Genomic DNA, 72,089 nt, shown 5'->3' with positions numbered 1-72,089 from the left:
TAGCATCTTCCTCCACCTCCTCTGCTGACCTCATCTCTTGGCTGACTGTGGGTTGACAGTAAGTGGGATCTCCAACCTCATCATCATCACCCTGTGCGTTATCACACCCGTCGTCCTCAGAGCCAACCTGTTCCTGCCCTGACAAAAAACTAAAGTTGTCGCTCAAATCAGGTATTTGAGTCTCATCATCGTCTTCCTCATTGTCTCCACCAACAGGAGCTACAGTTTGGGAATGAGGGTCTACATTATGGTCAGAACCTTCTGCGTCTGGTCCTGGATCCGACTCATAAAGATTCTGGGCATCAGTGCAGATCATTTCCTCGTCTGGATTCACAGAAGCGCTGGAGTCGACCTCTGATTCCCAGGCTATAGTATGAGTAAACAGCTCTGCAGACTCAACCATCTGTTCTACCTCATACTCAGATGGGCAGCTGGAGATTTGGGAGCTGTGAGGAAGCAAGTGTGATTGGGGTGACACATTTGAGGACTGGAGTATTTGTGATGTTGAAGTTGATGTGGAGGAGAGCCCATTTAAAGGAGCACTTGATATCCGTTGAAGCACCTGCTGTTTTTGTGCCTCATCTGGAATTTGTAGCGATTGGCGTGGCCGTAAGAAAGGAATCTTATCACATTGTCCGCTAAAAGAAGTAGACATTTTAGTTTGGCTGGAAGATGGTCTTTCTTCTGCAGATGTTACTGTTGCTTTAACACCTACCCCACGGACACAACTTTTTTCCCCTTCCCAACATGCCTATTCCCCTTTCCACCAGCAGCAGGCCTTTTTCCACTCATTTTGGTGGTTAGCTAATTCACATCTCTGGAGTTGTTTGCACAAAAAAAGCAATGGATGGGAACCGAGCAGAGCTGAGTGGCCAAACTGTGGTATTAGGCCAAAACTATTGGCTGGGTTAGATGCAGAAAAAAATTATATTCGATTTGCAACCTGATGGAGGTCAGTATAGATGGACTAATAGAACAAGTCCCACACACAGCTAGAAGCCCAAATATTTTTTCAGAGGTAGATGCAGAAAAAAAATATATTCAGTTTGCAACCTGATGGAGGTCAGTATAGATGGACTAATAGAGAAAGTCCCACACACTGCTAGAAGGCCAAATATTTTTTCAGAGCTAGATGCAGACAAAAAATTATTTTGAATTTGCAACCTGATGGAGGTCAGTATAGGTGGACTAATAGAACAAGTCCCACACACTGCTAGAAGGCCAAATATTTTTTCAGAGCTAGATGCAGAAAAAAATTATATTCAGTTTGCAACCTGATGGAGGTCAGTATAGATGGACTAATAGAACAAGTCCCACACACAGCTAGAAGCCCAAATATTTTTTCAGAGGTAGATGCAGAAAAAAATTATATTCAGTTTGCAACCTGATAGAGGTCTGTATAGATGGATTAATAGAACAAGTCCCACACACAGCTAGAAGCCCAATATTTTTTCAGAGGTAGATGCAGAAAAAAAATTATTTTTAATTTGCAACCTGATGGAGGTCAGTATAGATGGACTAATAGAGAAAGTCCCACACACTGCTAGAAGGCCAAATATTTTTTCAGAGCTAGATGCAGAAAAAAATTATATTCAGTTTGCAACCTGATGGAGGTCAGTATAGATGGACTAATAGAACAAGTCCCACACACAGCTAGAAGCCCAAATATTTTTTCAGAGGTAGATGCAGATAAAAATTATTTTTAATTTGCAACCTGATGGAGGTCAGTATAGATGGACTAATAGAGAAAGTCCCACACACTGCTAGAAGGCCAAATATGTTTTCAGATCTAGATGCAGATAAAAATTATTTTTAATTTGCAACCTGATAGAGGTCAGTATAGATGGACTAATAGAGAAAGTCACACACACTGCTAGAAGGCCAACTATTTTTTCAGAGCTAGATGCAGAAAAAAATTATATTCAGTTTGCAACCTGATGGAGGTCTGTATAGATGGATTAATAGAACAAGTCCCACACAAAGCTTGAAGCCCAATATTTTTTCAGAGGTAGATGCAGAAAAAAAATATATTCAGTTTGCAACCTGATGGAGGTCTGTATAGATGGATTAATAGAACAAGTCCCACACACAGCTAGAAGCCCAATATTTTTTCAGAGGTAAATGCAGAAAAAAAATATATTCAGTTTGCAACCTGATGGAGGTCAGTATAGATGGACTAATAGAGAAAGTCCCACACACTGCTATAAGGCCAAATATTTTTTCAGAGGTAGATGCAGTTAAAAATTATTTTTAATTTGCAACCTGATGGAGGTCAGTATAGATGGAATAATAGAGAAAGTCCCTCACACTGCTAGAAGGCTAAATATTTTTTCATATCTAGATGCAGATAAAAATTATTTTTAATTTGCAACCTGATGGAGGTCAGTATAGATGGACTAATAGAGAAAGTCCCACACACTGCTAGAAGGCCAAATATTTTTTCAGAGCTAGATGCAGAAAAAAATTATATTCAGTTTGCAACCTGATGGAGCTCAGTATAGATGGACTAATAGAACAAGTCCCACACACTGCTAGAAGCCCAAATATTTTTTCAGAGCTAGATGCAGAAAAAAATTATATTCAATTTGCAACCTGATGGAGGTCAGTATAGATGGACTAATAGAATGATGCTACGCCAAAGGATTTTACTTCACTAGGTGCAGTAAAAAAATTGGTATTCTATACACAGGTGGTATATCTTGCAACACAGATAGGCTACTCCACTGACTAACACACTCTGCAATAGGCCAAAAAGGATTAGCTTTGCTAGATTCAGCCAAATGCTGTGAAAAAAACTTGCACAGCACTGGCACAGACCTGCCTGTCAAAGACTTATAGGAATTGATGTAACCTAGTCCTGAAAAGGACTGCAATTACAATTAGTCTTTACTCCCACAATCTATCTATTTAAGAGCACAGACCTGCCTGATAAAAGTCGTAGGCATTGCTGTAACCTAGTCCTTAAAAGGACTGCAATCACAACTATTCCCTACTCCCAAGCTATCTGTAGATTTGTGCGAAAATTGGCTTGAAATTAACAAGGTATAGCGCACACAGCAACAGCGGTGCCGTCTAACACGCAGCTGCAGCAGTGAGAAAATGGTGGTGACGGGGAAAATGGCTTGGTCTTATAGGGCAAGGACATGTGACCTAAACTGCCAATGACACATGCCCTTGCTTGTGTGAAAAACAGCAGTTCACTCCGTGTGTGCGCTGCTGATAGGCTGACAGACTGCACCTCCCCACTGCAAATGCGGGAAAGAGAAAACAAAGTGGAGATCTTCATTATTCCTGCAGAGATCCATCCCCTGCCCCTCCCCCCACCCCGCTGTACACTCAAACTGCGTAATAACATTAATTTTCATCATTACTGAGAAAAAATCCAGTTATGATTTTGATGCACGAACAGTTATCGAACATAACCTCGAACAGCCGAATTTTTCTCAAATCGTTCGTGTTCGCCGAACGGCTCGAACACCGCCCAAAACAGCTCGAATTTGAGATTGGCGAACAGTTCGAGTAGAACAACGCTCATCTCTAGTGTCTACCCCTAATTTGATGTGTTTTGAAGCTTTTGGGCCCATTTGAAGGTGTTGTATATGCACTGTGGAATTAATGGCGGTATATGAGTAAAATAGATAAAAAAAAATAAAAAAAATATTCTGTGAGTCGTTTCACTCGTTTTTCAGACCAGCCCGTGCATTAGCAGAACAGAGTACAAGTCTGACACGTACTAAATGACAGGGGAAGTATCTCAAGCTCAATATCAATGCCATCAGGTGGGGTTTGCACCCTTTTGAAGTTTGATCTAGAAAAATGGAAGAGTGGCCTGTATTTGCCTGTCATGCCTCGTAGGTTTTGTCATGCATGGCAGCCACCGTTCCCTCAGAACTTGTCTTCAGCGCTGCTGGTGGTTTCCTGATGGATAAGCGCATCTGGCTGAGCCCTGAAAGTGTAGACCGCCTAACTATCATCAAGATGAACAAGTCATGGATCTCCAATGACTTTTTCACCCCAGTCGCAGACTGTGCAGACTAGGCAATGGTGTAGTTTGTAGTGTGCTGCATTGATCTTGCATTATTTCCGTCTGTAACACCTTTGTCGTGGCTTTTGTGCCTGCTGTTTATTTACACCATGGGGGAAATTCTGTCATGCTGTCTCTGTATACTGGAGGTAGGGGGCCTAAGCTGACCCTAAGTTGGGGCCCTGACTAGTCCCTCAACCTGGAGGTACTGTTAAAGGTACAGAGGTCCAGGCTGCCAGCGTAACCCCTACCTCCTGAGGATCCCTGCACCTAAGTAATCTAGTCCTGAGAAGGACCCCGATCACAACAAAAGGGGACAAGTAATAATATGCCCACACACAGTACTTAGACGAACGAGACAGTACAAGGGAAAAACCAAAACCACCTTGCATACAACAACTACACAACTACAACAGAGGGAACACCAACGGGAAAGGAGATAAATGATAAAGCGAGGAAGGGAAAAAACACTCCAAATACACTTATCTCAGAAACTCCAAACACCACGATCCGCTCTGTTAGTCTGAATGAAATGCTTTCACCGACACTTCCCAAACAGACCAGCAGGCATTTGAAGGAGTCTCACTACAGCAGTATTGATTGCAGCTGGGCGAGGCTGGACCTCGTCTAGCACAGAGAGAGAGAGAATTAACTCCCTCACTGCCGAAAAACACAAAGCACCAACAAGTCATCTGCGAGAAGTCAGGCTGTGTACTCGTGACGATCTTCGTGGCGACACACCCGTGACAGTACCCCCCCTTCTACGAGGGGCCTCCGGACCCTCAGGGCCAGGTTTATCCAGGTGAGTCGTGTGGAAGGCCCGAACTAATCGGTCTGCGTTAATATCCGACGCAGGAACCCACATCCTCTCCTCAGGACCATACCCTTTCCAATGAACCAGGTACTGAAGGGACCGGCGATTAAAGCGTGAATCGATGACCCTCGATACCTGGAACTCCAAGTTACCATTGACCTCCACTGGAGGGGGAGGTAAAGGTGACGGTACCACCGACGCCACATACCTCTTAAGCAACGATCTGTGAAACACGTTGTGAATTTTTAACGTAGGGGGGAGGTCAAGACGGAATGCCACCGGATTAATAATAGAACTGATTCTGTACGGCCCGATGAACCTGGGACCCAGTTTCCAGGAGGGAACCTTAAGTTTAATATTCCTGGTAGACAACCATACCCGATCGTTCACACTTAGGTCCGGACCAGACACTCTCCTCCTATCAGCCATACGTTTGTATCGGTTCCCCATAGTATTCAGATTCTTCAGCACCCCTCTCCATACTGAAGTGAGTGATGAGGAAAATCGTTCCTCCTCAGGAACCCCCGAAGAGCCCCCCCTACTGAAAGTACAAAACTGGGGGTGAAAACCATATGCCCCAAAAAACGGGGACTTACCAGTGGACTCGCTCCGCCTATTATTAAGAGCAAACTCTGCCAGAGGTAAGAAAGAAGCCCAGTCCTCCTGGTTCTCTGACACAAAACACCGGAGATATGTCTCCAAGCTCTGGTTCATACGTTCCGTCTGACCATTGGTCTGAGGATGAAAAGCCGATGAGAATGACAAATGCATCCCCCGCCGTGCACAAAACGCCTTCCAGAACTTGGACACAAACTGAGACCCCCGATCAGACACCACCTCGGAGGGTACCCCGTGAAGCCTCACAATCTCCCCAATGAACACCTGCGCAAGAGTTTTAGCATTAGGGAGAGCCGGAAGAGCGATAAAATGTGCCATCTTGCTGAACCTGTCCACTACAACGAGTATGACCGTTTTACCCGAAGACGGAGGGAGGTCCGTAATAAAGTCCATAGACAGATGAGTCCAAGGACGCTCCGGGATCTTCAAAGGTAAGAGGGCCCCAGACGGACGGGTATGTGAGGTCTTAGAGCGCGCACAAACCCCACAGGACGCGACAAAAGTTACCACCTCCTTATGTAAGTTAGGCCACCAAAACCGACGCGAGAGGAGATCCACAGTTGCTTTACTCCCCGGGTGTCCTGCAAAAACTGAGTTATGGTGTGCCTTGATCACCTTTTGTCGCAACTGATCTGGAACAAACAGTCTCCCCGGAGGTCCAACAGGGGCGTCCCCCTGAGCCTCCAATACCTCCTCCTCCAGCTCAGAGCATACTGCCGAAACCACCACCCCCTCCTGAAGGATAGGAATCGGGTCGTCCGTATTCCCGGCCCCAGGGAAACTACGAGATAAGGCATCCGCCTTTACATTTTTTGACCCAGGACGATATGTAATGACAAAATTAAACCTGGTAAAAAACAATGACCACCTAGCTTGTCTGGGATTCAGACGTTTCGCGGACTCCAGATATAGCAGGTTCTTGTGATCGGTGATGACGGTGACCGGATGGACTGCCCCCTCCAAAAAATGGCGCCACTCCTCAAAAGCTAACTTAATGGCCAAGAGTTCCCTATTGCCGACATCATAATTCCTCTCAGCGGACGACAATTTTTTAGAGAAAAAGGCGCACGGATGCCACTTACCAGGGGACGAACCCTGTGACAATACTGCTCCCACCCCTACCTCGGAAGCGTCTACCTCTACAATGAATGGCTGTGACGCATCAGGTTGAATGAGTATGGGTGCCGAGGCAAAACATTTTTTCAAGGAGGAGAATGCTTGACAAGCCTTGTCAGACCACCTAGAAAAATCCGTCCCCTTTTTAGTCATGTCTGTGAGAGGCTTAACCATGGACGAGAAATTACGAATGAACTTCCGGTAATAATTAGCAAACCCCAGGAAACGTTGTAGTGCCTTAAGATTCTCTGGCCGATCCCACTCAAGAACTGCCCGCACTTTCCCAGGGTCCATACGAAAACCGGACGCTGAAACCAGGAAGCCTAAAAACTGGAGTTCCTGTACGGCGAACACACACTTTTCCCATTTGGCATACAGTTTATTATCCCGCAAGATCTGTAACACCTGCCTAACGTGCTCCTGATGAGACACCAGATCCGGCGAGTAAATTAAGATATCATCCAGATATATGACAACAAACTGTCCCACCAGGCGGCGAAAAATGTCATTAACAAAGTGTTGGAACACCGCCGGGGCATTAGTCAGACCGAATGGCATGACAAGGTTCTCATAATGCCCCTCCGGAGTGTTAAACGCCGTCTTCCACTCATCCCCCTCCTTCATCCTAATCAGATTGTACGCCCCCCTGAGATCCAACTTAGAGAACCATTTGGCGCCCACGATTTGATTAAAGAAATCGGGAATAAGTGGGAGCGGATACGGATCTCGGACCGTAATCCGATTAAGTTCACGGAAATCCAGGCAAGGGCGTAGGCCTCCATCTTTCTTCTTAACAAAGAAGAACCCCGCAGCCACCGGTGAAGATGAAGGTCTAATATGCCCCTTAGCCAGACTTTCTGAAATATAATCCTTCATGGCCTGCCTCTCAGGACCAGAAAGGTTATACAACCTAGCTTTAGGTAACTTGGCCTCAGGGAGCAGTTTTACAGAACAGTCATACTCGCGATGAGGAGGTAGTTCCTGACACCCTTTCTCCAAGAATACATCCTCAAAGTCCGCCAGAAATGGAGGTAAGACCCAAGGAGTAACCGCACCGATGACCGTGTTCATGTAGTTTTTATTACAGAATTTACTCCATTGGCTTATCTCTCTGGTTTGCCAATTAATAACCGGGTTATGCTTAGCTAACCAAGGAAGGCCCAACACTATAGGAGTGGGAAGACCCTCCAACACGTAGCAAGACAACAGTTCTTTATGTATCGCCCCCACTTGAAGTTTTAAGTCATGCACAGCTTGCAAAAAACTTCCCTGACCGAGAGGCCTGGCATCGATCGAGAATATGGGGATGGGTTTAGCCAACTCACTCAATCGCATACCTTGAACCCGGGCAAACCGAGCATCAACCAGATTAGCCCCGGCCCCACTATCCAGAAGAACAGATATCCTCTCAGTTCTCGTACCCACCACCACCTCCGCCGGTACGAGAAACTGAGACGAACCTAGGGACGAAATACCTACTCCCAGATTGCCGTCCACCACACAACCTGGGATCAACAGTTTTCCGACGACTCTTCACTCTGCAAGGGACGGGATGGACACCCCCCAATAAAATGTCCCTTTCTCCCGCAGAAGAAACACCTTCCTGTCTTATGGCGCACCACCGGTCCCCTCCCCCGAAATGATGTCCCTCCTAATTGCATAGGCTCCTCTGGACTGACCAGGGGAACCACCATATGAGGGGAACTTGTAGGAGGTGGAGTCATCACAGGGGGTAGAGTTATCCCGCACCTCTCCCGAAGCCGTCTGTCAACGCGAATAGCAAGGGCCATAGCGGCTTCCAGTGACGCGGGAGAGTCATACTGTGCCAACACATCCTGTAATTTGTCGGATAAACCATGACAAAACTGGCTCCTAAGAGCCGGGTCATTCCACTGGGTGTCCGTGGCCCACCTACGGAACTCCGAACAGAATTCCTCCGCCGGACGATCTCCCTGCTGGATCCTACGTAACTTAGACTCAGCAAGGTAGATCCGATCTGGGTCATCATATACGAGTCCCAGAGCAGCGAAAAACCTATCCACTGACTGGAGAGCCGGGGAGCCCGGGGGAAGAGAGAATGCCCAAGATTGTGGGTCCCCTTGTAGGAGCGAGATGACAATTCCCACCCTTTGTTCTTCACTCCCCGATGACCGAGGCCGCAGCCGAAAGTACAACTTGCATGCCTCCCGGAAAACAAAAAACTTGTCCCGCCCCCCAGTGAACCTGTCAGGGAGAGCTACTTTAGGTTCTGGTCCGGCTTGCTCCTGAGGATGCAAAACCTTGGACCTAACGTCCGCCAGCTCCATGGACAAACTCTGCAACTGCCGAGCTAGACCGGCTACTGGATCCATGGTAGCTGGAGAAAAACTAAGTGGGTCGGTGAAAATGTCACGCTGTCTCTGTATACTGGAGGTAGGGGGCCTAAGCTGACCCTAAGCTGGGGCTCTGACTAGTCCCTCAACCTGGAGGTACTGTTAAAGGTACAGAGGTCCAGGCCGCCAGCGTAACCCCTACCTCCTGAGGATCCCTGCACCTAAGTAATCTAGTCCTGAGAAGGACCCCGATCACAACAAAAGGGGACAAGTAATAATATGCCCACACACAGTACTTAGACGAACGAGACAGTACAAGGGAAAAACCAAAACCACCTTGCATACAACAACTACACAACTACAACAGAGGGAACACCAACGGGAAAGGAGATAAATGATAAAGCGAGGAAGGGAAAAAACACTCCAAATACACTTATCTCAGAAACTCCAAACACCACGATCCGCTCTGTTAGTCTGAATGAAATGCTTTCACCGACACTTCCCAAACAGACCAGCAGGCATTTGAAGGAGTCTCACTACAGCAGTATTGATTGCAGCTGGGCGAGGCTGGACCTCGTCTAGCACAGAGAGAGAGAGAATTAACTCCCTCACTGCCGAAAAACACAAAGCACCAACAAGTCAGCTGCGAGAAGTCAGGCTGTGTACTCGTGACGATCTTTGTGGCGACACACCCGTGACAAATTCATTCCACTTTGGTTAAGTGTGGCAATAATTTTTTGAAATTTGGAGACTCCAAGTTGGCTCTCCATCTGGTGGGTTGCCTGTAGTGGAAGGGGTGTCAGAGCCCCACTATACTATTTATACTCTGGGGAAATTGATCACATCTTTAAAGCGCTATGGATTAATGGCGTTATATAAGTGAATAAAATCAATAAATAATTTAAAAAAATTTATGCCACTTTAGTAATGTCTGTTCTGAATTTTTGGAAATGTTTGGACTCACAGTTGGGTCTCCTTCATGCGTGTTTTCTGAATTTGGCAAGGCTCTCAGAGCAAACGGTCTACATCTGTCACTCATCTACTTGTTACTGATAAAAGTTGAAGCTAGAAATGTTGTTCCAAGCCTTGTCCCATCCTGACATATTGCATGGTTTCAGGACCACTATTAGTACAAATAATTTAGATTCTGAAATGTGGACTCCTGACTGGAGCACAATATTAGCACAAAATAATTAAAAGCTGAAATGTGGCCTGGTTTCAGGATCACTCTATGAGCACAAATAATTTATATTTTGAAATTTGCACTCCTGGCTGGAGCAGAATATCAGCGCAAAAGAGTTAAAAGCTCAAATGTGGCATAGTTTCTGTATCAATGTAGTAACAGACAAAATTTAGATTATTTTATGTGAACCTCTGGATGGAGCAGAATATCAGTCCAAAAGAATTAAAAGCTCAAATGTGGTATGGTTTATGTAGCACGGTAGTAGCAGCCAAAATTGTGATATTCTATTGTCAATGTCCCTGGATGGAGCAGAATATCAGCACTAAACAATTACAAGCTCAGATGTGGTCTTCCTTATTTAGCACGGTAGTAACAGAAACAATTTAGATTTTGTACTGTAGATACTTGGATAGAGCAGAATCTCAGCCCAAAACAATTACAAGCTCAGATCTGGCATGCTTCATGTAGCATGGTAGTAACAGAAAAAAATAGATTTTTTTTTTACTGTGGAGCCCTTTTTACAGCTGAATCTCAGCACAAAAGAATTACAAGATGAGATGTGGCCTGCTTTATTAATCACAGTAGTAACAGAAAAAAAGTTATAACGTATATACTCGTGTATAAGCCGACCCAAATATAAGCAGAGGCACCTTATTTTATCACAAAAAACTGGGAAAACTTATTGACTCCAGTATAAGCCTAGGGTGAGAAATGCAGCAGCTACTGGTAAATTTCCCCATCCTGGTAAGTATTACCCACTCATCACCAATCCTTGGTATGCATGACCCCATCATCCCCAATCCTGGTATGCACGGCCCCTTCATCCCCAATTCTGGTATGTATGGCTCTCCTCAACCCAATCCTGGTATGGCATGACCTCATCATCCCAATCCTGGTATGCATGGCTCCCCTCATCCCCAATCCTTGTATGCATGGCTGCCCTCATCCCCAATCCTGGTATGCATGGCTTCCCTCATCCCCAATCCTGATATGTATGGCCCCATCATCCTCAATCCTGGAATGCATGGCTACCCTCAACCCAATCCTGGTATGCATGGCTACCCTCAACCCAATCCTGGTATGCATGACCTCATCATCCCCAATCCTGGTATGCATGACGTCATCATCCCCAATCCTGGTATGCATGACCTCATCATCCCCAATCCTGGTATGCATGACCCCCTCATCCCCAATCCTGGTATGCATGGCACCCCTCATCCCCAATCCTGGTATGCATGGCTTCATCATCCCCAATCCTGATATGCATGGCTCCCCTCATCCCCAATCCTGATATGCATAGCCCCCTCATCCCCAATTCTGATATGCATGGCCCCCTCATCCCCAATCCTGGTATTCATGGCCCACTCATCCTCAATCCTGGTATGCATGGCACCCTTCATCCACAATCCTGGATATGGATGGCACCCCTCATCCACAATCCTGTTATGCATGGCACCCCTCATCCCCAATCCTGATATGCATGGCACCCCTCATCCTCAATCCTGATATGCATGGCACCCCTCATCCCCAATCCTGGTATGCATGGCACCCTTCATCCCCAATCCTGGTATGCATGGCACCCTTCATCCCCTATCCTGGTATGCATGGCCCCCTCATCCCCAATCCTGATATGCATGGCCCACTCAGACCCAAACCTGGTATGTAGAGCCTCCCTAGCCTGGTTTTCATGGCCCCTCCATCACTGAACACATTAAAAAATATAAACACTCATACTCACCTTGATCCCCTCTGCTCCAGCACTACTCCTATTCTGCCAGCAGCAGCTTGCCTCCACATCTGATCAGTGCATGACGTCACTGCGCTCTCATATGCCAAGGTGAGCTGTGGGGATATTCACTCCTCTCCACGACTATGTGCGTAGAGAAGAGTGAATATCCCTGTTCATTAATGGAATGCGCACCGATGGGCTTCAGCTGTTTTGTGTGCCCGCTACTAAAGATAATGCATATTCACCCTTCTCCATGTCCATGGGCGTGGAGAAGGGTGAATATGCATTCTCTTTAGTAGCGGGCACAGAGGATCGCTGCTGATGCTGTGCTCATGCTATTAAAGAAATTAATATTCACCCCTCTCACTCCCATGGGCGTGGAGAAGGGTGAATATTAATTTCCCTTTAGCAGCGGGCACAAGTGGCAGCTGCAGCGTGAGCCCCGCTCCTCCACCGTCGCAACACCCCCCTTCTATCCACCACCGGACTATGCATATACTCCAGTATATACCCGAGTATAAGCTGAGGGGGGCCTTTTCAGCATAAAAATTGGGCTGAAAAAGTCGGTATTTTGTACTGTGGAGCTTTGGATTCAGCTGAGTCTCAGAGCAAAAGAATTACAAGCTGAGATGTGGCATGCTTTATGTAGCACGGTAGTAACAGAAAAAATTTGAGTTTCAAAGGTGTACTCCTGCATGAAGCACAATATCAGCACAAAAGAGTTCTATGCTGAAATGTGGCATGGTGTCTCTGTCTGGACCACACTAACAGCAAAAATGATTGATCTGCTCTAAGGTCAATTTCCCAGCCACACAGGATCCTATCTATCTAAACTATTTGACTTACAAGCAACAGTCAAGCTAACTATTTCATTCTCTTAGTATCCAGGAGAAGAAGCAGGAACAGCCTCTCTGTGCTGTTATACTGACAAAAGGGCATTAAAACAACAAGTCTGCTCGTTATATGGAGAGGGACTTGTGACTTCAGCAGTCAATGATACAAGCCCTTGTGTCTGGACGTTGTGGATGGTTCCTGCGCCCTGATTGGCTTGCCAGAATCTCCACACATTAAGTTAAGAAAAAAAAAAAAAAAAGAAGACTAACAGTCCATGGCTACTCTAACCTCTCCCAACCCTGCTCCCCTCAACAAACACATCCCCCCCGCTCATCATACAGCACCTCTATCCTAGCCAAAGTCCTAAAAATACACTAATGGAAGCAAAATCATTTACCGCACTTTGTTCGAATTTTGACAATTTTGAGTACGATCACAAATCCAAATGTGCAGTGTTCGTGCCGAATTTGAAAAAAACAAACGTTTTCCAAATATGTTAGTTCATCTCTAGTCTCCATTTGGTGTTTCCTGTAGTGGAAGGGGAGTCAGTGTCCCATTATACTATTTCTTCTCTGGTGAAATTGATGCCACTTTAGTCGTAGACTGGGCAGACTAGGCAATTGTGCAGTTTTTAGTGTGCTGCATTGATCTCACGTTATTTCAGTCTGTGACTCCTTTGCCATTGCTTCTGTGCTTGCTGTTTATTTATACTCTGGGGAAATACATGCCACTTTAGTTGTGTGTGGCAATAATTTTTTGAAATGTGGAGACTCCAAGTTGGTTCTCCTTCATGTGTGTTGCCTGTAGCAGTAAGGCTCCCAGACCGGCGGGCCTGCACTTACATTCAGTCAACTACCTGTGTTACTATTGTAGGGTTTGGTACTCACTCGGCTGCGGTTGAGGTAGGCACAGAAGCGTTTTCAGGGAAATCCAGGCTGGTTTATTAAATAGCACAAACCATTGAGGAAGCCAATCAAAAACACAAACTTTCCCGGCACAAAGTGTAAACACAAAATAAAATGTCCATACAAGGTTGTTGGTTCACCCGCTAAGGTTACAGTCCAGTCCTTAGGTCCTAACACAGACCAACACTCTGGAGATCCACACATCTCCAGACACAGCCACTGAATGAGACACTCGGTCTCCATTTTATACACACACCCTGGGGTGGGGATATGTGAGCAGCCAATCCCACCTGTCTCTTATGACTGCTCGTAAAACTGACCTTGATACGCCCTATTAACCCTCTCAGCACTATGTGTGCTGCAGCATGCTTTTCCGGTTTTACATCACTGAAGCTACCAACCTCAGAGATGCATATCTCCCCTCAAGGACATGTCCAGCAGCCATCTTACATACCCCCCCTGTCCAAAGCCGAGGGGTTTGGCACCTTCCACTAACATACAGTGGACCCTTCACAATGTGTCAGCATTGCCATATGAATAAAGAGAAAATTTCAGCTCACCCCTAAGATGTAATCCCAGTCTGGCATGGAGCACAGAGTCCTCGCTGCAGCACAGTGCCTGGGTCAATGAGGAAGTGAAGATGGATCCAGCTCAGCACACCGGGCAATTAATCAAAATTCAGCAATCTTTATTGGCAAATCCTTTTAAAAACTTGTAGAAAAGACAAAAAATGAACATTTCAGACGACAAAGCATATATTATGGGGTGGTGTGTATAAAAAATGCCAGACACGTTTCGAGTGAAAAAATCTTGAACACTGGCTAAGCTAGCCAGTGTTCAAGAGTTTTTCACTCGAAACGCATCTTGCATTTTTTATATACACCACCCCATAACATATGCTTTGTATGAAATGTCCATTTTTTGTCTTTTCTACAAGTTTTTAAAAGGATTTGCCAATAAAGATCGTTGAATTTTAATTAATTGCCCGGTGTGTTGAGCTGGATCCGTCGGCATTGCCATGCAGTTTCCCAGGCCTATGCTCTTCCTGGAACCTGAGCTCCTGAAGAGATAGGAACAACCTGGTCACTCGAGCCTTGTTCCCCTTCTTCTCTCTCATCAACCTTAATGGGGCATGATCTGACACCAGCCTGAACTTCCTGCCTAAGAGTTAGTTAGGGTGTGTAGCGCCCACTTGATGGCCAAACATTCCTTCTCCTCTATGGAGTAATTTCTCTCACAAGATGTCAGCTTCCGACTTAAATACATTATAGTGTGCTCTTCGCCATTCATCTCTTGTGAAAGGACAGCACCCAGTCTGACATCTGATGAGTCCGTATGGACCACAAACTCCTTTCAGAAGTCCGGTGCCACCAACACCGGCTGTTTACACAAAGCTTGCTTGAGTTCCTGGAAGGCCAACTCAGTTTCTGGAGTCCAATTAGCCATATCCGATTTTGTCCCCTTAAGGAGGTCTGTCAAAGGGGTCATGACGAAGTTAGGGATGAACCAGCGGTAGCCCATGATGCCCAGGAACGCTCTGAGCAGCTTTTTTGTAAGAGGCTGTGGCCAACCCCGGATCGCGTCAATATTATTTACTTGGGGCTTTATCACACCTCTACCTACGACATAGCTCAAATATCTTGCCTCCTCCATGCCCATGGCACATTTCTTCGGGTTGATGGAAAACCTCACCTTCCGTAGAGCATTGAATATTGTGTGGACTTTACTGAGATGGCTACCCCAATCCTGGCTGTGGATCACGATATCATCCAGGTAGGCTGCTGCATACTTCTTGTGGACCGGTCCATGGCTCTCTGGAAGGTAGCTGGTGCTCCTTGCAACCCAAACGGCATCCTGGTGTATTGGAAACACTCATCTGGCATTGAAAAGGCTGTCTTCTCCTTGGTCTCTTGGGGCATAGGAATCTGCCAATATCCTTTTGTGAGGTCAAGGGTGGTAATGTATCTGGCCGGCCCTAGCCTTTCAATTAGTTGATCTACCTTGGGCATTGGGTACGAATCAAGCTTAGAGACCACATTCAGTTTCCTATAGTCATTGCAGAACTGCCATTCTCCATCTGGTTTCGGCACTAAGACTGGACTACACTGAAGGACTGGACCAAGCACTCTTGGATTCTTCTGTGACCCCCAGATTCATAATGCACTTCACGTCCTTCGAGATTACCTCTCGACAGGCTTCAGGAATCTGATATGGCTTCATATTCACTCTGACCTGAGGCTTCGTAAGCACCTCATGCTCTATGACCTGAGTATAGCCCGGTAGATCCAAGAACAGGTCCCTGTTCCGCTGCAGCAACTCTCGGCATTGTTGCTTCTGGGCACGTGACAGTGACTCTGCCACCTTGACTTCCTCCACATCGGTTTCAGTCTTCGCCACCAAACGCGGAGCTTCCACAGGCTCCCTGTCTTGCCATGGCTTAATGAGGTTGATGTGGTACACCTGGTAGGGCTTCCTTCTTCCTGGTTGATGGACCCTATAGTTGACATTGCCAACCTTTTCAACCAATTCATAGGGGCCCTGCGACTTGGCCAGGAACTTGCTCTTCACCAAAGGTACCAGCACTAGTACCCGATACCCAGGGTTGAAGTGTCTCACCCTCACTGATCTATTGTACACCCTCAACTGTGCCTTTTGTGCTTTGAGGAGGTATTCTTACACAATGGACATCACCTCTGCAATCCTCTCTTGCATCTGGGTCACATGTTCGAATACACTACACTCCTGTAGGTTGTAGACTCCGCCTCCCAGGTCACCTTTGCTACGTCTAGGAGTCCGCGGGGGTGTCGGCAATATAACAGCTCAAATGGGGAGAACCTAGTAGAGGCCTCTGGGACTTCTCTCATGGAGAACAGAAGGTACGGCAGTAGACAGTCCCAGTCTCAGCCGTCTTTCTCTACGACCTTCTTTATCATGGCCTTCAAGGTTTAATTTAACCTCTCCACTAAGCCATCTGTCTGGCGGTGATAGACTGAGGCCCTGAGTTGTGTGATTTGCAGGGTTTTGCACAACTCCCTCATCACTCTAGACATAAATGGGGTCCCTTGGTCCGTTAAGATCTCTTTAGGAAACTCCGTTCTAGAGAAGATATGGACCAACTCCAGGGCTATACATTTGGCCAGAGGAGTTACCTAGTGGGAAGGCCTCCAGATACCGTGTAGCATAGTTCAGTACCACCAAGATATACTGATTTCCTCTGGCGGACTTGACCAGGGGTCCCACTAGATCCATGGCTATGCGATTAAATGCACCTCAATGATTGGCAACAGTACCAAGGGGCTATGGAAGTGGGCTACTGGGGAGGTCAGCTGGCAGGTGAGACATGACCTACAGTCATTGTCATTTACAATTTCTCTGTGACAACCGGGCCAGTAGAACCTCTGGAGGATCCTTTCTTGTTTTTTTTCTACCCCCAGGTGACCTAAGACATGTGCATGGGCCATATGTAACAACCTGCATCTGTACGGCCCTGGCACTAGTAACTGCTCAATTACCTCCCCTCCGAGCTTGGTAACCAGATATATTAACTTCCCATTTACGGCAAAGTACGAATATCGGGTTTCAGCCCCCAGCTCTTGAGCAACACCATTAAGGACAGTGACATTATCAAACGCCACTTTTAGAGTCAAGTGTCTGAGCTGGTCAGTTCCAAAATTTCTCCCGGACACCTCCAGCTCAGGGATGTTGGCCTCTGAAGATGCTGTATCATCCTCATCCCCAACAAGCACACAAAAAGGAAACCGCGGTGGCGGCCTGTGATGAGGTTTCTTCAGGAGCGACCTGGTTGTTGTCTGGACAACCTGGTTTTCTCCCTTTCTCCCACAAATCCCAAAACAAGGCAAAGTCCCACCCTATTATAACAGGGTGCAACAGGTCCTTGACTACGACCACCTCATGGGACTTGGCACCACAGTTTGTGTCTATGACCACTTGGGCCACAGAGTTGTCCTTAGCATCCCCATGGATAAAACGGATGACAAACTTTTTCCCTGGAACCAGCTGATGAGGAACTGTGGCCATTACTAAGGGTTACCAAACTCCCCGAGTCTAACAGAGCAATTACTTGCACTCCATTCACTGTTGCGAGGCATGCCTGCGGTTCCTCGCCTGGTTGAGGAACAGCACTGGAGGCTGGATAAGAAAAGTACGAACAGTGCCATCCTGCGCTGCAGTCCATTGGCTTGTTGGTTATTGGGCAACGGGCGGCTATGTGACCTGGGGTATGACATCTCCAATGTACTACATTTTGGGGTGGGACCTTGGGCAGCAACTCAGATCCCTTCTGGGCTCTAGGACACCCTCCAGATGTGGCTCTACCACTTGAGCTAATCGCCTCTCTTTTAGTTGTCCTTCCCCTTTGGGAACCCCAGTATGGAGACGCTACGTCCCCTGGTTTTCTCAATGAACTCTCTACCGCCTGGTACCTTTCCACCAACCCCACCAGGATTGCACCAATCTCGGGAGGGAGTGTATGAACCTGTCTATGATGACCTTCTCCACCATCTGTGCTGGGGAGGAAGATTCAGATTACAACTAGTGATGAGCAAGCACTAAAATGCTCGGGTACTCATTTCTCTGGATGAGCAAATTGGAATACTCGGGTGCTCGACAAGAGCAACGAGCCCAGTGTAAGTCTATGGGAAACTCGAGCATTTTTCAGGCGGCTCCCCCTGGCAGTCTGCAGAGGGCCTAAAAATTGCCCAAATTGACAGGAACAACGCTAAATGACATAGGCACAGCATGGGCAAGTCCCCTGGAAGCATTTCTGACTCCCAGGTCACTTCTGTCAACAACGTTGTCAGAGTATTACGCCACTTTTATGGACTCACAATAAAACATACAAAAACGAAACCAAAATGGATTTTCCTTGGAAATATGTTAAGGAACATCCTTTCCAGGGTAATGACCTGTATATAAGGCAAAATAATTAAGCAAAAACAAAAATACTTATCCACACCTTGGGCTATGTTCACACGTAGCGTTTTTGATGCGTCTTTGCACTTTTGCATTGCTTTCAACCAAGACAAATGCATTCACTGGGAAATTTCATTTTAACATTTTACAATCTTATCTGGCCACGTGGTGTGTGACACATCATCAGGCACATGGATTCAGTGCTGAAAATACTTGGGAACAGCATGGGGAAGACCACTGGAAGCATCTGACTCCCAGGTCATTGCATAAAAGTGTGCCCATCTTAAGTGATAATTGGCGCATGCAAAGATGCCTCCCACCATGCACCTGTTGTTGCAGACTTGCAACAATCACCGTCCACGTCCTTGTCCCAGTGCAGCGTTCAGTTGTCCCTACCCCATTCCTTGGAATGCAAGTGCAAGTATGCAGCCAGCCACCCACTCACCTCCAGGCTGCAATATTATACTGCCAAATCTTTGACAGCTGCTTGCACTTGAAATGTGGCCTTTTAGGCTCGTGGAGGCAGAAGCTGTCCACAATCTTATTGTGGCAGCGACCGGGTATCCATACTCTGTCCCCAGCAGCCACTATTTCTCCGGGTATAGTCTCCACCTTCCACAAGCACGGGTCCCACAACATTACCCGTGCCCTCCCCAGTGCACTTACTGGAAAGGACCGCCTAACCACAAACATGTGGACAGGTGAATGTGGCCAGGGACGGTACGGAGCCAGTCTACAGCTTTTTTTGCTGATTTGTGTTTCACCACAGCCATATTCTTTAACTCTGTGAAAGGAATGGCATAGAGGGAAACCGTATCTACTCTGGGTGTCATTTCTCCCAGAAAGTCCTCTAATGCAGATTGTTGCAGAAGCAATGACAGCCCGTCCAACATCAACTCGCACTTGTCAGTGGTGCTTTGACACACAAACATCTATCTTTGCTCATTTAATTTCATGACTACAGAGTTGGACAATGGCCTGATCTGCAATGCGGTTTAAGAAATAACATGCATAAGTATGTCCGATCCACATTAAAAAAGCAGCCATAGTGTCCGGGAACCTTCCCCCACACTTTTCTTAGCCAGGGCTGTTCTCGGAAGGGATGGACTGACCCACCAGAAAACCGGAGACTCCTCCAGTGGGCCCAGGCTTTTCCTTCAGGAGAGTTCATAGTGCCAAGGTGACGCCATGATGATGGTAGAGACCACCATCTACTTAGTTTTCTGTTACTTTGAATGCAAGCGCAAGTATGCAGCCAGCCACCCACCCACAGGCCGCAATACTAAACTGCCAGATTTCTGGGCAGCTGCTTGCACTTGAAATGTGGCCTTTTAGGCTCGTGGAGGTGGAAGCTTTTCACAGCCTCATGCCTCATGTCCATACTCTGTCCCCAGCCGTCACTATTTCTCCCAGTGTTGTCTCCGCCTTCTACAAGCGCGGGTCTCTGAACATTACTGCTGGAACTTTTCTGTGGGAATTTGCTTGCCTCCTACCAGCCTGGAATATTTCCAGTAAACTATGGTACAACGCCATTGTATTAGCACAGCCCCAGTACAAGTAGCGAAGCCATCTCCAATTTCCTTCTCAGGAATTTTATTTGGTAAACTGAGTGGCTGCCCAAATACATTAATTTCTCAAAAAGGAGCTGAATATAGAGTGGCAGTAGGTGCAAGCTTCTCCAGCCTGTTAGATATTAGAGGGTGAATGGCAGAGAATTGGATCAGTGGTTAGCACTGAAGCCTTGCAGCGCTGGGATCCTGGGTTCAAATCCCAGCAACGTCTGCAAGGACTTTGAATGTTCTCCCCGTGTTTACGTGTGTTTCCTGCTCAATACAAAAGCAGCCATAGAGTGTCCGGGAACCTTCCCACTCAGCCAGGACTTCTTCTTCTTCTTAGCCAGTACTGCTTCTCGGGCAGGATTGGACGATCCCACCAGAGAATCCTCTGGTGTGCCCTTGCTTCTACCTCAGAAGAGTTAATGATATCGCTAACTTTGCAGCTGCTGTGGGGCTCTTGAGCATGGGAGAAAGGTGAGTCCTCAGAATCAAATCTTCTGGAGGGCAGAATGTTTTTCAATCTTCTCAGTGGGAGTTGTATTTCACCACAGCCATATTCTTTAGCTCGGTGAAAGGACAGGCATAGAGGGAAACCGTATATACTCCAGCTGTCATTTCTCCGTCACCGGGTTCCGCCCAATGTAACACACGACCATGCCTGGCTGTATGTTCAGCGGTGAGAGACACAGATCAGGCTGCTGTGTTACAGCTTTCAACAACTCTGCAGTGCTGGGCGGTTTGTCACCTAAGTATTAACCCCTTTACAACCCAAGGTGCTTTGCATGTTAATGACCAGGCCAATTTTTACAATTCTGACCACTGTCATTTTATGAGGTAATTACTCTGGAATGCTTCAACGGATCCCCCTTATGCTGAGATTATTTTATCATGACATATTGTCCTTCATGAATGTGGTAAAATTTCTTCCATATCACTTGCGTTTATTTGTGAATAAAACAGAAATTTGGCGAAAATTTTGAAAATTTTGCAATTTTCAAAATTTGAATTTTTATGCCCTTAAATAAGAGAGATATGTTACACAAAATAGTTAATAAATAACATTTCCCACATGTCTACTTTGCATCAGCACAATTTTGGAACCAATTTTTTTTTTTATTGGGGAGCTATAAGGGTTAAAAGTTTACCAGGGATTTCTAATTTTTCCCAAAAAATTTACAAAACCATTTTTTTAAGGGACCACATCATATTTAAAGTCACTTTGAGGGGTCTTTATGACAGAAAATGCCCAAAAGTGACACCATTATAAAAACTGCACCCCTCAAGGTGCACAAAACCACATTCAAGAACTTTATTAACCCTTCAGGTGCTTCACAGGAATTTTTGGAATGTGGAAGAAAAAAATTAACATTTAACTTTTTTCACAAAAATGTTACTTTAGACCCAATTTTTTTTATTTTCGCAGGGGTAACAGAAAAAAATGGACCCCAAAATTTGTTGTGCAATTTCTTCTGAGTAAGCACATACCCAATATGTGGGGTAAAACCACTGTTTGGGTGCGCGGCAGGGTTCGGAAGGGAAGGAGCACCATTTGACTTTTTGAATGTAAAATTTGCTTGAATAATTAGCGGATGCCATGTTGCATTCGGGGAGCCCCTGATGTGCCTAAACAGTGGAACCCCCCCCACAAGTGACACCATTTTGGAAACTAGATCCCTCAGGGAACTTATCTAGATGTGTGGTGAGCACATTGAACCCCCAGGTACTTCACAGAAGTTTATAACATTGAGCCGTAAAAATAAAATTTTCACATTTTTCCCACAAAAATGTTTTTCAGCCCCCACTTTTGCATTTTTATAAGGGTAACAGGAGAAATTGCACTATGCAGTTTGTTGTTCAATTTCTCCTGAGTAAGGAGATACCCAACATGTTGGGGAAAACCACTGTTTGGGCGCGCGGCAGGGTTTGGAAAGGAAGCAGTGCCATTTGACTTTTTGAATGTAAAATTTGCTTGAATAATTAGTGGATGTGTCCCTGATGTGCCTAAACAGTGGAAACCCCCCACAAGTGACACCATTTTGGAAACTAGACCCCTCAGGGAACTTATCTAGATGTGTGGTGAGCACCCTGAACCCCCAAGTCCTTTACAGAAGTTTATAACATGGAGCCGTGAAAATAAAAAAAATCAAACTTTTTCCACAACAATGATGTTTTAGCCCCATTTTTTTTATTTTCACAAGGGTAAGAGGAGAAAATGGACCCCAAAAACGTTTGTGAAATTTCTCCTGAGTACGCCAATACCCCATATGTGGGGAAAATACAGTGTTTGGGCGCACGGCAGAGTTCAGAAGGGAAGGAGCACTGTGTGACTTTTTGAACGCAAAATTGGCTGGAATCGAGAGCGGACGCCATGTCACGTCTGAAGAGCACCTGATGTGCCTAAATAGTTGAAACCCCCCAAAAGTGACCCTATTTTGGAAACTACACCCCTCAAGGATTTTATCAAGGGGTATAGTGAACATTTAGAACCGAGAGGTACGACACAGAATTTGATGACATTAGGTCATCATATTGAATAAGTTGTCATTAGTCTTGAGTGCAAGTGCTCGCTACTTGAGTTTGCATCGGTTACTCAAGTATGCACCATGTATGACGGGTGCTCAAGTGAAATGCTCGAGTCCCCGCCCGCATGTTTCACGGTTATTAGACACCCCAAAAAAACATGCGGGGATCGCTCGAGCATGGCAGGCAATCCCCGCGAGGTTTTTTTGGCCGCGAAGCATATGGGGCGGAGACTCGAGCACCCGCGATACTCAATGCATACCCGAGCACCCGATGCAAACTCAAGTAGTGTGCACTTTCGTTCAACACTAGTTGCCATATCGTCTTTTTTTTTTTTTTAATAAAAAAAAAAAACAACCCTAACCCCAACCCTACCCCTACCCTAGCCCAACCCTGACCCCAACGCTAACATTAGCACAACCCTAACCCCAACCCCAGCCCTAGCGTTTATTTTTTACACCATTCCTCTTGCGGTATAAGTGATTAGACGACCTTATTCTTCGGGTCAGTGCGACTACAGAGATACCAGAATCATATCGGGTTTTTATGACTGACAGCTGTCACACACTAAAAGACACATATTTTGTAAAGTCTAGTTTTTGCATCGTTATATTTTGAGAGCTATAATTTTTCCATATTTTGGCTGACAGTCATGTGTCGGCTTGTTTTTTGCGGGACAAGTTGACGTTTTTATTGGTGCCATTTTCAGGCACGTGCCATTTTTTGATCGCTTTCTATTCCAGCTTTTGGGAGGCAGAATAAACAAAAACCAACAATTCAGGAATTGTTTTTCTTTTATTTTTTTATTCTACTCCGCGTGTGGTAAAATTGATAAGGTAGCTTTATTCTTCGGGTCAGTATGTTTACAACGGTACAAAATTTATATCGTTTTCTACGTTTTGGCGCTGTTACACAATAAAAGCCATTTTATAGAAAAAATTATTTTTTTGCATCGCTTTATTCTGAGAGCTATAACTTTTTAATTTTTCTGATGATGGAGCTGTATCGTAGCTTGATTTTTGCGGGACAAGATGACGTTTTCAGCGGTACCATTTTTATTTATATTCGTCTTTTTGATCGCGTGTTATTCCATTTTTTGTTTGGCGGAATGATGATAAAGCATTGTTTTTTGCTTCGTTTTTTATTTTATTTTTTTACCGTGTTCACTGAAGGGGTTAACTAGTGGGACAGTTTTATAGGTCGGGTCGTTATGGACGCAGCGATGCCAAATATGTGTACTTTTATTGTTTTTTTTTGTTGTTTTTTTTCATAATATTTATTGATGGGTACATTATATTTTTATTTTTGGTGGATTATTTTTTTTTAAATGTTTTTATAATTTTTTTTTATATATTTTTTTTACTTTCTGAGAGTTTTTACACTTTTTTACTTTGTCCCACTCTGGGACTTTCACTTTTTTTACTCTGATCGCCTGCATAGCATAGGGATGGAGCACCATCCCTGTGCTATGCAGGCAGTCAGTGCTGCACAGCGAGACGATTGTTTGCTCCTGCACTGCGCATGAGCAAACAATCTTCCTGCTGTCTGGTGACCCGGATATTGTCATGACGACATCGGGTCATCATGGCAACACCCAGGAAGCCGCGGCAGACAGCGCTGGAGGCCGGAAGAGGAGGTGAGTGCTGCGGTCACCTCCCCTTAGCCACTGCAATGCTGCGATCCACTTCGATAGCAGCATTGTGGGGGTTAATGTGCTGGGAGCGGTGCATGACCGCTCCCTGCACATAGTACCGGGTGTCAGCTGTGACAATCAGCTGACACACGGCGGCGATCGCGCCCACACAGCCAGTGTGCGCGCGCGATCTCCATGACGTACTAAAACGGGTCAGGGCCTTAAGTCCCCGGTCTCTGACGCGTATTAATCCATCATGGGTTGTAAAGGGGTTAAGCATGTTATCTTCAGCACAGCCTTTTGCCGCTTGGCCAAGGCAGTGCTGCAGTGCTGTCAGCTTGTGACTGGTCATTTCGGATATGGAGAAGGAGGTGCAGGAGCTGAACAATGTGATTACATTGAGGTTTCATTGGCGATGTTGTTTTTTATGCTAAAGAAAGATCCTATTGTAATTTTTTTTTTATGTTTTTTTCTTATTTAAGACAAATGCATTCACCGGGAAATGTCATTTTAACATTTTACAACCTTATTTGGCAAAAACCTTCATTTTTCAAAGTGACATTAGTCTAGATACAATATTTCTTATATTTTCATGTATGGAGTGCCGAAGTTCTTTTTGCTATTGAGATTACTCTTTTCTTCAGAGCACCCGAATAGACCAGTGAGCGACCCCTCTCTTTTTTCTATTAATCATTTTTGGGATCCCGCTCCTGGAGCATTGCAGCAGGTACGTGTTCACACTATTAGAAGTTTGACAGCCTTTTTTCTGACCATGTGTCCCTCCCATTCAGTCACAGGTGGTTTTAACTAGCTCTACCAGCCCATACATTGTAGGTTAAAAGCCCAAGCAGAGACATATTGTCCATACAGGCTTACAGCCCAAGAGTGGCATATCCAGTGGTAGCGTAGCGTAGTTTCCCATCATATGAAGGTGACCTTGTCGTGGTTGATGGGCACACATAAATTGGCCAAATTATGCGCAAAAAACCTTCATTTTTCAAAGTGACATTATTCTAGATACAATATTTCTTATATTTTCATGTATGGAGTGCCGAAGTTCTTTTTGCTATTGAGATTACTCTTTTCTTCAGAGCACCCGAATAGACCAGTGAGCGACCCCTCTCTTTTTTCTATTAATCATTTTTGGGATCCCGCTCCTGGAGCATTGCAGCAGGTACGTGTTCACACTATTAGAAGTTTGACAGCCTTTTTTCTGACCATGTGTCCCTCCCATTCAGTCACAGGTGGTTTTAACTAGCTCTACCAGCCCATACATTGTAGGTTAAAAGCCCAAGCAGAGACATATTGTCCATACAGGCTTACAGCCCAAGAGTGGCATATCCAGTGGTAGCGTAGCGTAGTTTCCCATCATATGAAGGTGACCTTGTCGTGGTTGATGGGCACACATAAATTGGCCAAATTATGCGCAAAAAACCTTCATTTTTCAAAGTGACATTATTCTAGATACAATATTTCTTATATTTTCATGTATGGAGTGCCGAAGTTCTTTTTGCTATTGAGATTACTCTTTTCTTCAGAGCACCCGAATAGACCAGTGAGCGACCCCTCTCTTTTTTCTATTAATCATTTTTGGGATCCCGCTCCTGGAGCATTGCAGCAGGTACGTGTTCACACTATTAGAAGTTTGACAGCCTTTTTTCTGACCATGTGTCCCTCCCATTCAGTCACAGGTGGTTTTAACTAGCTCTACCAGCCCATACATTGTAGGTTAAAAGCCCAAGCAGAGACATATTGTCCATACAGGCTTACAGCCCAAGAGTGGCATATCCAGTGGTAGCGTAGCGTAGTTTCCCATCATATGAAGGTGACCTTGTCGTGGTTGATGGGCACACATAAATTGGCCAAATTATGCGCAAAAAACCTTCATTTTTCAAAGTGACATTAGTCTAGATACAATATTTCTTATATTTTCATGTATGGAGTGCCGAAGTTCTTTTTGCTATTGAGATTACTCTTTTCTTCAGAGCACCCGAATAGACCAGTGAGCGACCCCTCTCTTTTTTCTATTAATCATTTTTGGGATCCCGCTCCTGGAGCATTGCAGCAGGTACGTGTTCACACTATTAGAAGTTTGACAGCCTTTTTTCTGACCATGTGTCCCTCCCATTCAGTCACAGGTGGTTTTAACTAGCTCTACCAGCCCATACATTGTAGGTTAAAAGCCCAAGCAGAGACATATTGTCCATACAGGCTTACAGCCCAAGAGTGGCATATCCAGTGGTAGCGTAGCGTAGTTTCCCATCATATGAAGGTGACCTTGTCGTGGTTGATGGGCACACATAAATTGGCCAAATTATGCGCAAAAAACCTTCATTTTTCAAAGTGACATTAGTCTAGATACAATATTTCTTATATTTTCATGTATGGAGTGCCGAAGTTCTTTTTGCTATTGAGATTACTCTTTTCTTCAGAGCACCCGAATAGACCAGTGAGCGACCCCTCTCTTTTTTCTATTAATCATTTTTGGGATCCCGCTCCTGGAGCATTGCAGCAGGTACGTGTTCACACTATTAGAAGTTTGACAGCCTTTTTTCTGACCATGTGTCCCTCCCATTCAGTCACAGGTGGTTTTAACTAGCTCTACCAGCCCATACATTGTAGGTTAAAAGCCCAAGCAGAGACATATTGTCCATACAGGCTTACAGCCCAAGAGTGGCATATCCAGTGGTAGCGTAGCGTAGTTTCCCATCATATGAAGGTGACCTTGTCGTGGTTGATGGGCACACATAAATTGGCCAAATTATGCGCAAAAAACCTTCATTTTTCAAAGTGACATTAGTCTAGATACAATATTTCTTATATTTTCATGTATGGAGTGCCGAAGTTCTTTTTGCTATTGAGATTACTCTTTTCTTCAGAGCACCCGAATAGACCAGTGAGCGACCCCTCTCTTTTTTCTATTAATCATTTTTGGGATCCCGCTCCTGGAGCATTGCAGCAGGTACGTGTTCACACTATTAGAAGTTTGACAGCCTTTTTTCTGACCATGTGTCCCTCCCATTCAGTCACAGGTGGTTTTAACTAGCTCTACCAGCCCATACATTGTAGGTTAAAAGCCCAAGCAGAGACATATTGTCCATACAGGCTTACAGCCCAAGAGTGGCATATCCAGTGGTAGCGTAGCGTAGTTTCCCATCATATGAAGGTGACCTTGTCGTGGTTGATGGGCACACATAAATTGGCCAAATTATGCGCAAAAAACCTTCATTTTTCAAAGTGACATTATTCTAGATACAATATTTCTTATATTTTCATGTATGGAGTGCCGAAGTTCTTTTTGCTATTGAGATTACTCTTTTCTTCAGAGCACCCGAATAGACCAGTGAGCGACCCCTCTCTTTTTTCTATTAATCATTTTTGGGATCCCGCTCCTGGAGCATTGCAGCAGGTACGCGTTCACACTATTAGAAGTTTGACAGCCTTTTTTCTGACCATGTGTCCCTCCCATTCAGTCACAGGTGGTTTTAACTAGCTCTACCAGCCCATACATTGTAGGTTAAAAGCCCAAGCAGAGACATATTGTCCATACAGGCTTACAGCCCAAGAGTGGCATATCCAGTGGTAGCGTAGCGTAGTTTCCCATCATATGAAGGTGACCTTGTCGTGGTTGATGGGCACACATAAATTGGCCAAATTATGCGCAAAAAACCTTCATTTTTCAAAGTGACATTAGTCTAGATACAATATTTCTTATATTTTCATGTATGGAGTGCCGAAGTTCTTTTTGCTATTGACACATCATCAGACACCTCCTGTTTCATTTATGATGGAGGGACTCTAAAAGTCATAAAGCCTATTTTTATAGGGCTATCAGGCGATCCTTACTATTCTTAAAAGGCCAGCAGTCAGCCCTCGCTATTGTCAGAGGGCCATAAGAAGGCTCTACTTTGTTGTTCCCATTATTAACAAGTGGGTCTCCTATACTATTATTGCGTATGCAGTGACTGCGAGGGCTGACAAATTCGGACGTAACCCAATATCTCTTTGAAGAGACATAGAGGAGGGTCTCAGCAAAAAAATGTTCCCATTATAAAAGAGAGAGTCTCCTATAGTGGTAATGCCCATGCTGTGACAGCAAGGGCTGCAAAAATTTGGAAAAAACCCCACTGACCATTTAAAGACACATAGAGCAGGGCCACAGTAACAAGTATGACATGTTCCCATTACAAAGAAGAGATTCTGCTATACAGTTATAGGGTATGCAGCGAGTCCAACTGCTGACCAAATTTAGGAAAATCCCCACTAACAATATTTGTATATTTGCAAGGGCTGGCAAAAATTGGGAGGCACTCCAATGCCCGTTGGAAGAAACTTAGAGGGCCTCATAAAAAAATGTTCCCATTAGAAAGGAGCTGGTCTCCTATACTTTTATTGCCCATGCACTAAGTGTATGGACTGACAACTGTATAATTTTTTTTTTTTACGGGCATCATAAGCACCCTTTAAAAAAATTATGTGGGTATTGCATCATGAACCACGGTCACCCTAGTGATATGGTGGTGGAGGATGAGGATGAGGAGAAGGAAGAGGACAAGAGCAAATTGCCAAAATCAGGAAGCGTATACCCATGTGTGGGTGTGAAGAGTTGCATGGGAATGCTCCTCCCTAAAAAGAGACACTGAATATGAGTTTGTTACGCTGCTATCATTCGGTGGTATGGAAAAGTCTGGCCCAATCCAGCACTTAATCATTTTTATAAGAGTCAGCCTGCCAGCATTTTAAGTTGACAGGCGGATGCGCTTATCAGTTATAATTCCACCAGCAGCACTAAAAACCCGCTCTGATAAATTGCTAGCGGCAGGGCAGTCCAGGACCTCCAAGGCGTAGAGAGCCAGTTCAGTCCACGAATCCAGCTTGGATACCCAATAATTATAAGGCACAGAGAAATCACGGAGGACGTTGGTACGATTGGGAAGGTACTCTTTCTGCAGCATCCCAAACTTTTCATCCCTTGTGAGAGTACCCCGTACCTCAGGGCCTGTGCAATGGGAGCGCCTGAGAAAACTGTCGCAGAACTCTGACAGTGTTACCCTGCCTCTGCTGGATTGCATTTGTGTCTCTCTCACCTGTACGCCTTGGGTTTCCAACGAACTGTGACCTCTGACGCCAGCGTTTTCAGATGGGAATTTTTTTAACAGTTCCGCAACAAGGGCCTTCTGGTACTGCCCCATTTTTGTAGACCTGTCCGCCTCAGGAATAAGAGATATAAAGTTCTCCTTGTAGCGTGGGTCTAGAAGTGTCACCAACCAATAATGACTGTCACCCAAAATTTTGAGAGCGTGAGGGTCATGGGAAAGGCAGCGTAACAAACTCAGCCATGTGTGCCAGACTGCTAACAGGCAAGACTTCCATGTCCTCACCAAGAGGATAACTGACTATGCTCTCCTCCTCCTCCTCCTCTCTGTCCTCTGGCCATCCACGCTGAACAGACGGTATGACAGTTGTGCAGGTAGTACCGTCTATAGTGCATGAATCTAGCTCCTGTTCTTCCTCCTCATCCTCTTCGTCATTGTCACCCAATCTTTGCTCCATCTCCTCGTGCTCCGCCTGCAATGCATCCTCTTTGATTGTGAGCAGAGAGCGTTTCAGAAGACTGAGAAGTAGGATAGCAACATTAATTATGGCATCATTGCCGCTCACCATCTTGGTGGAGTCTTCAAAGTTTTGGAAGATGTTACATATGTCTGACATCCATGTCCACTCTTGAGGTCTTATGTGTGGAGTCTGAACTGAATACCGACGGCCTTGTTGATGCTGGTACACAACAACTGCCCTCTTCTGCTCACAAATCCTTCCCAACATCTGAATTGTAGAGTTCCAACGCGTGGGGACATTACATACCAATCTGTGAGCCGGAAGCTGCAAATGCTGCTGTAACACGGTAAGGGCGGCGGAAGCTGTAGGTGACTTTCTAAAATGAGAACACAGGCGGCGTACTTTAACAAGCAGCTCCGGGAAAGATTTGAGAAACCGCTGAACCACGAGCTTAAGCACATGGGCCAGGCATGGTACATGTGTGAGCTCGCCTCACCTCAGAGCCGCCACCAGGTTCCGGCCATTGTCACACACGACCATGCCTGGCTGTAGGTTCAGCGGTGTGAGCCACAGATCTGCCTGCTTTTTCAGAGCTGTCCACAGCTCTTCAGCGTTGTGCAGTTTGTCACCTAAGCATATTAGCTTCAGCAAAGCCTGTTGCCGCTTGGCCGAGGCAGTGTTGCAGTGCTTCCAGCTTGTGACTGATGTGGTCATTTCATAGATGGAGGCTGAAAAGGAGGGGGAGGCTGAGGAGGATGAGGTGCAGGAGCTGCAGACTGTGGGGTCAACCCTGATTGACCTAGGGCCTGCAATCCTTGGCGTCGGGAGGACTTATTCCGTCCCAAGGTCTGACTGGCTCCCAGCTTCCACTATGTTAACCCAGTGTGCTGTCAGCGAGATGTACCGTCCCTGCCCACAAGCACTTGTCCATGTGTCCGTGGTTAGGTGGACTTTCCCGGTAACTGCGTTGTTGAGGGAGCGGCTAATGTTTTTGGACACGTGCTTGTGTAATGCAGGGACAGCACTCCAGGAGAAATCATGGCGGCTGGGGACAGAGTACCGAGGGACGGCCGCTGCCATCAGGTTGCGGAATGCTTCCGTCTCTACAAGCCTAAAAGGCAACATTTTGAGCGCAAGCAGTCTTGAAATGTGGGAATTTAGTACTGTGCCTGTGGGGCGTACCGTGGCTTGTGGGACAAGGAAGTGGACATTCTTCCTGATGCTGCTACTTGAGAGTGTGCAACGACAGGTGCAGGGCGAGAGGCATCTTCGCATGCACCATGGACAAGGGATTGGCTTGCATGCACATCAGTGGAAGAAGCAATGGTGCCACCTGCAGAAACTATTCCTGGACCCTGGGGTTTGGCCCACAAAGTCGGGTGCTTTGCTGCCATGTGCCGGGTCATGCTGTGATGGTCAGGCTGGTCATTTTGCCACCCCTGCTGATGTTGGCCTGGCAAGTGGTGCAAATGGCTTTTTTGGGGTTATCAGCAGAGTCTTTAACAAACAACCAGACTCGGGAAGACCTAACAGTTGTACTGGCAACTTCTTTTCTGTTGGTGTTACGGGGAACGGTTTCCTGCCTTCTTTCTGCAGCCACCACACTGCTTCCTCCTGCCTGTTGGGGTGATCTGCCTCCCTCCCGCTGTGTGCTGCTGTCCTCACTTTTCATGTCCTCCTGCCAGGTTGGGTCAGTTACTATATCATCCACCACCTCGTCTTCCACTTCAGCACTCTGGTCCTCCTCCTGACTTTCTGGCAATTGTGTCTCATCATCGTCCACCTTTTGTGACACTTTCCCACGGTCGCCTTTGTGTGACCGTGTCTGCTCAAATATTTGGGCATTGCTACATGCGATCTCTTCTTGCCACGCTTCAAGTGGACCGGGCGAGAGGCCCGAATCTGTTAATGGAAAAGTGAACAGCTCTTCGGAGTATCCAAGTGTGGGATCAGTTGTCTCTGGGTACTCGGCATGGTGGGAGGAAGGAGGTTCAGGGTGAGGAATATGTGGTCCAGACTCACAGCTACTGAGACTTGACCGTGTTGAAGACAAGGTGGTGGTGGTGGTGGCTAAGTGACTGGAAGCATAATCTGCTATCCAAACAATAACCTTTTGACACTGCTCTGTGTTCAAAAGTGATGTTCTGCGGTCCCCTACGCTCACAACAAATAACGGAATTGGAGCGAACTTATGTCATCCGTGTGACGGAGAAAACACAGTTTTAAATACCTGGCCTGTAGGTAACTATTTTGAACAGCAAACTGGTGTCAATTGCTTATCTAAGACATTGAAACCTTTTTTTAATGGAGGCCAGAAATGGCAGTATTTTCAGTGCAATTATGTGATCTGTGTGACTGACAAACCACAGTTTTAAATAGCTGTTTTTTTAACACTGTAATATGGAAAGGACCTGTCTGTATTCTGCAGTGCCAACAAGCAAATGGCGTAGAAAAACTGTGCTCTCTTGATTGCTTTTTAAGCAAATAATTAGGATTAAGATCCAAAAAAAAAAAATTATTCCTGGCCCCTGAGACCTGGGCCTATTTCTAGAAATATTTAAAAGCAGCAGCAGACAGAACTGGAATGGAGCCTGTTGTCCTATGTGCACTGCAGTCTGTTATATACCCTGCCTGCCGCCTATATACACTGCCTGCCTGATATCCCTGCAGATGGATTAGTTCTCAGAAGGACTGTTTGTTGAGTTGGATGTGTGTCTCTAATATAGTTTGGTATACCTACACTAACTAGAAACAAGCAAATCTCCCCCTAGCTCAGCAGCACCTCTCCCTACACTGTCTGATTCTGGAGTGACTGTGACAAGCATGGCGGCGCCAGGTTTGATATAGACCTGATGATGCTGTGCAGCTAACCAATCACTGTAATGCCACAATCAACATGGCTATGGCATTACAGTGAGTGGCAGGCAATCCCTGCATGTTCATTGCTGCTCTAAAGAGCGCCAAACATGCAGGGAGGCGACCCGAGCTCCCACTGAGCAACCCCAGAAATACTCGGCGAGCATGTTGAGCAGTGAGATGCTCACTCATCACTAGTTACAACAACTTTTTGACCAGGTGTAAGAGGTCGAACATTTGGAACTGGGGAGGTTTGCCACTGCAATAGGCCCAGTGGTCCACCCATTGCGCCCTGACAGTAAGAGTCGTACCCAAGTGCACCAAGATCTCCATTTTTAATTTGGGATACTCATTTGTGTCCTGCAAGGCCAAGTCATAATAAGCTTTCTGCGGCTCACTCATGACACATGCGCCCAAACCTCTGCTCATTGCTCCAGAGGCAATTTCTCCCACTCTGCTACCCTCTCAAAGAACGTCAGGAACGCCTAAACATAATCACCCGGGGTCACCCTTTGCAATGCTCTCTTTACTGTCTTCCTCACGTGAGAGTCATCACCTGAAGTATGGGGTGGGGCAGTTGCCCTGCCATGGATCACCTGGGCCAGGAGCTCCATCTTCTGCTTTTGCTGTAGTTGCTGCATCTGCTGCTGTTGCCACTGCTGCTACTGCTGCTGTTGCTGTTGATACTGCTGCTTCTGTGCTTGCTGCTGCTGTTGCCACTGCTGCTGCTGCTGCTGCTGCTGTTGATGCTGCTGGAGGTTAGCCTGCACCAGTTGCTTAATCAGCTCCTCCATGCTGCCACATGTTTCTTGCTGGCTGACGTCCTTCACCCAGGACATAAACGGTTTTCTGTAGCAGTCACACTGCCCCTTGTGATTCATGCCCATCAATTGTAGGGTTTAGTACTCACTCAGCTGCGGTTGAGGTAGGCACAGAAGCGTTTTCAGGGAAATCCAGGCTGTTTTATTAAATAGCATAAACCATTCAGGAAGCAAATCAAAACACAACCTTTCCCGGCACAAAGTGTAAGCACAAAATAAAATGTGCATACAAGGTTGTGGGTTCACCCGCTAAGGTTACAGTCCAGTCCTTAGGTCCTAACACAGACCAACACTCTGGAGATCCCCACATCTCCAGACACAGCCACTGAATGAGACACTCGGGTCTCCATTTTATACACACACCCTGGGGTGGGAATGTGTGAGCAGCCAATCCCACTCGTCTCTTATGGCTGCTCCTAATATCGGCCCTGATACGCCCTATTAACCTTCTCAGCACTGTGTGCTGGAGCATGCTTTCCCTGCTTTACATCACTGAAGTTATCAACCTCAGCGATACTTATCTCGACTCAAGGACATACCTGGCGGCCATCTTACACCATCTTTAAATTTTTCTAGCAATAGTAGTCAAAACTGATATTTTTACCACCTGAGAGGAGCTGAGCAGGAAAGCAGCTTGAGCTGTTGCATGTGGTATCAGGGATCCCAGCACAGCAGGCCTACACTGCTCCCTCACCCACCTCATCTTAATTTGAAGTTAAATTAAAAGCGGTAAATGATGGCCCAGACCCTGTTACCTCATGCATGGCCCATGACTGACTGCGGCTGTGCCATTATAAAATTTGTACTATGGGTCAATGATTTCACTTTTCCTGTTGTCTACCCCTAATTTGAGCTGTTCTTGCAGCTTTTGGGACTCTTTGAAGGTATTGTCTATGTGTTTGGTTTTGCCTCCCATTGAATTCAATAGGATTCAGATATGTTCGACTGTTTGACAAACTGTTAGTCGAACATTAGGAAAGTCTTCAATCGGAACCAAATCGAACCTTGAAAGGTTCGCTCATGTCTAGTCTGTACCAGATCGCTCTTAGCCGTTTTAGAAATGTTGGTTGGGCCATGCACCTGCACAGCAATAAGGGAATACAACATCTTAGTCTCTTCCCTCCTTTTGCCATAGCCTATCTTTTCTGCACTCTGCTCCTTTGTCTGACTACTTTTTCATCTCCTCCTCCTTAGATTGTGACTGAAGCTTAACAAGAAGCCTAAAACTTATCGGCCTTGTTGACCTAGGTTGAGCTGATTGGGTGGCCTGGGTGGCTAAGACTTTGAGATTTAAAGGGTTTTTTAGAGCTGCCTCTTTAGCTGCCTGACCTGCTAATGCATTACCCTTGGCCTATGACATTTTGGCAGACGTATGGGCCTTCACTTTGCTTATGGCCACCTTGCTAGGTTCCGTCAGGGCTTCCATCAATTCAATAACTACCTGCATGTTTTTAATTGGTTTTCCCATTGCTGTGAGGAAAGATCTAGCCATCTATATAGGTCCATAGTCATATGCTATGCTAAATCCGCATCTGCTATCTGTATGAATATTAGCAGCGTGATCAGTAGTTAGTGTGCAAGCTTTAGCAAGAGCCTTCAACTCTGCTTCCTTTGCTGACATGTGTGCTCTGAGTGGCCTTGCTTGTATGACTGCTTGTTCAGTGATTGCATAACCTGTATAAAATTGAATATGAAATAAGGGGTTAATAGGCACCAGTCTCCAGAGTATTGTAACTGGCTGTTTAACTCAGCTGTAACAAGAATTTTTTGGTGGTGCAAAAGCCAACAAATATTCAAGCAAATGAGAAGAAAAAAGGCAGCAACTCACCGATCCTGTTGCAATTAAAAGTACTTTATTCTGGAAAAACTGCTAATCCAGCAAGCGGTTCATTGCAAGGCAAGAGTGAGCAGTGCGGGGAGTGAAGAGGAGGACGGACGTTTTGCACCAGTGTGGTGCTTCTACAGTTCCAATCCCGGGACCCGAAAATGTTTTTTTTGTCCATATTATTAGATTCTATTTTTATTGGTTTCTTGCTAATACCATCATCTCTGTTGCTTAAATGAGTATTTCTTACAAGAACTTTTTTTATTGCTGAATCAATATGTTTTTTCTTAATTGTAATTTTAAATTTACATCATTAGCATTGATATATGATACAAAATATGTGATTTTTTTTTTCCACTTCCCCTACTCACTTTAGTAAAACATCGTCCAAATATGTAACATATAATTCAATGTCATTTTTAAAAGGATTTTTGTCTGTGAAATAGTGCTTTCTTCCCACCATGATACAAAAAGTACGGCTAAAGATGGAGAGAAACATGAGCCCATTGGGCAACCTTTAATTTGGAAATAATATTCTTCATTGAACATAAAAAAATTATGCTAAAAGAGATATTCAATACTACAGATAATCATTTCCTTCGTTTCATCCATATAGCCGCTATGTTTTTGTAAATGGTGGAGAACAGCAGTTAAAGCTAGATTACCGTATTTTTCGGACTATAAGACGCACCGGACCATAAGACGCACCTAGGTTTTAGAGGAGGAAAATAGAAAGAAAATGTAAGCAAAAAATGTAGTCATGATGCACTGTTAAGGGGGAGCGGGTCTGCTGCTGACACTGGTATAGGGGTCATGTCCCTCAGTTCTGATAATATCCACCATCCTGGAAGATATGCCCCTTGTCCTATTATACGTGGCCCCCATCCCCATCCTGGTATGCATGGCACCCCTCCATCCTGTTATGCATGGCACCCCTCCATCCTGATATGCATGGTACCCCTCCATCCTTATCCTGGTATGCATGGCACACCTCATCCCTAGCCTGGTATGCATGGCATCCCTCATCCCTATCCTGGTATGCATGGCACCCCTCATCCCTATCCTGGTATGCATGGCACCCCTCATCCATATCCTGGTATGCATGGTACCCCTCATCCCTATCCTGGTATGCATGGCACCCCTCATCCCTATCCTGGTATGCATGGCACCCCTCATCCCTATCCTGGTATGCATGGCACGCCTCATCCCTATCCTGGTATGCATGGCACGCCTCATCCCTATCCTGGTATGCATGGCACCGTTCATCCCTATCCTGGTATGCATGATACTCCTCATCCTTATCCAGGTATGTATGGCCCCCTCATCCTTACCCTGGTATGTATGGCCCCCTCATCCTTATCCTGGTATGCATGGTGCCTCTAATCCCCATCACGCTGCAAATAAAAAAAAACAAACACTCCTACTCACCTCTCTTCTCCAGCGCTGCATCCTGTCTGCCCGCACTGATCTCGCTATGTGAGCTGCGCATGGCGTCACTGCCATGCGCGGCTCACAAGGAGAGATCAGCTGCCAGAAGTCACTGCTCCCCATGCTGGGACTGTGTGCGTGGGGAGCAGTGACTTCATCCTCCTTAATAGCTGGCTCACAGCCTAGCCGCAGCGCGGCTCCTGCTGCCGGGTGATCATGTGTGCCCGCTATTAAAGGGCATGAATATTCACTCCATCCCCACGCCCATGGGCATGGAGAGGGGTTGAATATTTATGCCCTTTAATAGCGATCACACGCGATCGCCCAGCAGCAGCAGGAGCCGCGCTGCTGATACACTGTGTGTCGCTATTAAGGAGCATAAACATTCACTGCTCCCCATGCCTATGGACGTGGGGAGCAGTGAATATTCATTTTCTTTAGCACAGTAGGGGACAGTGTAGCCTTCAGCAGGCGGCTGCTGTCTCCTGTGCCCCGCTCCTCCGCTGCAACCGCTCCCTTCACACAGTATATATACAGGGTGGTCAAAAAGTAGGTGGACAGAAAGTGTAATAGAATGTTCCTGTGCTGAGATAATCTTATGAATGTTCCCCTGCTGTGTACTGTGTAATGGCTGTGTCTGACCATACAGGAACATGGTCTGATAATAACGCATCTCCTGGGCAGGGGAGGAAAAAAGAGTATACAGACATTACAGCAGGTGATTACAACTGATTCTTTATTTGAAGAAAAACATTGTTTAAAAACAGGCAGGGAAATGTCTTACCTCACGAAAAGAATCAGCTGTGATCTCCCTGCTGAAATATCTTTATACTCTTTTGCTCACCCCCCTCCCCCGCCCAGGAGCTGTGGTATGATCAGACCATGTCCCTGTACAGTCAGACACAGCCATTACACAGTACACAGCAGGGGCACAATTATTAGATTATCTCAGCACAGAAACATTCTATTACACTTTCTGTCCACCTACTTTTGGACCACCCTGTATTTACCCCCCCAGTAATATTCGGATTATAAGACACACCTCCCATTTGTCTAAAAAATTTTTGAGGAAAAAAGTGCATCTTATAGTCCGAAAAATACAGTATGTGGAATAGATGAAAACAGATTTACCACATCACAAGAGAGAAATTTAGATTTGTCAGACCATTTTACCTTTTTCATATAATCAATTACTGATGACCTATCTTTTAAATAACCCGGTGTTCTGGGAATTAATGGCTGTAGATAAAAATCTACCCATCTACTTACATTTTCATTCAAAGAAGAAATACTTGATGTAATGGGGTGTAAAGGTGTAGGAAATTCTAGTCTGTGGGTTTTAGGGAGCCCATGAAAAATTGGTGTTATCGGATTATCAGGTATACTATTCTAACAAATTTTTTACTGTCAATAATCTGGCTAGCTTATTTACATCTAGAATCATTTGAAATAAATCTAAATCCTGATTGGGAACAAAATTAGTCCCTTTATTTAAGATATTTATCTCATGTTCATAGAGAATTGTAGGTGTAAGCACGATAACACTGGACCATGGGTTGTCTACTTTTTCTTGCCTCTCGTATTGAAACTTGGGGGATCTGGATTTCCTCCTTCTCTGTTGCTTCTCCTGTCATTTTTTGAAGCAGAATTACCACAATCTCCTCCTGTTCCATCTTTTGAGGATTCTGAGCTCTCTGCATTGATATCTCAAAAACCTTCCTCAGATGAAAAAGTTACATTTCTGGATGGAGTTTTGTCATCTATATTATTCTTCAGGATAGATCTTAAGTCAGTTTTATCCCTCATTTTTTTGGGATTTGGGGAAATAGATCTTATATTCCTCTTCCAATCATAAACTTTATCATGTTTATAATCTAAACAGTCTCTTTGAAACTTTTTATTTTTTATTATCATGATGTTATTTTCAATTTTGTCCAAAATTTTCTTTCATTTTAAGATGTAACAATTCATACTCCTGAGTTTTATTGAAACTGACAAGTGAGGATTTTATCTCTGCAATGTCCAAATTAATTTGTTGTAATTTTTTCTCTTCCTCAGAGATGATCAACTTCATGAGGTCATTTGAGCATGGTGATAAAATGTCATTCCATTGTTTTAGAAATGTATCAGAGAAAATATAAGTGGGTACTTTCAGGTTTCTCTCCATCTTTAGCCATACTTTTTGTATCATGGTGGGAAGAAAGCACTATTTTCACATACTAAAATCCTTTTAAAAATTACATTGAACTATATGATAGATATTTGGATGATTTTTTACAAATATGGGTAGGGGAAGTGGAAAACATCCCATATTTTTTATCCTATATCAATGCTAATGATTAGTGTTGAGCGAGTATGTTCTGTCCGAGTATGCTCTGGCCGAGCTCCGAGTATTCACAGCTGCTCGGTGATGTGGTTGAATCGCTCCCTGTGCATGATTTGCAACTGTTTGACAGCTTTATTACATGTGAGGAATGTGTAAGAAATAGACATTCCTCACATGTAATAAAATTGTCAAACAGTCGCAAATCATGCACACGGGAGCGATTCAAACATATCACCGAGCAGCTTAAATACTCGGAGCTCAGCTCGAGCATACTTGGCGAAAGGGTTAATAGAACATACTCGCTCAACACTACTAATGATGGAATTTTAAAATTTACTTATACTGAACCGCAGGATAAAATCAGCTTTTTGGACTTGTATCTCATGGGGGATGTAAAACAACAAAAGGTGAGATATCGCAACTATAAAAAGCCTATTAGTGGGAACACTACACTTAGAGCAGACAGCTGCCACCCCGCCCATACTGTGAATTCAATCCCCTATGGGGAATTAAATAGAATTTAAAGAAATAGCTCTGATATCACACTATTCAATGAACAAGCAAAGGTAGCAACATCTAGATTAAAGGAAAGGGGGTATAAGAAAAAACATACTGATTCAGCAATGAAAAAAAGTTCTTGTAAGAAATTCGCATTTAAACAACAGAGATGATGGTATTAATAACAACAATAAACCAATAAAAATAAAATCTAATAATAGGGACAAAAAAAACATCTTCAGTACCCCATATAGTTGCCAATTTCAGGAAATAAAAATATTATAAACAGATAAGTCCCTGTATTATTCCAAGATCGGGACTTAAATAAAATCGTGAAAAATGGATTAGTATGTGTGCCGAGAAAATTGAGATCAATAGGTGCTACTCTTTCCCTAAGTCTATATATGCCACAAAAAAGTGATAAAAAAACCTGGTTAAGTTGTAAAGGTTTTTTTAAATGTGCATATTCCAAATGTACGATGTGCCAGTATACATTGCAAACTCAAAAAATTGATGCAGCTAATGATGTTAAAAGATTTATTAATTGCAATACAAATTATGTTGTATATTGCATAGTTTGCAAAGAATGTAAAATAAAATACATTGGCTCCACAATACGTAAATTAAAGAAAAGGATGGCAGAACATGTTACTAACATCAAAAATAAAAACGCATCCTATTCAGGAGCATGCAAGCATTTTGTAGAGAGACATAAAGGGGAATTAAACAATTTTTTATTCTATGGGATAGAAAAAGTGGATATTCCTATTAGAGGAGGGGATTGGAGGAAAAAACTCCTGCTAAGAGAATTATTTTGGATCATTAAACTTGATACAAAATACCCCAACGGCATGAACCATAGGAATGATACTCATTACTTATATTAAATTTTAGGGATTTAAGTGCAGTTTTTTTTTTCTCTCCTTCTGGTTTTCCTTGTGATTTAGCCTTGTGATTATGCTAATTATTCTCAAATGTGATTGATTGTTAACATATGTGTTTATTGATCAACGGTTGGTTTCCATTTGTTTTTATACCATGTATCATAAGGAATCTGTATCTCAGTGAAGAAGGGCTTTTTGCCAGAAACGCGTTGAGATGTATTCCCAACCTGTATGATCTTTTAAATTATCTTGAAATAAATTGGAGATTTTAATTATTGTTGGGATTCACCAAAATTCTTTTCTTATTGTCTGTACATGTCTCTACTTAATTGTAAAGTGCTGTTGAATATGCTGGCCCTATATAAATAAAAAATATTATTATTATTATCCACATACTGTAATAGCACAACTGAGGACTGTGTGGGGAATGCAGTTCTAATGGACTGCCTGCAATGCTATTGAGTATTGTTTCAGTGAATTATGGACAACTTGTGGTAACACTGTCCAAGCATATTGTTTTCCATGAAAGGTAAAAGCGAAAAGGAATTGACAATCTGGATGCAATGGTACAGGGAGAAAACAGTTAGCAAGTAGTGATGAGCGCCACTGCTCGATACTCGCCCAAGCATCACTGTGCTCGACGAGGTTGGCGAGTATTTCCGGGTTGCTCGGGCGGGAGCTCGGGTCCCCACCCTGCATGTTTGGTGCTCTTTTGAGAGCCAATGAACATGCAGGGATTGCCTGCAACGCACTGTAATGCCGCAGCCTTGTTGGTTGTGGGCATTACAGTGATTGGCTGGCCGCACAGCATCATCAGGTGTATATAAGACCGGGTTCCGCCATGCTCATCAGAGTCTACCCCGGAATCAGGAGTAGGGAGAGATTTGCTTCTTTATAGTTAGTATAGGTAATCCACAACTTATATCTATATCCATCTGAACTAATAGTCCTTCTGTGGACTAATCCAGCTGAGTATAATTTGTGCTAGGCAGGCAGGCAGTGTACAGTGTGTTGTCGACTGCAGTGCATGATACAGCACAAGAGGGTCCATTGAGCGTCCTGTTAGTATAGGTATTCCACAACATAAGTATATATACATCTGAACTAATAGTCCTTCTGAGGACTAATCCAGCTGCATATAATCAGTGCTAGGCAGGCAGTGTATGTGGCAGACTGTAGTGTATGATACACCACAAGAGGGTCCATTGAACGTCCTGTCTGCTGCTGCTGTAATAATTACAGATATTTCTAGACATAGAAAGGCAATTTTTTTTTTATCTTAATCCTAGTTATTTGCTTAAAAAGCAATCCAGAGTACAACATTTTTCTGCTCACTGCAGAATAAAGCCAGATCTGTTCCAAATTTCAGCGATAAAAATCCAGAAATTTGAACTGAATGTGGAAAATATTGGCCTTTTTTACATTCTGTTTTAGTGTGTGCTATTCACACTAGGTCTCCGTGTAGAACAATATTAGTAAATTGCAGGGCTGCAATTTAAAGTCATGGTTCTCTGTCAGACATATCACCTAAAAGACAGTTCAAAAATCATACATTTCTTCCATTTTTATTCCGTTGCAGTGTGTTGGTGAAGGTATTCACACTACTTCTCCGTGTAGAATAACATTAGTAAATTACTGCTATTTAAAATCGTGGTTCTCTGCCAGACCTATTACATATAACTGCGTTCCAAAATTAGCCATTTCATGTGAATGTGGAAATTATTGTCCTTCATTTAAAATGGACAAAGTGTGTTGCAAGGGACGGGCAAGAAGCCGTGGCCAAGGTGAAATTGTGTCACAACAAACACCTGATGCGCCCAGTGGATGGGGATGACTCGGTACCCGGGCCTTTACCTGGTTTGGGGATGTCGCAGTGGTCGGCTCCCGGGCCCGTACCCTGGGGTCACTCTTGAAAGTGGGAATTGGAACTTGGATAAAATAAATAAACAGTTTGTGACGCCACCTGTGGTACCTGGTAATGATTACCAGCGCTGCTTCAGACCTCCGGGGGTGTTGGGATGGCAGCTGAGGTGTTTCTGCTCCCCACAGGTGGAACGGGCCCCCGGGGCAGGGATGGTATGAAGGGATGCAGGAGAGAGGGGACCCAGCCGGGTCAGAGGAAGAACAGACATGCACACAGGGGTTCGCTTCAGTACCTTTACTGATGATGGTAGTCAGGTACGGTCCGGGGTACTTGTAGATGGTGTGCACTTCTGGATTTGCTCCCCAGTGAGTGGGTGTAAGGCCTCCTTTCTGTATCTTCCTCTCTCCCTAGAGCTTCTGACCTGCCTGAAACAGGGTCTAGCTTCCTTGGTGTTTCTCTCACCCGGGTTACCACTATCCCTGGACGCCGGGGCCTTCATGGTACCTAGTCCTCTAAATGTGCGGTATTCACGGGTGGACTGAGGGATATGAAATCCTCCTCGGTATGCCGGATTCCCTACTGGGCATAGAGATCCCAATAGGTATGGGCCTGGTGCCTGGCTTGCGTCTGGGACGAACCTTCTATAGTCCCTCTGTCCCAGATGGCTCTTCTTCTCTCCTCTGCCTTCTTGCCCACTCTAGGCCCTCCACTGGCCTGACTAGCCCGCTGCTTGGGACTAGCCTGGCTTTCAGCCACACAGACTTCAGCTTGTCTGGTGCTGCAGCATCGTGTCACACTCACTGCTTCCCACTGACTGACTTCCTGAACTCCACCCCCCCAGTATATATATACCTGACTGGGCTCCATCTAGTGGACTTGGGTGGAGGTGTCTGCATGTATTGAGGCCACTGGGGAGAATCCATCTGTGCAACACCCAGGAGTTCTGTGACAGCCGGCAGCCGCAGGGCGTCACACACCCACATCTTGTCGCTCGACATTCCTGTCCCATTTACTAGGTGACCGCAGAGCACCAATATTGAACACAGAGCAGTGTGAAAAGGTTATTGGCTGGATAGCAGTTAATGCTTACAGTCACTTGGCCACCACCAGCATGTCTTCCACACGGTCAAGTCTCAGTAGCCGTGAGTCTGGACCGAATATTCCTCACCCTGATCCTCCTTCCTCCCACCATGCTGAGTGCCCGGAGACAACTGAACCCACACTTTGACACTCAGAAAATCTGTTCACTTTTCCATTTATAGATTCGGGCCTCTCGCACAGCCAAGCGAGTCAAAAGGAGAGCGCTTGTAGCGATGTCCAAATATTGGAGCAGCCATGGTCACATAAAGTTGACGGTGGTCAAGTTCAATTACTGTCGCAAGAGATGATGATGATGAGACACAATTGCCAGAAAGTCAGGAGGAGGACCAGGGTGCGGAAGTGATAGACTGTGGTGGATGATATAGTAACTGATCCAACATGGCAGGGGGACACACAGAGTCAGGACAGCAGCACACAGGGGGAGGAAGGTGTAGCACCACAAAAGGCAGGAAGAAGCAGTGTGGTGGCGTCAGACACAAGGTGGGAAAGTGTTCCTGGTAAAACCAAAACAATGGAAGTTGCCAGTACAACTGTTAGGTCTTCCCGAGTCTGGTTACTTTTTAAAGACTCTGCAGATAACCCTCAAAAGGCCATTTGCACGACCTGCCAAGCCAGCATCAGCAGGGGTAGCAAAACTAGCAGCCTGACCACACCCAGCATGATCAGGCACATGGCAGCAAAGCACCCGACTAAGTGGGCCGAGCCCCAGGGTCTAGGAACAGTGTCTGTGGGTGACACCACTGTTTCTTTCGCTGTTGTGCATGCAAGCCAATCCGCTGTCCTTGGTGCATGCCAAGATGCCTCCCGCCCCGCACCTGTCATTGCACTCTCTCAAGTAGCACCATCAGCAAGCATGTCCACATCCTTGTCCCAGTTCAGCGTTCAGTTGACCCTACCCCAGTCCTTGGAATGCAACTGCAAATACGCAGCTAACGCCCCAGAGGTCACACTGCTCAATTCACACATTTTGCGAATGCTTGTGCTCAAAATGTTGCCTTTTAGGCTCATGGAGATGGAAGCTTTCCGCAACCTGATGGCAGCTGCCGTCCCTCGGTACTCGGTCCCCAGCCGCCGCTATTTCTCCCGGTGTGCCGTCCCCACATTACACGAGCACTTGACCCACAATATTAGACATGCCTTCAACAATGCAGTTACTAGGAAAGTCCATCTAACCATGGACACGTGGACAAGTGCTTGTGGGTAGGGACGCTACATCTCGCTGACGGCACACTGGGTTAAAGTGGAAGCCAGGACCCAGTCCGACCATGGGACGGAACACGTCCTCCCGATGCCAAGGATTTCGGGCCTTGGGTCAATCAGGGTTTTCCCCCACATTCTACAGCTCCTGCACCTCCTCCTCCTCTTTAGCCTCCATTTCCAAAATGACCACATCAGTCGCAAGGTGGAAGCAGTGCAGCACTGCCTTAGCCAAGCGGCACCAGGCTGTGCTGAAGCTAATATGCTTAGGTGACAAACCACACAATGCTGAAGAGATTTGGACAGCTCTGAATGAGCTGTAAGATCTATGGCTGATACCGCTGACCCTACAGCCAGGCATGGTTGTGTGTGACAATGGACAGAATCTGGTGGCGGCTCCGAGGTGAGGCGAGCTCACACACGCACCATGCCTGGTCCATGTGCTTAACCTTCAGCGATTTCTCAAAACCTACCCGGATCTGCGGGGTCTGATTGTCAAAGTACGCAGCCTGTGTGCCCATTTTCGAAAGTCAGCTACAGCTTCCGCTGCCCTTGCCGTGCTTCAGAAGCGTTTGCTGCTTCCAGCTCACAGACTGATGTGCGATGTCCCCATGCGTTGGAACTCTACATTGCAGATGTTGGGAAGGATTTGTTAGCAGTAGAGGGCAGATGTTGACTACTAGCATTAACAAGGCTGTCGGTATTCAGGCCAGCCTCCACACATAAAACCTCAGGCGTGGACATGGATGTCAGACATCTGTACCATTCTTCAAAACTTTGAGGACTCCACCAAGATGACGAGCGGTGATGATGCCATAGTTAACGTCACCATCCCGCTTCTCTGTCTTCTGAAACGCTCTCTGCTCACAAAGAGGATGCATTGTGGGCGGAGCATGGTAAGATGGAGAAAGGAACCATACGGGGTGATTACATACCGTCTGTTCAGCGTGGATGGCCTGAGGACAGGGAGGAGGAGGAAGAGGAGGAGGATGAGGTGGAGGGCATGGTCAGTTGTCCTCTTGGTGAGGACTCAGAAGTCTTGCCTCTTTGCAGTCTGGCACACATGACCCTCGCGTTGTCCAAATTTTGGGTTACAGTCATTACTTGTAGGTGACGCTACCCTGGAAAGGCTGTTCTTTAACTTATTTCCCAGAAAAATCCATTTTGCTTTTGCTTTTGCTTATTTTTTTGTGAATTCGTAAAAGTGGCGTAATACCTTTGACATCATTGTTGACAGCAGTGACCTGGGAGTCAGAAATGCTTCCAGGGGTCTTCCCCATGCTGTTCCCATGTCATTTGAGCACTGTTCCCATCGATTTGGGCAATTTTTAGGCCCTCTGCCCTCCCTCTTCAGGAGCCGCCTGAATAATGCTTGAGTTTCCCATAGACTTACATTGGGCTCGTTACTCGGACCAAGCGCTTGAGTATTCCAATTTCTCTGACTCGAATAATCAGTACCTGAGCATTTTAGTGCTCGCTCATCACTTTTAGCAAGGTCAATTATAGTGTTCACTTGAGTGTTGGAAGGAATTTGTGCCAAAGGGATGTGGGGGTTCGGTATGATGAAAGTCATTGACTCCGTAGCTTTTTTCACTTCTCTCAAATCGTGGACCATCCTGTAAGTGGAAGGCTGGCCTGGGGCGGTCTTTTTCTTGACTGAATAAAGTGGTGTGTTACAGGAAGACAAGATAGTGCCTAACTTCCTATAGCTGCTGCTGAGCAGCAGGCATAAGTGGGAGGGGTGGAGGGAGCACATCTGTGTCTGCATTTAGATTTGGTTTTAAGGTAGCCTACTGTTTCTCATGATGTGCCTACAATTTAAGCAGATTATTGGCTTACACATAGTTTTCATTTGAGAGTGCCTGGAAATTTATTTCTAGCTTCTGTCCACCTCATCTTCTACCTCTGGTATTTGCTTGATTGGATTCTACTCCCGTTTTCAACCTTTAGGAGGTCCCCTGAACTCATTCCCCTCCATGCTGGTCAGGATGCTATAAGATCTATCCTGATGCTATCCTTGAGTCCATCTGCAAATGCTAAAGTCAGTATCTTAATCTCTATAGGGTTAGGAGCTGAAAATCCCATGTCAGACCAAACCCTCTGCAATATATTTTTCAACTGTTTCGCCCTTCTCTTGTGTAACATCAGTCAAAATCATGGATTGTTCTATCTGTCTTTCTTCTGCCCACTTCTTCATAAGATTGCAAAAGTCTTTATCACTATCTCTGGTCAGATTATACTTGATATATTCTAGGGTCCGGGAGTTAGTAGTCACATAACTTAAAATGATATGTCCCATCACATCTGCCTTTGCATTAGTTAAATCTTCTAAATCCCTCCAGGTATAGCCATAGGGCACTTGTATATGCTGCAAGGATCTGGCAAATGCTGTCAGGCTCTTTTCAGGGTCTGGGAGCTGTTTTTGCAAGACCAGTTGGTCCTTTGGGCTCAATGTATGGTATTCAGTCACCCTAACTTCCCTTGTGTCATTGACGCGCCCCCTGGGCCGTGGGGTACTCGGTGCCGGGCCGGTCGATGCTAGGGGAGATGTCACAGTGGCGGTGAACCGGTCCGTGACCCAGGGCGGTCAATTTAAAGGGGGAATATTATATTTACAGGGGATTTATAGTTCTTTATATAAAGTTTGTGACGCCATCTGTGGTATGCAGCTATGTGGAGCCGCCGCTGCGGTGCAGATCCTCTGGAGCTGTTGTTGACGCAGCAGAGTTGGTTTAGCTCTCCACAGGTAGAGCTTAGCTCCAAGGCAGTGTAGTGCAGTGTAGTGCAGGGAGTGATGGTGCAGCAGTAATTCACAGAGACAGTGGGGTGCAGTCTTCAGAGTTTACTCACAGTTGTTAAGTTCCTCAGCTTGCACTATACAGGTTACAGCCTCCCACGTCGAGCTGCATTCACCAGGCAAAGGGTTCAGCAATCCCTCAGGTAATTCCAGAGCACTTAATGGGACCCCTTTCTGTGTGCCTTTCTCTGTCGTCTTCCTGCTCTGGCTCTCACCCTCCTGCTCTGCGCCTCACAATCAGTGTCCCAATCCGGTAGCCTCGGGTCTTGTCGGGTGACCTGCAGTCCCCTGGACCCTCTGTGGCCACCTTTTCGGCGATGTAATTGTGGCTGTGGCAACTGAACCTTGCAAGTACAGCAGCCTCCGGTTTCTAGCTGAGCCCTGTAGTTCTCCACTAGTTTAGGGGCTGGTCCCCTCTGCGGCTTGATCCTTCCACACCAGGTAGATTCGGGCGTATGGGTGGCCTCCAGAACTGCCCGTACCCCTAGGATCCCCTCGTTCCTCCTGGAGCCTTCCTTCCTGCTCCTCTCTCCTTCTCAGTCTTGGGCCTCTCTCTCTGGGCCCACTCTGGAGCAGGGCTCGTGCAGCGCCCCTGCTTCCTCCACTCCTACTCTCAGACTGGCTTGTCTTTACAAGATGGCTCCCTCTTTTATATCACTTCCTTTCCTGTGCTCCCCTGAACTATGTCCTCCACCCACACCCACTACAATGATCCCCCTCACTTGGTTCCCCTCCACTCCAGCCAGGGACCAGGGACTGTTCTCTCCCTTAGGGGCAATCTCGCCCTGCCCTACTGAAGTGGATGTGTTGGATGCAGGTGTTAGGGTCCCAGGCAGCACTCCATCCTTACCTGAGAGTGAGATACCACACCTCTGGGTGAGATGCAGTACCTCTCTGGTGACTAAACCCGCAGGGGCGCCACATCACCCCTACCCCACATCTGTTTGGGTATTTCATAAGAGATCGAGGTCTCACTCTTCACATCTCTGTCCTCTGTCAGTTGTCCTGTCTGATCCAGGGTAGTCATTTTTGCAGCAGTGGAGGAGGAAACATTTAGTCCATGCTGTGGGGAATCTATTTTTATGACATGGGTCTTAGTGTATGTAACATACCTGGCGGCGTCTTTGCATAGTGGTCCATCTCCCACTGTGCAAGAGCACGCACTTGATCTCCAGTCCAGACTGCCACTCTGGCTTCTTTCCATGTTGTCTGCTTTGCTTTGCTCTTGCTGTTTAGGGCGACTCCCGCCGAACTTCCTGATTCTTGTAGCTGCTGCAGACTCACCCCTAATGTATCCTCAGCCTATTGCTGTCTGTCACCTGGTATTTAAACCAGCTCCTTCTTGGAATCCATGCCTGAGCATCTTGTTCTGTCAGTTGGCTTCTGGTCGCTGACATGTCAGGTCCTGTCTATGTTTCCTGCCTTACGGTATCAGTTCCCGTGTCTGAACTGTGTCCTGTCTGTGCACTCTAGCCAGCTGTCTCTCTGCCTTCCTGGAGGTTCAAAAAGACACCAGGGATATAGCCACATGTATTTAGGGGTTTTCATCAAAGACCAGTTGGTCAGTATAAAATACCCATCATATCAAGATTGTGTGCTATATGGACAAATATAAATGGCAGACCATTCGGTTAAACACACAGCAACCAAGAGAATCACCGAACGTAGGGTCCAATTATCAACATGATATATATAGATGTATAAAAAACCTTTATTAAGAAATTGGTTACAGAAAATTTCTGAAATTAAATTTTTGAGATTTAACTGAATATTGGGCACTCTTGTGCTTGGATCGTTTCTGTAACCAATTTCTTAATAAAGGTTTTTTATACATCTATATATATCATGTTGATACCTTGACCCTACGTTCGGTGATTCTCTTGGTTGCTTCCTGGAGGCTGTATTTCCAGGCCTGTTTGAACACGCTCCTGGCCTGTTTGTCTCGCCCTCTGGTGGCCGCGTGCCCAGACTCGCTCCTGTATTGGTTGCGGTGCAGTTCCTGTCTGAACTGTCTCCTAGCTTCCTACCTGTTTTGTCTTTATGTCCGTTTGTTCCCTTTTTCTGCAGTGTCTGAACCAGCACTTGGCTTTATCTAGGCTCGTTCCTGCATTTTGTTGCAGTAACTGTTCTTGTCTGAACTGTCTCCTAGTTTCTTACCTGTTTTGTCTTTATGTCCGTTTGCTCCCTTTTTCTGTAGAGTTTGAACCTGCACCTAACTTCTACTCGTCATTTCCGTTAGAGTTGGAGTCCTTTTGCTACTTCTTTGCAAGTACCTTGTGTGTATCTGGTTCTGCTTTTCTTTTCCAGTCTGTTCCGTGTGAACAGAGCCCTATCCCTTTTGCTTTGTCTTTCTTTACCTCTTCGGCGATTTTTCTCAGCCTTGTCCATGGCGTCTGCGGTTTCGCTCTGCTCAGCCTTGTCCACCGCGTCTGCGGTTTCGCTCTGCTCAGCCTTGTCCACCGCGTCTACGGTTTCGCTCTGCTGAGCCTTGTCCACCGCGTCTGCAGTTTCTCTCTGCTCAGCCTTGTCCACCGCGTCTGAAGTTTCGCTCTGCTCAGCCTTGTCCACCGCGTCTGTGGTTTCGCTCTGCTTAGCCTTGTCCACCGCGTCTGCGGTTTCGCTCTGCTCAGCCTTGTCTACCTCCTCTGTGGTTTCGCTCTGCTCAGCCTTGTCTACCGCGTCTGCGGTTTCGCTTTACTCTGTTTACCGCATCTGCGGCTCTGAACTCATCTCCCAGTCTGTACTGGACCCTACCCAGCCTGCGCTCTAGTCTGCCTGTTCCTGTATTCCCTGGTGTGGGTCAACAGCCGTGTCCAGAGTCTGACCTGGAGTAGACCCTGGTCCCTCTGCTCGGTTCCTCCCTGGTGCACTGGCGTCGTATGCCGCCGTGCGACCTTGGTCGGATCGGGCAGATACTTAGTTACGCCCCTCCAGGCACTCTCCGGTTCATGGCACAGTGGAACCACTAAACACGCTCACGCCAGTCAGTCCGGGTGTGTGCATTACAGCATGCTCAGGCCATGGTTCCCGTTGAGCCACACTGCTTTCGCTCTCAGACGTTTTTCAGCGAATACGTGCATCTAGAAGAATTTTTTTTTTTTTTTTTGCTACCAGCTGAGTTCCAGGTGAATTACGCACCCGTCCAGATGGATCTATCAGCACTCGTTCCTGCGGATCCGCCACGGTACTATGGGAATCGAAGACTGAGTCGTGTATTTGTGGAGCAATGCATGCTACACTTCAAGTTCTACCCTCTTTATTTTTCCACCGATCGGGTTAAGGTGGGATTTCTGATGTCTTACCTAGTGGGTGATGCCTTGAAATGGATCACCCCCCTATGGGACGCACAGGATCCTATCGTCCTGGACCTGCAGGCCTTCCTGGTGGCCTTTCTAATGGTCTTCGATGACCCTAACCCGAAAGCCCCTTCTGAAGCTTCACTTCCCAATATCCTGGAGCAGCCCCGATGGGTAATGTGTGTGGGTAGCGCACTAGTCCTCCTTCCCAAGAGACTACTGCCCACCCAGTTTCCACACAGGATGACTACGCTCTCCAGAATACTTCTGCCAACCTCAAGAGGCCGTCCAGACGTGCTAGGCGTAGAGGCAAGCTGTCACGCCAGGGTCTGTCCTCCCAAAGACCTCCTGATCCCAACCTTGAAGTCCCTGCTAAAGCTTCACTTCCCAGTATCCCGGAGCATCACCGACGGCTAATGTGCGTGGGTAGCGCACCAGTGCTCCTGCCCGAAGAGGCTGCTGCCCACCCAGAATCCACACAGGAGGACTTCCTGCACCCGGTATCTGATACTTCACCCACTTTAATCGTTGAGCCTGTCCAAGGGTACTCCGAAGCAGTGATTACCTCCGAGTCCGTGCACCTCTACAACCTGGCGGAGGACCCCCTGTTGCCTCCTGAATCCTCCGGGATACCACTTAATGACATATGGAGAGAGACTTCCCTACACCCGGTACCTGATACCTCGCTCGCTTCGTCCAGTGAGTCCGACCTAGTGTACTCCGAAGCAGAGGTTACCCCCGAGTCTCTACACCCCTCCGACCAGGAGGAGGACCTCCAGTTATCTCCTGAACCCTTCGGGGTGCTACCTGGTAGCGAATGGACAGAGACTTTCCTATACTCTGCACCTGATACCTCGCTCGCTTCGTCCAGTGAGTCCGACCTAGTGTACTCCGAAGCAGTGGTTACCCCCGAATCTCTACACCCCTCCGACCAGGCGGAGGACCTCCAGGTGTCTCCTGAACTCTTCGGGGTGCTACCTGGTAGCGAATGGACAGAGACTTTCCTATACTCTGTACCTGACACCTCGCCCGCTTCGTCTTATGAGTCCGACCTAGTGTACTCCGAAGCAGAGGTTACCCCCGAGTCTCTACACCCCTCTGACCAGGCAGAGGACCTCCAGTTGTCTCCAGAACCCTTCGGGGTGCTACCTGGTAGTGAATAGACAGAGACTTTCCTATACTCGGTACCTGATACCTCGCCCGGTTCGTTCAGTGAGTCCGACCTAGTGTACTCCGAAGCAGAGGTTACCCCCGAATCTCTACACCCCTCCGACCAGGTGGAGGACCTCCAGGTGTCTCCTGAACCCTTCGGGGTGCTACCTGGTAGCGAATGGACAGAGACTTTCCTATACTCTGTACCTGATAACTCGCCCGCTTCGTCTTATGAGTCCGACCTAGTGTACTCCGAAGCAGAGGTTACCCCCGAGTCTCTACACCCCTCTGACCAGGCAGAGGACCTCCAGTTGTCTCCAGAACCCTTCGGGGTGCTACCTGGTAGTGAATGGACAGAGACTTTCCTATACTCGCTACCTGATACCTCGCCCGCTTCGTTCAGTGAGTCGGACCTAGTGTACTCTGAAGCAGAGGTTACCCCCGAATCTCTACACCCCTCCGACCAGGCGGAGGACCTCCAGGTGTCTCCTGAACCCTTCGGGGTGCTACCTGGTAGCGAATGGACAGAGACTTTCCTATACTCTGTACCTGATACCTCGCCCGCTTCGTCTTATGAGTCCGACCTAGTGTACTCCGAAGCAGAGGTTACCCCCGAGTCTCTACACCCCTCTGACCAGGCAGAGGACCTCCAGTTGTCTTCAGAACCCTTCGGGGTGCTACCTGGTAGTGAATGAACAGAGACTTTCCTATACTCGGTACCTGATACCTCGCCCGCTTCGTTCAGTGAGTCCGACCTAGTGTACTCCGAAGCAGAGGTTACCCCCGAGTCTCTGCACTCCTCCGACCCGGCGGAGGACCTCCAGTTGTTTCCGGAATCCTCCGAGGTACCACCAGATAACAAAGGGACAGTGACGTTTCTACACCTTGTACCTGATACCTCGCCCATTTCATCCTGTGAGCTTGACAAGACGTACCCCGAAGCAGAGGTTACCCCCGAGTCTCTGCCCCCCTCCAACCCGGCGGAGGACTTCCAGTTGTCTCCTGTACCTTCTGGCATGCCACCTGAAAATATGTGGAGAGAGACTTCCTTGTGTGCTGTTCCTGGTACTCCACCCATTTCGTCTGTTGCTGAGGATGGCTGGATAGGAGGTAGCATCCTAGCTACCCAGATGAGACCAGTTTTTTCTGTGGACAGGAGAAGTAATCTCCTTGAAGTGAAGGATTGGCCCTCGAATTCCCTGCAGAAGATTCTGGCAGGCCTGAAGAAGAGGGGGCGTAAGGGTGGGGTACTGTAACATACCAGGCGGCGACCTTGCATAGGGGTCCATCTCCCACTGTGCAAGAGCGCGCACTTGATCTCCAGTCCAGACTGCCACACTGGCTTCTTTCCATGTTGTCTGCTTTGCTTTGCTCTTTCTGTTTAGTGCGACGCCCGCCAAACTTCCTGATTCTTGTAGCTGCTGCAGACACACCACTAATGCGTCCTCAGCCTATTGCTGTCTATCACCTGTTATTTAAACCAGCTCCTTCTTGGAATCCATGCCTGAGCATCTTGTTCTGTCAGTTGGCTTCTGGTCGCTGACATGTCAGGTCCTGTCTATGTTTCCTGCCTTACGGTATCAGTTCCCGTGTCTGAACTGTGTCCTGTCTGTGCACTCTAGCCAGCTGTCTCTCTGCCTTCCTGGAGGCTGTATTTCCAGGCCTATCTGAACACGCTCCTGGCCTGTTTGTCTCGCCCTCTGGGGTCTGCGTGCCCAGACTCGCTCCTGTATTGGTTGCGGTGCAGTTCCTGTCTGAACTGTCTCCTAGCTTCCTACCTGTTTAGTCTTTATGTCTGTTTTCTCCCTTTTTCTGCAGTGTCTGAACCAGCACTTTACCTAGGCTCGTTCCTGCATTTTGTTGCAGTAACTGTTCTTGTCTGAACTGTCTCCTAGCTTCTTACCTAATTTGTCTTTATGTCCGTTTGCTCCCTTTTTCTGTAGAGTTTGAACCTGCACCTAACTTCTACTCGTTGTCATTTCCGTTTGAGTTGGAGTCCTTTTGATACTTCTTTGCAAGTACCTTGTGTGTATCTGGTTCTGCTTTTCTTTTCCAGTCTGTTCCGTGTGAACAGAGCCCTATCCCTTTTGCTTTGTCTTTGTTTACCTCTTCGGCGATTTATCTCTGCGTTGTCCCCCACGTCTGCGGTTTCGCTCTGCTCAGCCTTGTCCACCGCGTCTGCGGTTTGGCTCTGCTCAGCCTTGTCCACCGCGTCTGCGGTTTGGCTCTGCTCAGCCTTGTCCACCGCGTCTGCGGTTTGGCTCTGCTCAGCCTTGTCCACCGCGTCTGCGGTTTCTCTCTGCTCAGCCTTGTCCACCGCGTCTGAAGTTTCGCTCTGCTCAGCCTTGTCCACCGCGTCTGTGGTTTCGCTCTGCTTAGCCTTGTCCACCGCGTCTGCGGTTTCGCTCTGCTCAGCCTTGTCTACCTCCTCTGTGGTTTCGCTCTGCTCAGCCTTGTCTACCGCGTCTGCGGTTTCGCTTTACTCTGTTTACCGCATCTGCGGCTCTGAACTCATCTCCCAGTCTGTACTGGACCCTACCCAGCCTGCGCTCTAGTCTGCCTGTTCCTGTATTCCCTGGTGTGGGTCAACAGCCGTGTCCAGAGTCTGACCTGGAGTAGACCCTGGTCCCTCTGCTCGGTTCCTCCCTGGTGCACTGGCGTCGTATGCCGCCGTGCGACCTTGGTCGGATCGGGCAGATACTTAGTTACGCCCCTCCAGGCACTCTCCGGTTCATGGCACAGTGGAACCACTAAACACGCTCACGCCAGTCAGTCCGGGTGTGTGCATTACAGCATGCTCAGGCCATGGTTCCCGTTGAGCCACCTTGCTTTCGCTCTCAGACGTTTTTCAGCGAATACGTGCATCTAGAAGAATTTTTTTTTTTTTTTTTGCTACCAGCTGAGTTCCAGGCGAATTACGCACCCGTCCAGATGGATCTATCAGCACTCGTTCCTGCGGATCCGCCACGGTACTATGGGAATCGAAGACTGAGTCGTGTATTTGTGGAGCAATGCATGCTACACTTCAAGTTCTACCCTCTTTATTTTTCCACCGATCGGGTTAAGGTGGGATTTCTGATGTCTTACCTAGTGGGTGATGCCTTGAAATGGATCACCCCCCTATGGGACGCACAGGATCCTATCGTCCTGGACCTGCAGGCCTTCCTGGTGGCCTTTCTTATGGTCTTCGATGACCCTAACCCGGAAGCCCCTTCTGAAGCTTCACTTCCCAATTTCCTGGAGCAGCCCCGATGGGTAATGTGTGTGGGTAGCGCACTAGTCCTCCTGCCCAAGAGACTACTGCCCACCCAGTTTCCACACAGGATGACTACGCTCTCCAGAATACTTCTGCCAACCTCAAGAGGCCGTCCAGACGTGCTAGGCGTAGAGGCAAGCTGTCACGCCAGGGTCTGTCCTCCCAAAGACCTCCTGATCCCAACCTTGAAGTCCCTGCTGAAGCTTCACTTCCCAGTATCCCGGAGCATCACCGATGGCTAATGTGCGTGGGTAGCGCACCAGTGCTCCTGCCCGAAGAGGCTGCTGCCCACCCAGAATCCACACAGGAGGACTTCCTGCACCCGGTATCTGATACTTCACCCACTTTAATCGTTGAGCCTGTCCAAGGGTACTCCGAAGCAGTGATTACCTCCGAGTCCGTGCACCTCTACAACCTGGCGGAGGACCCCCTGTTGCCTCCTGAATCCTCCGGGATACCACTTAATGACATATGGAGAGAGACTTCCCTACACCCGGTACCTGATACCTCGCTCGCTTCGTCCAGTGAGTCCGACCTAGTGTACTCCGAAGCAGAGGTTACCCCCGAGTCTCTACACCCCTCCGACCAGGCGGAGGACCTCCAGTTATCTCCTGAACCCTTCGGGGTGCTACCTGGTAGCGAATGGACAGAGACTTTCCTATACTCTGCACCTGATACCTCGCCTGCTTCGTCTTATGAGTCCGACCTAGTGTACTCCGAAGCAGAGGTTACCCCCGAGTCTCTACACCCCTCTGACCAGGCAGAGGACCTCCAGTTGTCTGCAGCACCCTTCGGGGTGCTACCTGGTAGTGAATGGACAGAGACTTTCCTATACTCGGTACCTGATACCTCGCCCGCTTCGTTCAGTGAGTCCGACCTAGTGTACTCCGAAGCAGAGGTTACCCCCGAATCTCTACACCCCTCCGACCAGGCGGAGGACCTCCAGGTGTCTCCTGAACCCTTCGGGGTGCTACCTGGTAGCGAATGGACAGACACTTTCCTATACTCTGTACCTGATAACTCGCCCGCTTCGGCTTATGAGTCTGACCTAGTGTACTCCGAAGCAGAGGTTACCCCCGAGTCTCTACACCCCTCTGACCAGGCAGAGGACCTCCAGTTGTCTCCAGAACCCTTCGGGGTGCTACCTGGTAGTGAATGGACAGAGACTTTCCTATACTCGGTACCTGATACCTCGCCCGCTTCGTTCAGTGAGTCCGACCTAGTGTACTCCGAAGCAGAGGTTACCCCCGAGTCTCTGCACTCCTCCGACCCGGCGGAGGACCTCCAGTTGTTTCCGGAATCCTCCGAGGTACCACCAGATAACAAAGGGACAGTGACGTTTCTACACCTTGTACCTGATACCTCGCCCATTTCATCCTGTGAGCTTGACAAGACGTACCCCGAAGCAGAGGTTACCCCCGAGTCTCTGCCCCCCTCCAACCCGGCGGAGGACTTCCAGTTGTCTCCTGTACCTTCTGGCATGCCACCTGAAAATATGTGGAGAGAGACTTCCTTGTGTGCTGTTCCTGGTACTCCACCCATTTCGTCTGTTGCTGAGGATGGCTGGATAGGAGGTAGCATCCTAGCTACCCAGATGAGACCAGTTTTTTCTGTGGACAGGAGAAGTAATCTCCTTGAAGTGAAGGATTGGCCCTCGAATTCCCTGCAGAAGATTCTGGCAGGCCTGAAGAAGAGGGGGCGTAAGGGGGGGGTACTGTAACATATCAGGCGGCGACCTTGCATAGGGGTCCATCTCCCACTGTGCAAGAGCGCGCACTTGATCTCCAGTCCAGACTGCCACACTGGCTTCTTTCCATGTTGTCTGCTTTGCTTTGCTCTTTCTGTTTAGGGCGACGCCCGCCGAACTTCCTGATTCTTGTAGCTGCTGCAGACACACCACTAATGCGTCCTCAGCCTATTGCTGTCTATCACCTGTTATTTAAACCAGCTCCTTCTTGGAATCCATGCCTGAGCATCTTGTTCTGTCAGTTGGCTTCTGGTCGCTGACATGTCAGGTCCTGTCTATGTTTCCTGCCTTACGGTATCAGTTCCCGTGTCTGAACTGTGTCCTGTCTGTGCACTCTAGCCAGCTGCCTCTCTGCCTTCCTGGAGGCTGTATTTCCAGGCCTATCTGAACACGCTCCTGGCCTGTTTGTCTCGCCCTCTGGGGTCTGCGTGCCCAGACTCGCTCCTGTTTTGGTTGCGGTGCAGTTCCTGTCTGAACTGTCTCCTAGCTTCCTACCTGTTTAGTCTTTATGTCCGTTTTCTCCCTTTTTCTGCAGTGTCTGAACCAGCACTTTACCTAGGCTCGTTCCTGCATTTTGTTGCAGTAACTGTTCTTGTCTGAACTGTCTCCTAGCTTCTTACCTAATTTGTCTTTATGTCCGTTTGCTCCCTTTTTCTGTAGAGTTTGAACCTGCACCTAACTTCTACTCGTTGTCATTTCCGTTTGAGTTGGAGTCCTTTTGATACTTCTTTGCAAGTACCTTGTGTGTATCTGGTTCTGCTTTTCTTTTCCAGTCTGTTCCGTGTGAACAGAGCCCTATCCCTTTTGCTTTGTCTTTGTTTACCTCTTCGGCGCTTTATCTCTGCGTTGTCCCCCACGTCTGCGGTTTCGCTCTGCTCAGCCTTGTCCACCGCGTCTGCGGTTTGGCTCTGCTCAGCCTTGTCCACCGCGTCTGCGGTTTGGCTCTGCTCAGCCTTGTCCACCGCGTCTGCGGTTTGGCTCTGCTCAGCCTTGTCCACCGCATCGGCGGTTTTGCTCTGCTCAGCCTTGTCCACCGCGTCTGCGGTTTCGCTCTGCTCAGTCTTGTCTGCCGCGTCTGCGGTTTCGCTCTGCTCAGCCTTGTCCGCCGCGTCTGCGGTTTCGCTCTGCTCAGCCTTGTCCGCCGCGTCTACGGTTTCGCTCTGCTCAGCCTTGTCCACCGCGTCTGCGGTTTTGCTCTGCTCAGCCTTGTCCGCTGCGTCTGCGGTTTCGCTCTTCTCAGCCTTGTCCACCGCTTCTGTGGTTTCGCTCTGCTCAGCCTTGTCTACCGCGTCTGCGGTTTCGCTTTACTCTGTTTGTTTACCGCATCTGCGGCTCTGAACTCATCTCCCAGTCTGTACTGGACCCTACCCAGCCTGCGCTCTAGTCTGCCTGTTCCTGTATTCCCTGATGTGGGTCAACAGCCGTGTCCGGAGTCTGACCTGGTCCCTCTGCTCGGTTCCTCCCTGGTGCACTGGAGTCGTATGCCTTCGTGCGACCTTGGTCGGATCGGGCAGATACTTAGTTACGCCCTACCAGGCACTCTCCGGTTCATGGCACAGTGGAACCACTAAACGAGCTCACGCCAGTCAGTCCGGGCGTGTGCATTACAGTGTGCACTGAGTACATGTGGGCAGTACATCCAGTATTTGTCCGGTATACACCTTTTGTCTTCTTATGTCAGGGAGCATCACAGGCAAAGCAAGTGTCTCTGCAGTTTGGGTTCTGTAGTTCACCATTCCAACATGTCCATCCTACAGGTTCATTGAATGAAGGTGGCACCTGAGGATTATGGCGGGCAACATTACTACTCGGGTGCTAGTCAGCTGAATTGTTTGGGGGTCATATACATGATAACAATACTTATTGCCCAAACAAACTTATTTTAATCACCACTCTTCACATCCTTTCACATACTTTCAACCAACTCTGGGCTGTGCCCTCCAAAGCATGATCTTTCAACTAACCACCACTATTCTGTATAAACCTTTCCCTTTTAACATCACTTAGAACACCACTCGAAGGCATTACTGGCATTCTCGACAAATTTCCACATTTTTACACTGCATTCTTTCTTTTTCTGATCTCAGCTATTTGATATGCAGTTCTGACAATTTTATTCTCATCTGGAAGGACACAATTATGTGTATCTTTAATAGATTTAGGAAATAAAACTATATGTAAACTGTTAAAATAGAGGCAGCAAATGTAGGGAAAGTAATTAAATTAAAAATTACCTTATTTTTATTATCAAAAAGATATTAAAACACTGAAATGAAAGACTATGTTTGTTTTTAGAGTAGTTAAACCCATTGATATAAAATATTCTTAAAACAAAAAAATTCAATTACAGTATGTTAAGAGACTGCGTTTCTTGCTACTGAGCACTAGAAAAAAATGAATTACATTGATTACTAAATCTGAAACCTATTATAGAACTGGGAAAAAAAGAATATTACTTTTTAAAGATTGTATGCAGACATAATGACAGCTACAGAAATTCAATAAAAACCCTCCATGATATGTACTCAAAAGCACTGCATGACACACATTAAATGGAAAAGAATGTTTCATACTGAGCTGAGAATTGCATGAATAGAAATGTGTTGTGTATGCTTACACTAGGGCAAAGCTACATGAAGAGGGATTCTCTTTATTAGATGAGTACACAAAACAATTAGATAATATTTCTAGCTAGCATGAATGTTTAATGCTACAGCACAATAGCTCTTTATTATATTAACAACACTTAACTTTAATAACATTTGGTAGAAATTAAGACTGAAGTCAATGACAAACAGAACAATCAAAGCACAGGAAACAAAACCAGACAATTTTCTAAGATTTTCGTTGTCTTTTAGGACTTTTCATTACATTTAAAAGAAATAAATAAAGTTACTGTTTATTATATTTTCAGAAATATAAAAAATATAATCCAATTACTCTCTAGAGAAGAACGAACCAATGAATTTTGAACTTGAACAATTTGCTTTTTGGTGAATTGCATAAAATGGCTACCACCATTTCACACATAGCAGAAGATTGCATTAGCCTGAAAAGGATCACATGTCCTCGGTCACATTCATAATACCTTGCAGCGTTCACATTATATGGAGACTATCATATCCTGAATAGAAGAATAAGCAAGGAATGTATTTTGTGGTGAATCTTGATAGTGAGAGGATGTCACAGTTGACAGCTTAGCCACAAAGATAGAAAGAGAACACCATAACATTTATTAATGACTTCGTAGATCACATACAGAGTAGAATTAAAATATTTACAGATGATACTTTCAAGATGAAGAAATCATCTCAACACCTTCTCTGAATACTTCTTATATATTATTGCCTTAACTTGCTGTTTTATGTGTTTTATTCTTATGTAGGTTACAGATTCCTGGATACTTAGAGGGTACAGAGTTGAATGTTAGGGACAGCCTAAGTTTTGAGGAGTTAAATAGACTGAGGAGGCTCGTTTCTGAATGATAGGCAGTTACAGATAAGCTACAGAAGAAGAAGGAAATTAAACGATAATTGTTATGAAGGCCCTTTTTGTTATTAGGGAGAACTTTGGAACAGACAGCAAAGGGTCTTCACTTTGCCAGTGAGATTCAAATTAAAATACTTCAATATCTTAGTCAGACATTCCATAATGCAAGTCTTAAGCAGACTTCATAGAATAGATTGTTTTCCTAAATAATGAATTTAGATATAAAAAATTAACCATAACTCCTCCCTTTTTATTATTTTACAAAACAATTTATTCATCAGCTACTTCCCCATGCTATAAAACCCTGGAGGGGACGAATCCTGTTCACCGACAAATATATTGCTTGTAAATCTCATCATATATGTTTATAGGAGAAGTGGTATTTAGTGATGAGCGAGCATGTTCACTACTGCTCGGTGCTCGCCCGAGCATCTCACTGCTTGACATGCTCGGCGCTCGCCGAGTATTAATGGGGTTGCTCGGTGGGAGTTCAGGTCTCCTCCCTGCATGTTTGGTGCTCTTTATTGCGCCAATGAACATGCAGAAATTGCCTGCCACTCACTGTTATGCAGTAGCCATGTTGGTTGTGGCATTACAGCGATTGGCTAGCCGCACAGCGCCATCTGGTCTATATTAGACCTGGCGCTGCCATGCTCGTCACAGTTACTCCGGATTCAGACAGTGTAGGGAGAGCTGCTGATGAGCTAGGGAGAGATTTGCTTGTTCCTAGTTAGTGTAGGTGTACCAAACTATATTAGAGACACATCTCCATCTCAACAAACAGTCCTTCTGAGGACTAATCCATCTGCAGAGATATTAGGCAGGCAGTGTATATAGGAAGGCAGGGTATATAGCAGAATGCAGTGCACATAGGACAAGAGGCTCCATTCCAGTTTTGTCTGCTGCTGCTGTTAGATATTTCTAGAAATAGGCCCAGGTCTCAGGGGCCAGGAATAATTTTTTTTTGAATCTTAATCCTCATTATTTGCTGAAAAAGCAATCCAGAGAAGACAGTTTTTCTGCGCCATTTGCTTGTTGGCACTGCAGAATACAGCGCTAAAAATTCAGCTGTTTAAAACTGTTTTTTCCGTCAAACAGATCACATACAGTACAGACCAAAAGTTTAGGCACACCTTCTCATTTAAAGATTTTTCTGTATTTTCATGACTATGAATATTGTTCATTCACATTGAAGGCATCAAAACTATGAATTAACATATGTGGAATTATATACTTAACAAAAAAGTGTGAAACGACTGAAAATATGTCTTATATTCTAGATTCATCAAAGTCGCCACCTATTGCTTTGATGACTGCTTTGCACACTCTTGGCATTCTCTTGATGAGCTTCAAGAGGTAGTCACCGGAAATGGTTTTCACTTCACAGGTGTGCCCTGTCAGGTTTAATAAGTGGGATTTCATGCCTTATAAATGGGGTTGGGACCATCAGTTGTGTTGTGCAGAAGTCAGGTGGATACACAGCTTATAGTCCTACCGAATAGACTGTTAGAATTTGTATTATGGCAAGAAAATAGCAGATAAGTAAAGAAAAACGAGAGGACATCATTACTTTAAGAAATGAAGGTCAGTCAGTCCGAAAAATTCGGCAAAGTTTGAAAGTGTCCCCAAGTGCAGTTGCAAAAACCATCGAGTGGTACAAAGAAACTGGCTCACATGAGGACTGCCCCAGGAAAGGAAGACCAAGCATCACCTCTGCTTCAGAGGATAAGTTTATCCGAGTCACCAGCCTCAGAAATTACAGGTTAACAGCAGCTCAGAATAGAGACCAGATCAATGCCACACAGAGTTCTAGCAGCAGACACATTTCTCCAACAACTGTTAAGAGGAGACTTCGTGCAGCAGGCCTTCATGGTAAAATTGCTGCTAGGAAACCACTGCTAAGAACAGGCAACAAGCAGAAAAGACTTGTTTGGGCTAAAGAACACAAGGAATGGACATTAGACCAGTGGAAAGCTGTGCTTTGGTCTGATAAGTCCGAATTTGAGATCTTTGGTTCCAACCACCATGTCTTTGTACGACGCAGAAAAGGTGAACGGATGGACTCTACATTAGTGTTGAGCGAACATGCTCGACACTGCTCGGTACTCGCCCGAGCATCACGCTACTCGGGATGTTCGGCGAGCACTGAGCATTTCCGGGTTACTCGGTCGGGAGCTCGGGTCTCCGCCCTGCATGTTTGGCGCTCTTTACAGAGCCAATGAACATGCAGGGATTGCCAGCCAGTCACTGTAATGCCGCAGCCATGTTGGTTGTGGGCATTACAGTGATTGGCTGGCCGCTCAGCGTCACCTCGAGTATTTAAAACCAGGCGCCGCCATCTTGGACACAGTCCCTCCGGATCAGACAGTGTAGGGACAGCGCTGCTGATTTAGGGAGAGATATAAACTGCGAAATAGTTAGTGTAGGGTCTGTAAAGGCTGCCAGATCAAACAAACAGTCCTTCTCAGGACTAATATCCATCCCAGATATCAGGCAGGCAGGCTGTATAGGAGACGCAGTGGTTATACCAGCAAGCGCTGTATTACAGTCCTGTGTGCTGCTCCTGTTGCTGAAATTGCTGGACTTAGCTCCAGGTCTCAGGGGACAGGAAAAATCCTTTTTTTTATCATCTAAATCCTCTTTTTTTTTTCCTCCTTCACACTGTACAAATACCCGTCTTATTAACCTTTTGGTGTCCCCCCCCCCCCCAAAAAAAAGCGTGTCTCTGATTTTTCAGACACAAATATATCTGTTGAAAATAGTCAGGTGTAGGCTAGAGAAACAGAAGTGTTGTTTTACACTTCCACGGTACAAACCTCTGTATTATCCAATTTTGGGCCATTTGTATCTAAAAAAAAAACTGTTTGAGTGTGTCGCTCACTGTTCAGCCGCAATTATATCTATTTAAAAAAGTCTGGTATACCCCAGTAAACAATAACTGTGGTTTTTCCCTCCCACGGTAAAAAATCTCTATTATTCAGGTTTTGGTATATTTTCTGTAAAGAAAAACAGTAGTGTCTCCTGACTGTTGTGACACAAAAATATATCTGTTGAAAATAGTCTGGTGTAGGCCCGACAAATCCCAGTGTGGTTTTGCAGTTCCACGGGTCAAATCTCTGTACTATCCAGTTTTGGGCCTTTGGTATCTAAAAAAAACACAGCTTGAGTGTGTCACTCACTGTTCAGCCGCAATTATATCTATTTAAAAAAGTCTGGTATACCCCAGTAAACAATAACTGTGGTTTTTGCCATCCCCCAGTAAAAGATCTCTATTATTCAGGTTTTGGTATATTTTCCGTAAAGAAAAACAGTAGTGTCTCCTGACTGTTGTGACACAAAAATATATCTGTTGAAAATAGTCTGGTGTAGGCCCGACAAATCCCAGTGTGGTTTTTGCAGTTCCACGGGTCAAATCTCTGTACTATCCAGTTTTGGGCCTTTGGTATCTAAAAAAACACAGTTTGAGTGTGTCGCTCACTGTTCAGCTGCAATTATATCTATTTAAAAAAGTCTGGTATACCCCAGTAAACAATAACTGTGGTTTTGCCATCCCACGGTAAAAAATCTCTATTATTCATGTTTTGGTATTTTTTATGTAAAGAAAAACTAATAGTTTCTCCCTGATTGTTCAGATTGTTTAAAAGAATTGGGAGTAGGCCAGAGAAATAGAATTGTGGTTTTCCTCTTCCACGGTTCTAATCTACTTTTTATTACCCTTTTTCCATTGATAGTGCAAGTGTAAGCTATTTTACTTCCTTTACAATGGGTAAGGCGCGTGCAAGGGACGTGGAAGTGAACGTTCTGGTGATGGTTCTTGCAGAGGACGGGGCCGTGGCCAAGGTGAAAATGTGCCACAACCAACAGCCACATCTTCTCGCTCCCACTTCTTGACCGAATTACTAGGGAAGCACAGAACAACACCAGTATTGCAAAATGATCAGTGTGAACAGGTTATTAATTGGATAGCAGATAATACTTCCAGTTACCTGGGCACCACCACCTCGGGTCTGTCTTCCACAGGGTCAAGTTTTAGTAGCCGTGAGTCTCGACCGCATACTCCTCCTCACCCTGATGCTCCTTCCTCCCACCATGCCGAGTGTCATCAGAAAGCAGCTGATCCCACACTTGGACACTCTGAAGAGCTGTTCACTGGTCCATTTCCATATTTGTGCCCCTCGCCTGCTCCGCTTGAAGTGGTGGAAGAGGAGATCCCATGTAGCGAAGCCCAAATATTTGAACAGCCACGGCCACAGGACGTCGACGCTGGCAATTTGTCACAAGAGGTGGACGATGACGAGACACAATTGCCAGGAAGTGAGGAGGAGCATCGTGGTGCGCAAGTGGAAGAGGAGGAGGTGGTGGATGATCTAGTAACTGACCCAACGTGGTAGGAGGACATGCACAGTGAGGCCAGCAGCACACAGGGGGAGGGAGGCAAAGTACCCCAACAGGCAGGAAGAAGCAGTGTGGTGGCCGCAGACAGAAGGCGGGCAACCGCTCCCCGTAACACCAACACGAGGGACGTTGCCAGTACAAGCGGTAGGTCTTCCAGAGTCTGGAATTTTTTTAAAGATTCTGCTGATAACCACAAAAAGGCCATATGTTACACCTGCCATGCCAGCATCAGCAGGGGTGACAAAACTACCAGCCTGACCACCACCAGCATGATCAGGCACATGGCAGCAAAGCACCCGACTTTGTGGGGCGAAACCCAGGGTCCACGACCAGTTTCAGCGTGAGTCACCACTGCTTCTTCCACTGTTGTGCGTGCAATAGAACCCCCTGTTGTATGTGCAAGGCAATCCCCTGTCCATACTACATGTAAAGATGCCCCCTCCTCTCAGTCTTCACTTGTTATGGCAGTTTCTCAAGAAACAGCATCACGTCCACGTCCCACCGCAACGTTCAATTGTCCATATCCCAGACCTTTGAACGAAAGCGGAAATTCGCAGCTAACGCCCCACAGGCCACAGTCCTAAATTCGCACATTTCACGACTGCTTGCGTTGGAAATGCTGCCTTTTAGGCTGGTGGAGACGGAATCCTTCCGCAATCTTATGGCGGTGGCCGACCCTCGGTACTCGGTCCCCAGCCGACACAATTTTGCCCGGTGGGCCATCCCCGCACTACACAAGCACGTGTCCCAAAGAATCTGCAGTGTTCTCAACAACGCAGTTACTGGGAGAGTCCACCAGACAACGGACACGTGGACAAGTGCTTGTGGCCAGGGACGGTACATCTCTCTCATGGCACACTGGGTAAACATAGTGGAAGCCGGGACCCAGTCGGACCTTGGGACGGAACACATCCTCCCCACACCGAGGATTGCGGGCCCTATGTCAGTCATAGTTGCCCCCACAGTGTATAGCTCCTGCGCATCATCCTCCTCCTCCTCCTCATGTTTAGCCTCCATCTCAGATATCACCACATCAGTTACAAGCTGGAGGCACTGCAGTACTGCCTCCGCCAAGCGGCAACAGGCTGTGCTGAAACTTATAAGCTTAGGTGATAAACCTCACACTGCTTGTGATTTGTGGACAGCTATGAAAGTGCAGGCAGATCAGTGGCTGAGACCGCTGAACCTACATCCCAGCATGGTCGTGTGTGACAATGGCCGTAACCTGGTGGCGGCTCGGAGGCGAGGTGAGTAGAGATGAGCGTTGTTCTACTTGAACTGTTCGCCAATCTCAAATTCGAGCTGTTTTGGGCGGTGTTCGAGCCGTTCGGCGAACACGAACGATTTGAGAAAAATTCGGCTGTTCGAGGTTATGTTCGATAACTGTTCGTGCACCAAAATCATAACTGGATTTTTTCTCAGTAATGATGAAAATTAATGTTAATACGCAGTTTGAGTATACAGCGTGGGAGGAGGGGCAGGGGATGGATCTCTGCAGGAATAATGAAGATCTCCATTTTTTTTTCTCTTTCCCGCATTTGCAGTGGGGAGGTGCAGTCTGTCAGCCTATCAGCAGCGCACACACGGAGTGAACTGCTGTTTTTCACACAAGCAAGGGCATGTGCATGTGTCATTGGCAGTGTATGTCACATGTCATTGCCCTATAAGACCAAGCCATTTTACCCGTCGCCACCATTTTCTCACTGCTGCAGCTGCGTGTTAGAAGGCACCGCTGTTGCTGTGTGCGCTATACCTTGTTAATTTCAAGCCAATTTTCGCACAAATCTACAGATAGCTTGGGAGTAGGGAATAGTTGTGATTGCAGTCCTTTTAAGGACTAGGTTACAGCATTTCCTACGACTTTTATCAGGCAGGTCTGTGCTCTTAAATAGATAGATTGTGGGAGTAAAGACTAATTGTAATTGCAGTCCTTTTCAGGACTAGGTTACATCAGTTCCTATCAGTTTTTGCCAGGCAGGTCTGTGCCAGTGCTGTGCAAGTTTTTTTCACAGCATTTGGCTGAATCTAGCAAAGCTAATCCTTTTTGGCCTATTGCAGAGTGTGTTAGTCAGTGGAGTAGCCTATCTGTGTTGCAAGATATACCACCTGTGTATAGAATACCAATTTTTTTACTGCACCTAGTGAAGTAAAATCTTTTGGGCATAGCATCATTCTATTAGTCCATCTATACTGACCTCCATCAGGTTGCAAATTGAATATATTTTTTTTCTGCATCTAGCTCTGAAAAAATATTTGGCCTTCTAGCAGTGTGTGGGACTTTCTCTATTAGTCCATCTATACTGACCTCCATCAGGTTGCAAATTAAAAATAATTTTTATCTGCATCTAGCTCTGAAAAAATATTTGGCCTTCTAGCAGTGTGTGGGACTTTCTTTATTAGTCCATCTATACTGACCTCCATCAGGTTGCAAATTAAAAATAATTTTTATCTGCATCTAGCTCTGAAAAAATAATTGGCCTTCTAGCAGTGTGTGGGACTTTCTCTATTAGTCCATCTATACTGACCTCCATCAGGTTGCAAATTAAAAATAATTTTTATCTGCATCTACCTCTGAAAAAATATTTGGGCTTCTAGCAGTGTGTGGGACTTGTTCTATTAGTCCATCTATACTGACCTCCATGAGGTTGCAAACTGAATATAATTTTTTTCTGCATCTAGCTCTGAAAAAATATTTGGCCTTCTAGCAGTGTGTGGGACTTTCTCTATTAGTCCATCTATACTGACCTCCATCAGGTTGCAAATTAAAAATAATTTTTATCTGCATCTAGCTCTGAAAAAATATTTGGCCTTCTAGCAGTGTGTGGGACTTTCTCTATTAGTCCATCTATACTGACCTCCATCAGGTTGCAAATTAAAAATAATTTTTATCTGCATCTACCTCTGAAAAAATATTTGGGCTTCTAGCTGTGTGTGGGACTTGTTCTATTAGTCCATCTATACTGACCTCCATCAGATTGCAAACTGAATATAATTTTTTTCTGCATCTAGCTCTGAAAAAATATTTGGCCTTCTAGCAGTGTGTTGGACTTTCTCTATTAGTCCATCTATACTGACCTTCATCAGGTTGCAAATTAAAAATAATTTTTTTTCTGCATCTACCTCTGAAAAAATATTGGGCTTCTAGCTGTGTGTGGGACTTGTTCTATTAATCCATCTATACAGACCTCCATCAGGTTGCAAACTGATTATAATTTTTTTCTGCATCTACCTCTAAAAAAATATTTGGGCTTCTAGCTGTGTGTGGGACTTGTTCTATTAGTCCATCTATACTGACCTCCATCAGGTTGCAAACTGAATATAATTTATTTCTGCATCTAGCTCTGAAACAATATTTGGCCTTCTAGCAGTGTGTGGGACTTGTTCTATTAGTCCACCTATACTGACCTCCATCAGGTTGCAAATTAAAAATAATTTTTTTTCTGCATCTACCTCTGAAAAAATATTGGGCTTCTAGCTGTGTGTGGGACTTGTTCTATTAATCCATCTATACAGACCTCCATCAGGTTGCAAACTGAATATATTTTTTTTCTGCATCTACCTCTGAAAAAATATTTGGGCTTCTAGCTGTGTCTGGGACTTGTTCTATTAGTCCATCTATACTGACCTCCATCAGGTTGCAAATCGAATATAATTTTTTTCTGCATCTAACCCAGCCAATAGTTTTGGCCTAATACCACAGTTTGGCCACTCAGCTCTGCTCGGTTCCCATCCATTGTTTTTTTGTGCAAACAACTCCAGAGTTGTGAATTAGTTAACCACCAAAATGAGTGGAAAAAGGCCTGCTGCTGGTGGAAAGGGGAATAGGCGTGTTGGGAAGGGGAAAAAAGGTTGTGTCCGTGGGGTAGGTGTTAAAGCAACAGTAACATCTGCAGAAGAAAGACCATCTTCCAGCCAAACTAAAATGTCTACTTCTTTTAGCGGACAATGTGATAAGATCCCTTTCTTACGGCCACGCCAATCGCTACAAATTCCAGATGAGTCACAAAAACAGCAGGTGCTTCAACGGATATCAAGTGCTCCTTTATGTGGGCTCTCCTCCACATCAACTTCAACATCACAAATACTCCAGTCGTCAAAGGTGTCACCCCAATCGCACTTGCTTCCTCACAGCTCCCAAATCTCCAGCTGCCCGTCTGAGTATGAGGTAGAACAGATGGTTGAGTCTGCAGAGCTGTTTACTCATACTATAGCCTGGGAATCAGAGGTCGACTCCAGCGCTTCTGTGAATCCAGACGAGGAAATGATCTGCACTGATGCCCAGAATCTTTATGAGTCGGATCCAGGACCAGACGCAGAAGGTTCTGACCATAATGTAGACCCTCATTCCCAAACTGTAACTCCTGTTGGTGGAGACAATGAGGAAGACGATGATGAGACTCAAATACCTGATTGGAGCGACAACTTTAGTTTTTTGTCAGGGCAGGAACAGGTTGGCTCTGAGGACGACGGGTGTGATAACGCACAGGGTGATGATGATGAGGTTGGAGATCCCACTTACTGTCAACCCACAGTCAGCCAAGAGATGAGGTCAGCAGAGGAGGTGGAGGAAGATGCTAGTGACGACGAGGTCAGGTTGCTCCTTCCTGGACAGAGACGTAGTACTGGAAGCACGTCAACAACTGCATCCTCAAACACAACTCTGCCTCTCACCACAAGTCGTGGTGGCTCTTCAGGTCGCATGGGTGCTAAGCCTTGCATAGCCTGGGCATTTTTTCAGATCGATAAAGATGACCCAACTCGTGTTATCTGTAACATTTGTCAGCAAAAGCTAAGTAGAGGCCAAAAAATACATAGTTTGAGTACTTCATGCATGAACCGGCACATGGACAAGAAGCATAAGTTGCAGTGGGAAGCTCAGTGTGCTACAATGCGGCCTAGCCGGCCGGGCCAACCACCGTCTGCCATATCTTGTGCATCTGCGGCCTCTTCATCCTCTGTGACTGGGGGGACAGCAGTCACACCTGTTTTGGGGCGCAGACCTGCCACCTCTTTACCCGCAACAGCCAGCGTGATTGGCAGGTCATCATTTTCTTTGGAGGTGGTAACACCAGCTGGTGTTGAGCGCTGTCCGACATCGATAGCACCACCTTTGGATGAAGGCAACCTAACATGTCCGCCTGCATCTTCCTCACAGACCGGCAGTTTGCCGGGGACACCCTTATCAACCCCGTCTAAGCACAATAGCCAGCCCTCGGTCCCTCAGATGTGGACAAGTAAAAGACCATTTCCTCCTAGCCATGAGAAAGCTAAGAGGTTGAATTTCACCATCTGCAAGCTCTTGGCTACAGAAATGCTGCCTTTCCGCCTGGTGGACACAGAGGATTTTCGAGACCTTATGTCCGTCGCAGTGCCCCAGTACCAGATGCCCAGTCGGCACTACTTCTCAAAGAAAGGTGTGCCTGCGCTCCACCAGCATGTCGCACACAACATCACCGCTTCTTTGAGAAACTCTGTGTGTGACAGGGTGCATTTCACCACAGACACTTGGACGAGTAGGCATGGACAGGGGCGTTACATGTCGCTGACTGGGCACTGGGTAACTATGGTGACAGCAGGACAAGGGGCTGCTGTCCAAGTCTTGCCGTCCTCACGAGTTGTGCGTCAATCCTCTTTATGTCAAAGTTCCTCCACTGCTTCTGCCTCCTCAACCTCCTCTCGGTCTTCCACCTGCACCCAAAGCCTGTCTGGTCATGCCACAAGCTTTCTAACTGCGCAGAAGGGATCCTGCACACCTCCTTACTATGCTGGCAGTAGGGCTCAACGTCATCAGGCGGTTTTTACTTTGAAATGTCTGGGAAATGTGAGTCACTCAGCTGAGGAGTTGTGGTCAGCTCTGGAGAACCAATTTCATGAATGGTTGTCTCCACTGGACCTGAAACCAGGGAAGGCCGTGTGCGACAATGCTGCAAACCTGGGTGCGGCCCTTCGCCGGGGCAAAGTCACACACGTGCCTTGTATGGCTCACGTGTTGAACCTGGTTGTCCAGCAATTTTTATCCCACTATCCCAGACTAGATGGCCTTCTGCAGAGGGCACGGTCGCTGTGTGCTCACTTCCGCCGTTCGCATCCCGCAGCTCAGCGACTTATATCTCTACAGAAGTCTTTGGGCCTGCCACTTCACCGGCTAAAATGCGATGTGCCTACCCGGTGGAATTCAACTCTGCACATGTTGCAGCGACTGTGGCAGCACCGACAAGCCCTGGTGCAATACGTTCTGACGTATAGCCTGGGCCAACGAGATCCAGAGGTGGGGCAAATCACGCTGGAGGAGTGGTCTCAGATCAGGGACCTATGCACCCTTCTGCACAGTTTTGAAATGGCGACGAAGATGTTTAGTGCTGACGATGCCATTATCAGCATGACTATTCCGGTGATTTACATGCTGGAGCACATGTTAAACAGAATTCGGAGTCAGGTGGTGGCACAAGAGGAGGTGGAGGAAGTAGAGGAGGAGGAGTTGTATGCGGAAGGGCTAACATCTGCAAGGTCCAGACGGTCGGCAGCACCAAGGCGGCAGGCATGTGAGGGTGGGGGAGATGGTTTTACCAGGGCGCATGGTAGCAGCCAAACTAGTGAGGAAGGTGCAGGAGCCCAGGAAGAAGTGGCGGACGAACTGATGGAAGACTCATCAGATGAGGGAGACCTTGATCACATTTCTGTTGTGCGAGGTTGGGGGGAGAGGGCAGAGGAAGGAAGCATGATTGTTACCTCGCCACCAACACAACAGGGACTTGGTGCTCCTGGATGCGCAACACACATGAGTGCCTTCTTGCTGCACTACCTGCAACATGACTCTCGAATTATGAGAATTAGAAATAATCCTGACTACTGGGTTGCCACACTGTTAGATCCCCGGTACAAAAGTAAATTTGCCGAAATTATTCCTGCCATAGAAAGGGATGCACGCATGCAGGAGTATCAGCAGAGACTGTTGCAGAATCTTACATGTGCTTTTCCACAAAACACCAGTGGTGCACGTAGTGAATCTCACAGTTCCAACTTGCCAACCGTGGGACCGTCAAGTGTTCAGCACTCAAACCGTAACAGAACCACAGTATCTGCTGGTAACATCAATTTTGCGGAATCATTTCACCACTTTTTTAGCCCATCCTTTGCAAGGCCACAGGAGACAAGAAGTCTGACACATAGTCAACGCCTAGAGAACGATGGTACAGGAGTATCTCCAAGTAAACATTGAAGCCATGACTGTGTCACTGGACCCTTGCTCTTTTTGGGCTTCCAATCTGGATAAATGGCCGGATCTAGCAACTTACGCCTTGGAGATCTTGTCATGCCCCGCAGAGAGCGTTCTGTCTGAACGTGTGTTCAGCGCTGCTGGTGGTGTGCTGACAGATAAGCGCACGGGGCTCTCCACTGATAATGTAGGCAGACTCACGTTCATAA

This window comes from Phyllobates terribilis, unplaced genomic scaffold (assembly GCF_046119375.1).
Source record: "Phyllobates terribilis strain yellow unplaced genomic scaffold, ASM4611937v1 Scaffold_10__3_contigs__length_209671492, whole genome shotgun sequence".
Classification (NCBI taxonomy): domain Eukaryota; kingdom Metazoa; phylum Chordata; class Amphibia; order Anura; family Dendrobatidae; genus Phyllobates; species Phyllobates terribilis.
The sequence above is the reverse complement of the archived record's forward strand: the minus strand, read 5'-3'. Positions refer to the sequence as shown.